The sequence below is a fragment of the Phlebotomus papatasi genome, chromosome 4 (genome assembly GCF_024763615.1).
Source record: "Phlebotomus papatasi isolate M1 chromosome 4, Ppap_2.1, whole genome shotgun sequence".
Taxonomy (NCBI): Eukaryota; Metazoa; Arthropoda; class Insecta; order Diptera; family Psychodidae; genus Phlebotomus; species Phlebotomus papatasi.
Window position 1 is genome coordinate 4,649,104 of NC_077225.1, and position 72,089 is coordinate 4,721,192.

Genomic DNA, 72,089 nt, shown 5'->3' on the forward strand with positions numbered 1-72,089 from the left:
GAAAAGTGGAAATTAACTCTTGAAGAAAAGTTTTCACACATACATTGAGAAAGATGTCTTGTGGCATCTGTGATGAACCAGCTTCCGACCATCAACACATAGAGTGTGAATTTTGTGATGCAAGTTATCACTTAAAGTGTGTGGGATACACTCATTCTGATTACAAGATCTGGTCTGTGAGAGATGACATATTCTACATGTGTGATGAGTGCAAGGAAGACAAAACTACCCAACAGTATAAAGAGATTAAAAAAGTGCTCTCGATAATACAGCAATATGTCCATAAGATAGACGGATGTGTGCAAAATCAAAGTTGTATAATTAATACTATTGGGAGAGGAGTAACTTTGTATAATGATAACTGTAGAAAATTGATGAGTGCAGCCAAAGACAATCATGACTCTCTGATTATTGCATCTGAAAAAATTGGAGAACGTGTGGGAAAAATTGAAGAAGCAATGGGGCGCAATGGGTCTTATGCTGATGTCGTAAGATCTACTGGAAAAGCAAAACCTGTCTGTGTTATTCGCCCCAAAAGCTCAGAGCAAGAACAAGAGTCAACAAGAAATGAGATAAAATCAGTTGTGGACCCAACCAGCATCGGGGTTTCTGGACTGCGCGGAGCTGGTAGCGGGAGTATTGCTATAGTGTGTGATGATGAGGACGCCCTGAAAAAAGTGAAGGAGATTGTAGAGAGGAATCTGAGCGAAAGATATGACGTTGCCGCAGCGAAAGTTATGCATCCTAGGATAAAACTGTCCGGACTCTCTGAGGAAAAGGCGCCTAATGAGTTTCTGGATCTACTAATTACCCAAAACAATCTCTCGGTTGATAGAGAGGAAATTAGATTTGTCATGTCTCGCGCCACAAAGAATGGGAGATATTTTGAGGTCGTGCTGGAGATTCCGCCGAGATTGTACAGCGATTTGCTCGCTCGAGGAAGTGTAAAACTTGGATGGGACATTTGCAGGATCATGGATGGGATAGAGGTTCGCAGATGTGCCACCTGTTGTGGATATTCTCATCTGAAAGCTAAGTGCCCATTGAAGGAGAAGGTTTGCATTCGTTGTGCTGGAAAGCATGAGGTGAGGAACTGCAAGGCGGCCCGCATTTGCTGTGCAAACTGTAAGCGAGTCTCGGAAAAGGAGGGACGTAGGATTCCCCTAGATCACTATGCAAATGACAAAGGATGCCCAACTTACGAGAGAGCTCTCCGAAGGCTGAGGGATAGGATTGCATTCAATTAACTTATTGATTATGAATAATTTAAATTTTATTGTTCAAAATGTACGTAGTTTAAGGGCTAATTTTGATGTCCTTCTGTCCAACGTTGCCTCCCTTTCCTCACCCCCTCCCTCCTTGATATTCCTGACCGAGACCTGGATAAATGATTGGGAAGAAATGCACTATCGTATCAATGGCTATGAATTTTACACAAAATGCAACAACACCTATCGTGCGGGGGGGATAGCGATATATGTAGAGGCTTCTATCAAGGTCATTCACTTCACTCAACACCAATTGGTCTCTGCTGATTGTGCCTCCATTGTGTGTGAGATTTCAGGGGTTAAGATTTTCTTTTTGTGCCGTTACAGGCTCCATTCATCAAGTGTTGCCTTGTTCCTTTCTGAATTAGAAACAGTCTTACTCTCTATTACCCAATACGATGAATGTTATGTTTTAGGTGATTTTAACATCGACTTGATTTCAAGCACACATGAGAGAGAAGACTGTGTTTTTCTTTTATCCTCTTATGGTTTTGACTACTTGGTATGTGAACCTACCCGCGTGGTTGATGCTTCCGCTTCTTGTCTTGACAATATATTTGTGAGGCATCTGTCTCCTGATATGGACGATAAATGTATAGTGTTGGATCTGGGAGTCTCAGACCATTATATGTTACGCTGTGCAGTCTCTGTCACTCGACAAGTTAACTCCTCTGTCCCTCATCAGAGAGAAGTTAAGAGTATTGATTTTACTAAATTAAATGGCCGCTTGCGCCTTGAATTTTGGCAGGATGTTTTAAATGCTGAAGATCCATCCCTAGGTTTCTCATTGTTTGTTGAGGGTTTTAGAAACCCTATATAGTCTTGCACTGTGGCCCGTCGTGGAAAAAGTGTTAACAAGCATTTAAAACCGTGGATTTCTGATTCTCTTATAAAGATGATTAATATAAAAAATAATTTAAGTAGATTGGCTAAGAGACATCCCAATGATGTTCGCCTTCGGGAGAGGGTCAAACGATTGCACTCTGTTGTCAAGTCGCAGGTTAAAACTGAGAAGTCTAGGTATTACGAGAATCGTTTCCGGCGGGCGAGGGGAGACTCTAGGGAACAATGGTCGATTATTAATGACCTACTGGGAAGAAATGCGGATAGAAGGGTGCTGAAGGAGATTGTCATAGATGGACACCCCACGACAGACGCACAAACTATTGCTGACCATATGAATGGTTTCTTTATTAAAAATCCGATGGAGATTATCGAAAGAGTTCGTGTCATCGATTGCCCTAACAATATTGTAGGGTCCACTTCCCGGGGTTCTGAGACTCATCCCAGCATGTTCCTGAGACCAATCACGGGGCAGGAGGTGTTGGGAGCGATAAGAGAGCTCCCGGGCAAGAAGTCTGTGGGTTGGGATGGCATTTCAACTCTTTGCCTGAAGAGAGTCGCTCTGAACATTGTAGATGTTCTCGTTATATTGATGAATCGCTGCCTTGAGCGGGGTGTCTTCCCTCAGTGTCTGAAGACCGCTATTGTTGTGCCCGTTTTCAAAAGGGGTGATAGGTTAGCAAGTGGAAACTACCGACCAATCTCCTTATTACCCATATTATCAAAGCTCTTTGAAAGGTTCATTAGTAGTCGTCTGATGGATTTTTTGTGTTCTACAAATGCATTAAATGCCATGCAGTTTGGCTTCAGGAGAAGGCTCAACACGGAGGCGGCCATGGAGGTGGTCCTGGGTGACATCTACAGTGGTCTCAATGCTGGGGAAAAGGTTCTGGCAGTATTCTTGGACGTGTCCAAGGCGTTTGATACAGTTTCTCATGAAATCCTGCTGTACAAACTGGAACAGCTTGGTATTAGGGGTGTCGCCTTGGACCTCTTTACTTCTTACCTACGGGGTCGGGTACAATCTGTACGAGTTGGTGGTGCCATCAGTGCTCCTGGAGGTGTGGGCGTGGGCGTTCCGCAGGGCACTGTGCTTGGGCCCTTATTAGGTGAGATTCTTAACAATCTCACCTACTATAATCCTAACAAAATTTCATGTCCTCCGATCGCGCTCAAACTTGGCCAAAATGTGTTTCGCCACTTCCTGATCACGAATATATGGGGGGCTAAGTTACGTTCCCGGCCGGCCGGCCGGCCGTCCGGCCGCTCTTTGGAGCTTAATAGCTCCTAAACTAAAAAATATATCGACTTGCGGTTTTCGGCAAAGGTTATATATCGCATGAAAATTGCAACTTGGTGCATTGACCCCCCACCCCCCACCCCTCCTTCCGACATTTTGAAGACCCCACTTTTTTTTGTTTCTCAATAGCTCCGCCCCTATGGCATCGATCGGGCTCAAATTTTAGTATGTTATAGCTGGGCCTTAGAGCTTTCCATCAATACCAAACTTAAGGTCCCCCGACCCCCCTGACCCGAGCTATAAGGGTCCAAAAAAAAATTCTTAAAATGGCCATAACTCCGGTTCCAATTGTCAGAATTTAAAAAATGAGGGCTTTTTGGAAAGCTCTCGTGAAATACCACTTCTCCTTCTAACATCGCAAGTTCATAAAACCACCGCTAGGGGCGCTATTATTAAAAAGAAAATTTTTAAATCTTAAAAGTTAAATAACTCAAAAATTCCTTAGGCAATCGGGCTGAAATTTTAGTATGTTGTAGCCGTTGATTATACCTATCAAACAAAAAAAACCTTAAGTCGATCCATAACCCCTGACCCGAGCTATAAGGGGTCAAAGTTCGAACATTGACCGGCCTCTATCTCCGGTTCTAATTAACATATCGACATAAATTTTACCTTTTTGGTTTCGTCTCGATGAGCACTTTCAGATGGAGGTTCAAAATGTCACCACAGGTGGCGCTGCGATAGCGTCAAAATTCATCGAAATTAAAAATCATTTTTCTCAAAAACGGCATTGTGCAAGTTAATCAAATTTTAGTATGTTGTAGTCCAGTCTAGGACGTTTCCAAAATGGTGCGTATGCGCGCTGTGGTTTCAATAGAACCGGAGATATGAGGGGTCAAATTTCACGAAATTCAAAAAATCATATCTCCGGTTCTATGTGACCGATTTTGATGAATGAGGGCTTAAACGAAAGATCTCACCAAATGCTACAGCTTTCTAGAATATTTGAACTTCGTGGGACCAACACCAGGGGCGCCACAGTCAAAAAACCAATTTCAATATCACATAACCTCAATTATCTCGACTGTCGCTGAACCGATTTTGATGATTACTTCGACATAATTGTAGAGGACATTTGTCTCTACATTTCGTCCATACATCATTTTCCGCTCAGACTACGCTATCACTCCGATTTTGCCGTTTAAGTGTGAAAAAATTGATTTTTCCCATAATAACGCTTTGAAATCACTCAGATGCCAATTTGACTGCCTCTACTCCACCAAGACACTTAAAATAGGGTTTTAAATGGAAAGTCCCACAAAATACAACAATTCTTTGATATAGTTGAAGTTCAACAAATGACTACTTGGGGCACTCTGGATGAAAAAACGAGTTAAGAAACAAAAAACCTCGATTATCTTGGTTTCTGAGTAATCGATGAGATCATGTTCTATGGGAAAATTATAGAGAACATTCTGGTCTACATTTCACCCATATAACACTTTTCTGTCAGTTCATCCAAATCCTTGATATTTTGGTTTAAATGCAAAATTTGTACAATTTCACGAATTTGATTCAAGATAACTGAATGGCGTCTCCCAACTTTAGCTCCAAATCGAATTTGCATGCACTCCGAGTTAGCTCACGTTAAGAATCTCACCTACATAAGCCGGTTAGGATTATCTGTCCCTTTTTCATAATCTATATAAATGATCTCCTTGGGTTGCAAGTGTCGGGAAGGGTTGTAGCATACGCCGACGACATTGCACTGGTTTGTAGGGGCAGATCCTGGGATGATACCTGCGGCAAGGCTACTCATGACCTAGGGTTGATTAGGGCATATTTTGTGAATCACCTATTGGCGCTCAGCGACAAGTCTAGAGCTGTTCGCTTTTTGCCACCCAGGTCTGGCAATCTAAGTAGAGAAATGATTAGCCACTCCCCCTCATGTCCTGGCACCCATTGTCTGAGCACCTGTATCCGAATACCACTCGTTTCAGGATACACATACTTGGGAGTTCATATAGATGAGATGTTGTCTTGGAAGGCCCACACAGAAGGACTTGCAGGTTCTGTCCTACCCTTAATAAGTCGGTCCCATCGCATTGCGAGGCTATGTCCACTTAATGTGCTGAGAGCCATGTATTTCTCATGCATTGAATCCAAATTGCTATATGGGCTACCATACTGGGGTGGCGCATACATGGCTACCCTCACACCTGTGCGACGCGCCCAGAGATGTGCTCTTCGCGCTATTCTGCAGAAGAGGAGAAGCGACTCTCTGCGGCATGGGTTTCGGGAACTATCCATACTCCCTCTTAAATATCTTTATATTTTCAAAACCTTGAAAGTGTTCTTTGGGAGAAGCGGATACTTTAGCATGAGAGGGAGTCAGGAGTCTCGTTTGGGGCCCCAAATGTCGTTACCTGTCCCCAGAAGTGAATTATTTAGGAGGTGCTTTATTTATCAGGTACCCTCCCTATACAATAACCTCCCGCGAAACCTGAGAACCAATGCTGCAAGCAGATTCTCCTTCCATCTGCTCCTGAGGCGACACTTATGGCATACTTATGCGTCTGATCACTCCTGAAATTTCCCGGGGTCTGCTCCGTCATCCAACGGCCATGCTTCCTGTCGTCAGGATGTCCCATAAACTTAATTCAACAATTGGGGTACTTGATACGCGTTGCCTGGTCCGTCTCCTACTGGGTCGCCCTAGTGGGGTTTTTTCTGGGCCTTCAGCCTCTTTTTTACCCATCAATGTGAGGGTGGGCTTGTATGACATAGGCCATCGCTGTCATCCTAAAATGTTATCCCATGGGACACCCTCTCTACTGGGCCTCTGGCTGTGGGTGGTGAGGCTGATCGTGGGTGTTCCTGAGTGTGGCGGTGCTTTTGCCATAGTGCTCTATCCCTTCTGTCCCCTTCCCTGGACCCTCCTTCTCACTGCTCAGACCCCATACAACATGTAAAACCTATTATCCCACCTTCACGAATTCCTAGTGTCAGCGACACGTGCCTTTTTCTGGCCAAGCTGATACTCATAATCCCTCATTATGCTTGCTTCTGTTGCCCCTTCCTCACGCAACGACAGCCATTCATCAGCAATTTAAATTGTAATTGTAAACATAAATTGTAAAACTTTTATACATTTTTGGCTTAAACGATCTGTGATTCAAGGTTTCTGCCGTTTACCTGATGAGATCGGTCGTGGTAAGTCGGCGGCAGCCGCAACCAAGCATTATTTGAGGAGAAATATATTGAATTGAATTGAATTGTTCAGAGGGGCCTTGTAATAAGGGAATGTAAAATTTCTTTCCATTTATCAGAAATGATACTTGCAATGTTTCCATATTGATGATACATTTATATTTCTTTATTAAATCTCGACCAATTATGCCATTTGAGGGAATAGGAAAATCGTTTGACACTATATGTATCGGTTCAGTGATCGAAAGGTTTCCAAAATTGATGGTAATATTAGAGGTCCCCAAGGTTTTCGACAAACCTGAGGGGCAATTCACGAAATAACCAGTCAAAATTGACTGGATGGCGAATTGGCGGAGACACATTTGGTGTGGCGAAAAGAGAAATAACCCTAATTAATGCATTTTTCAGTCTGTCTTTATTCGCCGAAAAGTAGGCAAAATGCAATTGGCAGGTAATTTATGGCTCGTATTTAAAATTGGTAGTCGTTATAATATTTTAAGAACTTGAAGAAGCACTCTAATTCTAATTCAAATACCAATATAATTTATATTTTGGTGTAGTTTGTTGAAGATTGAATGGTGTTACTTATATTGCTTCATATCCTTCATATCAAATAAAATAAATAAAGCAATATTGGTTTAGTGCAAATATAAATGTTTATATTTTAATCCATTTTTTCCAAAATAACGTTGAGTTTGTTTTAAATTCTAAATACAATTTAAACTTCAAATATTAGAATGTTAAAATATTTGGGTATTAAAGATGTCGTCACATATTTTCTAAGAATTATGATAAATGTTGTAAGTTTGTAAAGACCAATTACCTCTCGAGAGTCAGGAGTAACATCAGAAAAATTGTATTTATTCTGATAATAAAAATTTTATTAATTTTGTACTTAAACGTGGTAAATGGTACTTCAAACGTTGCAAATATAATATATTTGATGCGTGTATTTATTGACACGTGGTGGTCTTGAGAAGGTTAATTTGATATTACAATTTTTTTTAATATCATTGTGGAAGTCTTAGCTTGGTGAAATATTGTATGTAAAATTTAAAAATAAACAATATAAGACCTATAAAATCCCTAAATAGTAAATCCTTTAATCACTGAACTTTCCCGAAATCTATTTTTCAGAACGCATGAAGTATTTAACGTTTATAAAATTTTAAAATACAATATTTTATTATTATTGTTGTGTCTGGGTATCTTTACTTAAATGAAATAATGCAAATAAATAACTTTTTCGTAAGATTTTGGTAAAAAAAATCGTACCCGCCGGTCTCGAGCTGGCGGGTGAAATTGTCTGGGTACACCCAGAAATTCCAGCAGGTACAAGACCCAAAACCTTGTACACCCTCCATTTTTTGCGAGGAGACGCACCTTTTACCGGGTTGGCGAAATTCGCTTCACAGAAAACATGCAGTAACCAGTCAAAATTTTGACTGGTTAATTTCGTGAATTGCCTCTCTGATGTGATACCTCTGACAGAGTCAAAATTCCCCGGAAAGGCCATCCAGGAGATCACGTCGTCGTACCTGCCGGCAGCATCGATCCGGGAGACGTGTACGGGCACGACGTCTCCGGCAAGAGTGTCTGGCCACCATTAGGGGCCAGGAGCCTTCGAAAAAAGCCTCTGGATCGGATAAAACTCCCGGTTTATCTCAGGCACCTGCATCTTCCCTTGTGTGTTCATCCCGTCGAGTGGTGAAGCCCCAGGTGCCTTCTCAAAGGAGGGTAGTCCTGATAGCAAAGTGACGTCAATCCCTGCTACTATACCTGGCCCACTCACCTGTTTTGCACGTTCCAGGATCATCTTCCTGTCCAGGAAAACTGTCACTGAATCCCCAACAAAATTAAACAATCACTGACAGCATAATACAATTGTCATTGTCTCCATCAATTCCCCAAATTAAGGCACCCCACACACGTGAGAAAAATATTGAAGTAAATATTCAAGCAATTTATTAGGTGAGATTCTTAACAATCTCACCTACTATAATCCTAACAAAATTTCATGTCCTCCGATCGCGCTCAAACTTGGCCAAAATGTGTTTCGCCACTTCCTGATCACGAATATATGGGGGGCTAAGTTACGTTCCCGGCCGGCCGGCCGGCCGTCCGGCCTTTGGAGCTTAATAGCTCCAAAACTAAAAAAGATATCGACTTGCGGTTTTCGGCAAAGGTTAAATATCGTATGAAAATTGCAACATGGTGCATTGACCCCCCACCCCCCACCCCTCCTTCCGACATTTTGAAGACCCCACTTTTTTTGTTTTCTCAATAGCTCCGGCCCTATGGCATCGAGCGGGCTCAAATTTTAGTATGTTATAGCTGGGCCTTAGAGCTTTCCATCAATACCAAACTTAAGGTCCCCGACCCCCCTGACCCGAGCTATAAGGGTCCAAAAAAAATTTCTTAAAATGGCCATAACTCCGGTTCTAATTGTCAGAATTTAAAAAATTAGGGCTTTTTGGAAAGCTCTCGTGAAATGCCACTTCTCCTTCTAACATCGCAAGTTCATAAAACCACCGCTAGGGGCGCTATTATTAAAAAGAAAATTTTTAAATCTTATAAGTTAAATAACTCAAAAATTCCTTAGGCAATTGGGCTGAAATTTTAGTATGTTGTAGCCGTTGATTATACCTATCAAACAAAAAAACCTTAAGTCGATCCATAACCCCTGACCCGAGCTATAAGGGGTCAAAGTTCGAACATTGACCGGCCTCTATCTCCGGTTCTAATTAACATATCGACATAAATTTTACCTTTTTGGTTTCGTCTCGATGAGCACTTTCAGATGGAGGTTCAAAATGTCACCACAGGTGGCGCTGCGATAGCGTCAAAATTCATCGAAATTAAAAATCATTTTTCTCAAAAACGGCATTGTGCAAGTTAATCAAATTTTAGTATGTTGTAGTCCAGTCTAGGACGTTTCCAAAATGGTGCGTATGCGCGCTGTGGTTTCAATAGAACCGGAGATATGAGGGGTCAAATTTCACGAAATTCAAAAAATCATATCTCCGGTTCTATGTGACCGATTTTGATGAATGAGGGCTTAAACGAAAGATCTCACCAAATGCTACAGCTTTCTAGAATATTTGAACTTCGTGGGACCAACACCAGGGGCGCCACAGTCAAAAAACCAATTTCAATATCACATAACCTCAATTATCTCGACTGTCGCTGAGCCGATTTTGATGATTACTTCGACATAATTGTAGAGGACATTTGTCTCTACATTTCGTCCATACATCATTTTCCGCTCAGACTACGCTATCACTCCGATTTTGCCGTTTAAGTGTGAAAAAATTGATTTTTCCCATAATAACGCTTTGAAATCACTCAGATGCCAATTTGACTGCCTCTACTCCACCAAGACACTTAAAATAGGGTTTTAAATGGAAAGTCCCACAAAATACAACAATTCTTTGATATAGTTGAAGTTCAACAAATGACTACTTGGGGCACTCTGGATGAAAAAACGAGTTAAGAAACAAAAAACCTCGATTATCTTGGCTTCTGAGTAATCGATGAGATCATGTTCTATGGAAAAATTATAGAGAACATTCTGGTCTACATTTCACCCATATAACACTTTTCTGTCAGTTCATCCCAATCCTTGATATTTTGGTTTAAATACAAAATTTGTATAATTTCACGAATTTGATTCAAGATAACTGAATGGCGTCTCCCAACTTCAGCTCTAAATCGAATTTGCATGCACTCCGAGTTAGCTCACGTTAAGAATCTCACCTACATAAGCCGGTTAGGATTATCTGTCCCTTAATAAATAAACGGAAGTATAAAGTGAAGTAAAATTTTGCCGAGTGTTTTCTTCGTCCTTCTTCTTCCTCTCTCTTCGTCTGTCCGCAACAGTATGATCTTTGGGTGAAGAGGGGTTGTGTAGGATTATTCACTATTCCCACAGAAACATTTCTGAAAATATCAAAAGACATTTGTGCAGTTTTTGAGAGCGAGAAAATGCCTGAGGTGTATTATACACCATACAATAAGCAGTCCAAGTAAGACAGCAGATTAATTATTAGTAATATTGTTACTAATAAGGTGCTAAACAAGTGCGTCGTATAGTTATTTGTGTGTCAGAGACAATTCCCAGTGCGCTGTGAGAGGATCTTTCTGGACCAAGGGGAAAACAACTCGCGAGTCTAGAACATCTACCAACGTGAATATTGCGAATATCGGCACTTTTTCGCGAATAATGCGAATATTTCTCAAACATCGTGAATATCGCGAATAATTCCTGAATATTGCGAATATCGGAAATATTCCTGAATATTGCGAATATCGCAAATATTCCATGAATTTTGCGAATATTTCTCAGAAAATAACAAATATATTTCTGTGACTTTATAACCTTTATAATCTTCCATGGACCTCTCATTCACTTTTCCAAGTGTATTTTCTACCGCCGTGTGACAAAAATGATTTGCATTTCCTCGGTTGCGACTACCTCTGTCGTATCTGCATTTATTAGGTGAGATTCTTAACAATCTCACCTACTATAATCCTAACAAAATTTCATGTCGTCCGATCGACCTGAAACTTGGCCAAAATGTGTTTCGCCACTTCCTGATCACGAATATATATGTGGCTATTTTACGTTCCCGTCCGTCCGTCCGGCCGCTCTTTGGAGCTTAATAGCTCCTAAACTAAAAAAGATATCGACTTGCGGTTTTCGGCAAAGGTTATATATCGGGTGAAAATTGCAACTTGGTGCATTGACCCCCCACCCCCCACCCCTCCTTCCGACATTTTGAATACCCCCCTTTTTTGTTTTCTCAATAGCTCCGCCCCTATGGCATCGAGCGGGCTCAAATTTTAGTATGTTATAGCTGGTCCTTAGAGCTTTCCATCAATACCAAACTTAAGGTCCCCGACCCCCCTGACCCGAGCTATAAGTGTCCAAAAAAAATTTCTTAAAATGGCCATAACTCCGGTTCTAATTATCAGAATTTAAAAAGTGAGGGCTTTTTGGAAAGCTCTCGTTAAATGCCACTTCCTCTTCTAACATCGCAAGTTCATAAAACCACCGCTAGGGGCGCTATTATTAAAAAGAAAATTTTTAAATCTTATAAGTTAAATAACTCAAAAATTCCATTGTGCATCGGGCTGAAATTTTAGTATGTTGTAGCCGTTGATTATACCTATCAAACAAAAAAAACCTTAAGTCGATCTAAAACCCCTGACCCGAGCTATAAGGGGTCAAAGTTCGAATGTTGACCGGCCTCTATCTCCGGTTCTAACTAACATAGCGACCTAAATTTTACCTTTTTAGTTTCGTATCGATTAGCACTTTCAGATGGAAGTTCAAAAAGTCACCACAGGTGGCGCTGTGATAGCGTCAAAATTCATCGAAATTCAAAGTCACTTTTCTCAAAAACGGCATTGTGCAAGTTAATGAAATTTTAGTATGTTGTAGTCCAGTCTAGGACGTTTCCAAAATGGTGCAAATGTGCGCTGTGGTTAAAACAGAACCTGAGATATGAGAGGTCAAAGTTCACAAAATTCAAAAAATCATATCTCCGGTTCTATGTGACCGATTTTGATGATTGAGAGCTTAAACGAAAGATCTCACCAAATGCTACAACTTTCTAAAATATTTGAACTTCGTGGGACCAACACCAGGGGCGCCACAGTCGAAAAACCAATTTCAATATCACATAACCTCAATTATCTCGACTGTCGCTAAACCGATTTTGATGATTACTTCGACATAATTGTAGAGGACATTTGTCTCTACATTTCGTCCATACATCATTTTCCGCTCAGACTACGCTATCACTCCGATTTTGCCGTTTAAGTGTGAAAAAATTGATTTTTCCCATAATAACGCTTTGAAATCACTCAGATGTCAATTTGACTGCCTCTACTCCACAAAGACACATAAATTATGGTTTTAAATGGAAAGTCCCACAAAATACAACAATTCTTTGATATAGTTGAAGTTCAACAAATGACTACTTGGGGCACTCTGGATGAAAAAACAAGTTAAGAAACAAAAAACCTCGCTTATCTTGGCTTCTGAGTAATAGATGAGATCATGTTCTATGGAAAATTATAGAGAACATTCTGGTCTACATTTCACCCATATATTACTTTTGTGCCAGTTCATCCAAATCCTTGATATTTTGGTTTAAATACAAAATTTGTATAATTTCACGAATTTGATTCAAGATAACTGAATGGCGACTCACAATTTCAGCTCTAAATCGAATTTGCATGCACTCCGAGTTAGCTAACGTTAAGAATCTCACCTACATAAGCCGGTTAGGATTATCTGTCCCTTTTGTATCTGCATTTGGTGCAAGCTACAGTCGTCCCCTCTTTCGTGAAATTCTGACACAAAAGAAATGCAGATACGACAGAGGTAGACGCAACCGACGATTTGTCAATGTGAGAAAAATAAACCGCGAGAGGTTCAAAAGCGACTACACTGAGAGAAATCCGAAAAAGTTAAAATAACTTTCCAGTAATGTTAATTTTACCCTTGCGGTATTGATCCGATATCGGTGTAAATTTTACTTTTTTAGGTGTATTAGGGGTAACAGTTACCCTTATGAAAAAAAGTCGAAAATGTTAAAATAACTTCTTTTTCATGTTAATTTTACCCCTATGAAAATACCTCGATATCGGAGTGAAATTTATCTTTTTAGGTGTATTAGGTGTAATATTTACCTTACGCAACAAATACGAAAACATTAACAAAATACTCCCAGCATTTTTTTCAAAATAGGAAAAGGACAATTTTTTGCAACATGACTCAGAAAATTCATTATAAATGAAAATAATATTTTTTTGAATAGAAAAGCGCGCATAGATGTTGCAACACTCATTCTGCGCATGTGTGCACAATGACGGCGAAGCAAAGCAGTCATGTTTGCTCCCTCACTTCCAACAAAATTTGACGACAGAGAGAGACAACCATAGTTGCGATCACGCCACGCGTTGGGTCAGTTGTGTCTACATTTTTTCTGGAATTTAGTCGCATTAGCTGATTTTTTTTGTGAGCTTGTGAATCCTGGAACAATTTTTCCGAAAAACCTTTAAGATTTTTAGTAAACTGTAAGTGATGAGTGAAGAAGTGGGCGAACATTTCGCGTGTGTGGAGAATACTGAGATTGAAAAAGTGTTCTCCAGTTGGAAAATTTCTGTGAGAACGGAATATTGTGTCTACGGCAGTAGTGTGGAGTCACAAATATTATACATTTGAAATTTATGACCTTAGAGGCAATTGCAAGATTCTTTGCTGATGATTGTTTCATTGAAGATTATATTCCCTTTCGCCAGAACTTCAAGAATTGGGAAAAAATGAAACAAGGTATTTTCTACAATTGTTTTCAGAGAGCATTTTTGAAAAGTGTTTCTGATTTTCCAGGAAAAGGTCTCATCAGAAAAATGAATACTTCTGATGATGAAGATGAAGAAGAGGAAGCGTTGGAGATTTACGTGTCCTTTCAAGTAATGAAACCTCTGAAACACTTCCTACAAGAAAGCTTCCTTGGGAGGGCAATCCTCGGGAAGTCCAAAAAGAATCGAAATCTCAGCAACAGAGAAAGGAATGCTTTCATCACGATCTTGCTCGAAGATCACCTTAAGCGGGATCTGCATATCGACGGCTCCATTCCATACTATGCTAAGTCAACTTAGAATTATATTACTCCGAGAGATATGTTGTTCCTGGGACCGAGATCTACAACTGGTGAAAATTTGGTGGTCATCCGGCGTTCGGGTAACGAGATATTCGATTTTTTCGAAAAAAAAAGAATTACACGGGCAGCATAGGAAATCGCTAACTTCAAATGGCTCTCCTGAAATGTTGTCATTCTGAGATAAAATAGTATGGAATGGAACCGTCGATATGTTGCCGAATAATTTTCAAAAGCATAGATGGTATTATCAGATTGTTTCCGAATAAGAATCCAGTAAGTTTTTTACTTCCAAAATTTTGAGTAACTTAAAATACCAAATTAATAGTTGATTTATGTAATAGTGCTTTAATATTATTTAATTAATAATAAATAATAAATTTTGAATAAAAAACCATTTTGTTTCAATTTTCTCCTTAAAGGGTAATAATTATCAGAAAAATGTAATTTCTACTATTGTATTTGGATGATTAAAAAGATTACGATTACCCCGAAAAAGATAAAAATGACTCTAAAATATTTACCCCTAAAAAGTCGTTTTCATCATAAAAAGGGTAAATTTGACTCCTTTTCTGCAGTATATCGTATGACGAAAAAGGATCAAATTTATCCGAAAATGTTAAATTAACTTTTCTCAATTTTACCCCTAAAAAGTTGTAAAATTAACATGAAAAAAATGTTGATATACTTTTACACCTAAAAAGTGTAACCATTATGACGAAAAAAAGTTAATTGTACCCTTTTTTTTTCTCAGTGTATGGTCGCTATGGCCCCTATGGCCCGATTAAGTGAGTTCGGCAGCCACAACTTAAAACGGGAGAAGAAGAAGAGACACAAAACAAGAGAAAGTGTAAAAAAAATGTTAAATTGTTTTTTAAAATCTTAAATTGAACCTACAACTTCGTTCTAGGTTCAATTCTGACCTCAGTGAAACAATATTTAGGGTGTTTGTGGTGAGATTGCAAGATTTGGGAGTTGGAGATTTCCGAGGGCAAGGGAAATGTTTGATCAGACAAATTGATCAAGCGGACCAAACCATTTGATAAGAAATTTGAAAGGAAACATCTTGTGGAGTGTTTTGCAGAATATAGAACTTTTTGATCAGGTATCAATCGACAAAATTCGGTCTTGAGCTATTCTTAAATATTTCTCTGTTGTGGAATTACAGTGGCAATGTTTTTTTATTGCTCCAGTTGAATTAGGTGATGAAGCAGCTAGAAGAGAAATAAAAAAGGATCAGCAGTATTTGCAAAATTTTGAGAAATAATTCTTTCGGAAAAATAAGCATCGTTTGACAGCGACAATGTCTCTGGACATGAAGTGTAAGAGGAGGATTAGTGACAAGAAGAGGGAAATAGGGGGAAAGTGGAAAAGATTGTGATATGTGCATCCACCGCAAACCGGTTCTAATCGGTTCTGAACCGGTAATGAACCGATTCATGTAGCGACCACTTTCAAACAAAATAAAACAACTGATTTTCGGTTCGCACATATCACTATTTAATGAAAAAAATTGAATTTCAGAAGACACAAGTAATGTAATTTCTAACTGAGATGCAAAATATAATTTACAGAATAATATAATATGTTCGTCTGATTGCGCGTATTCTTCTGAGTCCTCGAGTCTGCACAAAATACTTATCAGCCCAAATTTATAGTTTTCCGGAGTAGAAATTCCGTGGGCGCCAGGACTGACGAAGATGCTTCCTCGGGAACGGTCAGGAACCAAGAGAGAGTGAAAGTACATTTTACTGATCTTGTGGGATCAAGTGATTTGGTTTCCCCCTTCCTCATCAGGCTCATTTTGATAAATTAGGTGGGGTTTTTATGATACAATCACTCTAAAATACAGTGTGCCACACTGTGAGCGCAACATTCATAGCCGATAACTAATTTTTATCTTAAAATCAATTCTATTACTTTTAAAACTATTCTGGGGATCTTTCGAGTGATAAATTAGTTCAAATCTGTTGAAAACAGTTAAATGATGCGAAAATACTTTTTAGGTATAGCATCTAAATCTCTAGTTCGAGCATTTCGCAAAGCCTGAGACGCTTTGCCACCCCTTTTATTATTAAGAAATATCTTAAGTATAAACTATTTTCCATGTGGTAATATTGAGGTCCACCCACGATGTTAAGATAAGGAAATGATGTCTTAAAGATTTTTTTCAATATTTTTTTAGAAGAGCTCTGGTAGATATTTAATTTTATTGAAAGTTCTGATGCAATTTACGTTATTAATTAAAATGTCTTTCAAACTTTTAGTGTGTAATGGCGTCTACACACTAGTAGAAATTTCTTTAAAAAATACCTTTTAAAGAAAATTTCCCTTTTCCTTGTAGGCAGAAACGTCAGAATTTTTTAAAAAAAAGGCAATTTTTGACGAAAATTGCTTCTAGTGTGTAGACGCCATAAAAAATGAGATTGATAGTTGTTTTTTTCGTTATGACATAACTATGGCTCTAAACTTCACAAAAAGACCAATAAAACCAATTTTTCTTATTTTCTCTTTAATCTGTAATATGGGCGCTAAATGGATAGAGATATTGACTTGGAGTCTTCAGATTTTTGCTGATCAATTTTAATTTTCTGTTGCTTATTTGTTTTTGACCCTATGACTATTCCTTTAAATTAAAAATGTAACTTAATATAAATTTACGCGTTTTTATCTAGACGGGTATTTTTTAAGATCGCTTATCATGTACATTTTTTTTAAACAAGTAAGTTTTTTAACCCTTTAAGGACGATTGGAACACTGGTCTTCCATTCAGAAATTTATTTTTCCCTGACTACCTAAAGTTATTTTTTCTTATGTTTATACGTAATTGCAAAGTAGAAGGTTGAAGGAATCTAGGATATTTTTTCAAGTCTCTAGCTATTTGCTATGTAGTAAATATTTATGCTCAAAAATGGCGAATTTTTAAATTCTCAAAATCATAATTGATTTTATTTATTTTTTATACTTACAATGTTTTTTAAGAAAAACCCTTTTGGCAATAAAAGCTACAATACTCATATGTAATATTTTTCATTAAAGCGAAAAATATTATTCATTGATAATGTTAGAAAAATTACTTAAATTTTTGGGTTATTTTTATCCCTATCGTTCATAGAAGCACAACACGCACCGAATCAGACTCTGTTGGACTTTCCAAGGTCAGATGTAAGACTTATCATTGATTATGTTTCCCGGTTTAATTTTATTGTTGATTTTCAGTCCGTAAAAAGTGTCTCGTTGTTAAAGGGTTAATAAACGAAATTTTATCATAATAACTCACATCAATGTTTTTCCTGTGTTAAAAAGTTACATTGATACACCGAAACACTGATTTTAATTTCGAAAAAAAAAATAATAAGATCATGTAATATTATTAGTTCAACAATAAAGGAAAAGTTGACTCTATCGGAGTCAATTTGAGTCCAAGTTGACTCTATCGGAGTCCGTAGAGTAGAAAAATACCTGTTGAAACTATTGGAGATTGACATTTATTGGAGATTTTTATTACATTATCCATCTACATTATTTGGAGCGCTTACTTGAAACAGGTTTGGTTGAAATTTTAAACACAAAATCACATACAAACATATTACAAGTAATGTATTGGTAATATGAATATAGAATGAGACAGTGTATGTGTGTAATTCTCGTGCTAAATTGGTGGTATCCTCCCCCATCCTGGAACTCTGTGTCATCCCCCCCACAAGTGGTGGTACTGCAGCTGGTGCATCTGCAGCCCAGAGTTGGAGAAGCGTTTTGGGTGAGTGAGTGAGCTTTGGAGGTTTTTTTTTGTTCGTGGAAAAGGAAGATGGACGAGTCACAGCCCAAGACCCTGTATGTGGGCAACTTGGACAATTCGGTGTCTGAGGAATTGCTATGGTCGCTCTTTGCACAGATTGGCATGGTGAAGAATTGCAAGATAATTAGGGAACCTGGCAATGATCGCTATGCATTCATTGAATTTACCAATCATCAGTCAGCGTCCACAGCACTGACCGCCATGAATAAGAGACTCTTCCTGGACAAGGAGATGAAAGTTAATTGGGTCACGAGTCCGGGAAATCAGCCAAAAGCTGACACTAGTTCCCACCATCACTTTTTCGCTGGGGATTTGAGTCCGGAAATTGAGACAGAGACCCTGAGGGAGGCTTTTGCACCCTTTGGAGATATTTCCAATTGTCGCATTGTGCGCGATCCGCAAACACTGAAATCCAAGGGATATGCCTTTGTGTCGTTCGTGAAGAAGGCTGAAGCTCAGAATGCCATTCAGTCGATGAATGGACAGTGGCTGGGCTCTAGGTCAATTCGTACCAACTGGAGCACCCGCAAACCACCACCGCCGCGTCAAACGAGCAAGGGTATCAAGGGTAGTAAGCCATCGTACAAAGAGATTTACAATCAGATTAGTCCAACAAATGCCACGGTGTACTGTGGAGGCTTTGCAGCCAATGTAATCAGCGAGGAGCTGGTGCACAAGTACTTTGGCCAATTTGGCGCCATTCAGGATATCAGGGTGTTCAAGGATAAGGGCTATGCCTTTATCAAATTCACCACAAAGGAAGCCGCAACGCATGCCATCGAAGTCACTCACAACACCGACATCAACGGACAGCCCGTCAAGTGTTTCTGGGGCAAGGAGAATGGTGGAGATACCACCAGCAATGCCCAGCCATCAAACCAGAGTCAGCCGGTGCAGCCACAGGGAGCACAGTATCTCTATTCCTATCAGCAAATGGGCTACTGGTACCAGCAGGGATATCCTGCGGCACAGATGCCAGCGCAGTACATGCAACAGGGCTACTATCCCTATGCCTACACGAGTCCACAGCAAGGAGCCGGAGCATATCGCATGGTCCATTCGGCCAATACGATGTATATGGGAGTCCCCACGGTACAGAGTGTGACGGCCACCAATGGGGCCGCTGCCAATCAGCCTCAAATCATGTATACGGCGATGCCACAGTATCAGTATCGGATGGCGACATCGCCAGGAACTTTGTACATCTGACCAAAGGATGTGAACTCTCAGAACAGCATCTGCAATTTGATGCTTCGGACGGATGGGTTAACGCAGCGACTTCACGTTTGGGCGTATTGTGCTTCAGGTTTTGGTTTCGGGAATTAGGTACGCCCTTGGAGAATGACGAACTCTCAGTGGAATTTTTAGCATCAATGCATCTTTGCTGAAGGAATTGCCGAAAGTGAGTGAGAGAGGGCACTGCCTTGCCACATTTGCGGCCCCATAATACTTTGGATTCACTATTTAGCCTATCGATAACAAAATGGATAAGCCACGGGTCCCTTTCCGTAATATTCATGGCGTCCAAGGCCATCACCGTTTCATTAAACATATTGGATATAGTGCGAATGGCTTGGGGATTGGATTCAGTTACGCGTGGTATGGTAAAAAACGTGCGAACATGGTCTGCCACAATCTCATTTTTCCTCTCAAATTTCTCGACAAGAATTTCCCAAGCAACTTTAAAACTGCTATCAGTTATACTAATATTCTTTACTGCTGATGCAGCATCAGAGGATAGGGCAGATAACAAATAGTCCAATCTTTGGACATCAGAGAGGTTAGGATGGTTTATAATTTGAGATCTGAATTTATCCCGGAATGAAATCCACTGGGAAAATAGTCCATCAAAGGTTGGTAACTTTATTTCAGGTAATTTGATACCAGCGGGTGGTGTAGGCAAGTGTCTATAATTTATATAATTTCTACTTGCGTTTTTGGTGAGCACGGAAAGCAGCTGGTTCATCTGCGTCTGGTTTGCCATCATCATTTCGCGCAGAAAATCACAGCAATCGGATTGCACTTCGGGTTCCTTGTTCTTAGATTTTTCTTCTTCTGGACACGCTTGGATCATCGAAGAGATCATATTGATAAGGCTGTCGCATCTCTCCACGATAGCATCTCCATATGATTTTTCAGCTTCCACCTTATCATCTGAAATTTGTTGCTCGATGATTTGCTTTTGCACATCCATGAATTTAAACTTCATGGATTTCACGATGTCCAATTGACTCTTCAGAACACCCTTTGTGCACAAAAGCGGAATCTCTGCTTCCGTTAGGCCCTTGATGAAATTCTCCACTCGTGTACCGGCAAATACGACACCACCTCTTGTACGGTTCAGCATGGCTGTAGCTTGGCTGATTCACTTGAAGACTGAGACCTCTCCTGAGGCTCGAAGACCAGAAAAAATGGGTGGGAAATACCTTAAGGGATAAAATATTGGAGGCACGATTAATCCATCTGCCCCTCTTCCAAGTACTTGTGATAGCTCAAATAAATACCTGGACAATGAGAAAGGATCCTATTTAATTTCCCCTATCGGACTCTTAACCCTCCCTTCCGGATAATGATCCACGTACCTTAAAAAAGGGAAACAGAAATCTATTAAGATTCGGCTCGAAGGACCAGAAAAAATGGGTGGGAAATACCTTAAGGAATAAAATATTGGAGGCACGATTAATCCATCTGACTAGAAAAAATTTTGTATCCGTCTCCGGAATTCCTGGAGAACCGCCCTGGAACACTGCTGACAAGCTGAGGACGATCAACGATCAACTGGGAGCCAATTGGGGTGAGATTCTGCTCAGAATCTTTGCCAATGAAGCTCCTCCGGACACTTCAATGTTCCGTCAATGTGCTGGTCACAATGTCTTAAAAAAAACTCTGTTTTTTCACCACCACTAACAATATATATTCTCATCCACTTCACTTAATGTTTCCCAGAGATACAGCAAATAGTTTTTCACTTTGATAAATAATTTTTAAGCTGTATTCACATGATGAAAAGTTGCATAAACATTTTTACTTTGTACTTCTCAATTTAATTCCCAACTGTTCCCAATATCAAATCGAATGCGCGCGCGACAAAAATCAGTTGTCAAAACAATTGCGTGGTGCGAGCAGCAATTTTGCTTGTTTTCGTGCGTGAAAGTTCTCTAAGGAGAGAAAAAGGGACAGATAATCCTAACCGGCTTATGTAGGTGAGATTCTTAACGTGAGTTAACTCGGAATGCATGCAAATTCGATTTAGAGCTGAAATTGTGAGTCGCCATTCAGTTATCTTGAATCAAATTCGTGAAATGATACAAATTTTGTATTTAAACCAAAATATCAAGGATTTGGATGAACTGGCACAAAAGTAATATATGGGTGAAATGTAGACCAGAATGTTCTCTATAATTTTCCCATAGAACATGATCTCATCGATTACTCAGAAGCCAAGATAAGCGCGGTTTTTTGTTTCTTAACTCGTTTTTTCATCCAGAGTTCCCCAAGTAGTCATTTGTTGCACTTCAACTATATCAAAGAATTGTTGTATTTTGTGGGACTTTCCATTTAAAACCATACTTAAAGTGTCTTTGTGGAGTAGAGGCAGTCAAATTGGCATCTGAGTGATTTCAAAGCGTTATTATGAGAAAAATCAATTTTTTCGCACTTAAACGGCAAAATCTGAGTGATAGCGTAGTCTGAGTGGAAAATGATGTATGGACGAAATGTAGAGACAAATGTTCTCTACAATTATGTCGAAGTAATCATCAAAATCGGTTCAGCGACAGTCGAGATAATTGAGGTTATGTGATATTGAAAATGGTTTTTCGACTGTGGCGCCCCTGGTGTTGGTCCCACGAAGTTCAAATATTTTAGAAAGTTGTAGCATTTGGTGAGATCTTTCGTTTGAGCTCTCATTCATCAAAATCGGTCACATAGAACCGGAGATATGATTTTTTGAATTTTGTGAAATTTGACCCCTCATATCTCCGGTTCTGTTTTAACCACAGCGCACATTTGCACCATTTTGGAAACGTCCTAGACTGGACTACAACATACTAAAATTTCACTAACTTGCACAATGCCGTTTTTGAGAAAAATTACTTTGAATTTCGATGAATTTTGACGCTATCACAGCGCCACCTGTGGTGACTTTTTGAACTTCCATCTGAAACGAAGGTCAAGGAGATGAACTCCCTCCGGATGCGTCAGGGGGTGCAATCCTTTCAGGACAGGAAAACACAAAATTCTTTGCCAAAGCTTTCGACGCTTCAACGCGTCTTCCTCAGTGGTCAAATCTGTGATTTGTCTCTGAAATTTTGTCCGCACTGTCTGCCTACTACTCCAAATGAGGATTTACAGGGAAAATTGGGAATTCGTCGCGGGTACTCCTTATTGGACATTGATATGAGGCCAACTCATATGGCCACATTGACATTGATATGTTGGCCTCATATCAATGTCCAATAAGGAGTACCCGCGACGAATTCCCAATTTTCCCTGTAAATCCTCATTTGGAGTAGTAGACAGACAGTGCGGACAAAATTTCAGAGACAAATCACAGATTTGACCACTGAGGAAGACGCGTTGAAGCGTCGAAAGCTTTGGCAAAGAATTTTGTGTTTTCCTGTCCTGAAAGGATTGCACCCCCTGACGCATCCGGAGGGAGTTCATCTCCTTGACCTTCGTATATGAATTGCCGTCAGTAATCTACCGAAAATTCAACGGTTACCGGAGAAAACCATGACGCATCCGGCAAGAGGTAGGGAAAACTTTTATGAGACAGTGGGAATTGAATATGGGACTGAAAATGCTTCTATGTTGAGGACATACGCGCAATCAATGGAAAAATTAGCAGGTTATGAGGCTAGAAGATGGTTTCTCACAGAATGCAGAAGAACAGGGATATTCCCTCGTCATATAGCCTCGAATGTTGAATGTGTTCTTAATTTGGTTCTTGAAGATAGTCCCTTCAGAGCCAAAGCATCTCGTCTCATGACTTCTTTTAAGTCACAGATCTTGAAATTAGAATTGAGCATAACATATTGGAGGCTCAAAAAGATGAGAAGAGAAAACCATCACAGAAAGCAAATTATCTTACGAAATTTTCATTATAACGACTTGTGTAGAGACTTTCTGCAAAGACAGGATCAGAAATATGTGAGAATTCTTGGGGAGAGAATGGGGGTTGTGCAAAGAAAACTATACCGATTGCAGGGTAGAGTACGGACTGAGGAGGGTGATAAATCGGGGTTTCTTACGAATATCAGTGGCGTAGAGATTCCTCCGGAAGTGGTGCAGTTGCTCCAGTTAGGGCCCAAATTTTCTCTTCCCCTTTGTGGACTCCCGCTTCTCCATCTCATTGCCGACATAGAAGAGGTGGTGGGTAGTGCTGAGTGTGTGGGGAGAAGGGATGTCCTGCGGGCTGATCTGGTAAATATTCTACAAAATGCCATTCACGGTACTTCTCCAGCTGATCCATTCGAAAGAAGACTTCGTGAATGGATGAAGAAAACGGCTGAATTTGGCCGGGAACAGGGGAGTGGCTTGGCAATCCTGCAATCCGACAAGGGTAATAGAACTGTGATCATGAGCAGGACTGAGTACGATGAAAAAATGAGAGTATTAGTACAGGACGCTAGCACCTATGAAGAAATTAGCAGGGATCCAACTTCAAGATTCCAATTGAGAAATAATGATCTGGTGAGAGCTGTGTATAATAAGGAGAAGATAAATAGTTATCAAAAATCACAATTAACTACTTACAAGGCAATTGCCCCTCGGATTTATGGTCTCCCAAAGGTCCATAAACCAGGAGTACCGCTGAGACCTGTCGTTTCCTATATAGGAAGCCCTAATTATGCTCTCGCCAAGTTTGTGGCCTCCCTGCTCTCACCCCTAACGGATAGTCCATATAATGTAAAGAATTCCCTGGAGGTTTCACGTTTTGTTACGGGGCAGGTCCTGCCTGAGGGATACATCGTGGTGAGTTTGGACGTTGTCTCCTTGTTCACAAATGTCCCCATTGACTTGGTTATGAGCGAGATTGAGGTACGATTCCACGAAATAGAACCCCACACGCCATTAGAAAAATCAGAGGTGCTGCAACTCGCGGAATTTTGCCTGAGATCAGGGTATTTTACCTATGCAGGTAAATTTTATCTTCAGAAAGATGGTGTGGCTATGGGATCCCCTATAGGCCCAATCGCGGCGGACATAGCAATGCAAAAGGCACTGAACACGATATTGGAGGACCCTCCGTTTCGCATAGGTTTCGTGAGAAAGTATGTGGATGACCTCCTGGTGTCGGTGCATGTGGATGATGTGGGCCCTCTGATGTCACAATTTAATGCTTTTCACCCTAAAATTCAATTTACGGTGGAGAAGGAATGTGAGGGTGTCCTGCCCTACCTTGACTTAACAATACATAGAGATGCGACAAATACCCTTAGCACTGTCTGGTATTGCAAGCCAAATTCCTCCCAAAGGATGCTAAACTATTATAGTGCACATCCACAAAGCACCATCATCAATGTGGGGAGGAACCTCATAGGCAGGGCACGTTTAGTCACCACGAAATCTGGAGTAAATTTGGATCCCGTCATGAGAGATATTCTCAAGAGAAATGATTTTCCTGAGAGAATTATTAGGAGACTACTCAAGGAGTCCTCACCACAATCGGGTAGATCATCCCCGGCTCAGATCCTACAGTCTGAGAGATTCTTCACTCTCACCTACATCAAAGGCATTTCTGAGCGCATGAAGACGAGGATCTCGAGGACTACTGGAGCCAAAGTGGCCTTCAAACCAGCTAAGAAAGTGAAGGAATACTTCACCAAGGTGAAAGACCCAGTTCCTAAGCTCCAGAGATCGGATGTGGTCTATTCAGTGCCTTGTGGAGATTGTGGACGTAGCTACATTGGGACTACGGGACAGCTCCTGCACAAAAGAATGCAACAACATAAAAATGATACGAAACCACCAATAAGAAATACCAATGCAACTTCACTGTGCGCCCATGTAGCCGACACCGGACACTCCTTCGACTTTGATGAAGTCAAAATCATTGACTCCCACAAAAAAAAAAAAAAAGTTGGCCTCATATCAATGTCCAATAAGGAGTACCCGCGACGAATTCCCAATTTTCCCTGTAAATCCTCATTTGGAGTAGTAGACAGACAGTGCGGACAAAATTTCAGAGACAAATCACAGATTTGACCACTGAGGAAGACGCGTTGAAGCGTCGAAAGCTTTGGCAAAGAATTTTGTGTTTTCCTGTCCTGAAAGGATTGCACCCCCTGACGCATCCGGAGGGAGTTCATCTCCTTGACCTTCGTATATGAATTGCCGTCAATAATCTACCGAAAATTCCATCTGAAAGTTCTCATCGAGACGAAACCAAAAAGGTAAAATTTAGGTCGCTATGTTAGTTAGAACCGGAGATAGAGGCCCGTCAATGTTCGAACTTTGACCCCTTATAGCTCGGGTCAGGGGTTTTAGATCGAGTTAAGGTTTTTTGTTTGATAGGTATAATCAACGGCTACAACATACTAAAATTTCAGCTCATTGCATAAGGAATTTTTGAGTTATTTAACTTTTAAGATTTAAAAATTTTCGTTTTAATAATAGCGCCCCTAGCGGTAGTTTTACGAACTTGCGATGTTAGAAGAGGAAGTGGCATTTCACGAGAGCTTTCCAAAAAGCCCTCACTTTTTAAATTCTGATAATTAGAACCGGAGTTATGGCCATTTTAAGAATTTTTTTTTGGACCCTTATAGCTCGGGTCAGGGGGGTCGGGGGACCTTAATTTTGGTATTGATGGAAAGCTCTAAGGACCAGCTATAACATACTAAAATTTGAGCCCGCTCGATGCCACAGGGGCGGAGCTATTGAGAAAACAAAAAAAGGTGGTCTTTAAAATGTCGGAAGGAGGGGTGGGGGGTGGGGGGTCAATGCACCAAGTTGCAATTTTCATACGATATATAACCTTTGCCGAAAACCGCAAGTCGATATCTCTTTTAGTTTAGGAGCTATTAAGCTCCAAAGAGCGGCCGGACGGACGGACGGACGGACGGACGGACGGACGGACGGACGGACGGACGGACGGACGGACGGACGGACGGACGGACGGGAACGGTTTTTAGCCATCCATATATTCGTGATCAGGAAGTGTCAAAACACATTCTGGCAAAGTTTGGGGCCAATCGGAGGACATGAGATTTTGTTAGGATTATAGTAGGTGAGATTGTTAAGAATCTCACCTAATAAACAGCATTGAAACGACCGTCGGTCATCAGTGACGCGGAATTCATATGCTTATTGGTTTACTCCTCGTTGGATACCTCACCAAAAAGTCAGGCCAAAAAACAATTACGCTTCCACGGGGGAGATGTAAAAAAGGCTGATATTTCACGTCCAGGTAAGATTTTTCTTGCTACGTTTTGTTTAAAACCATAAGACATTATAACTATAAAAAGTGTGGCAAAGCGTCCCACGTATTATGAAATGCTCGAACTCGTGACTTAGATGCTATACCTCAAAACTAACTTTCGCATTATTTACCGTTTACCGGTACACAACCGGTTTATATCGATTCATAAGTCACAAAATTAGATTCCATAAAATAGTTTAAGGAGTAATAAAAATTATTCGAACAAAAATTACTTATCAGTAAATAACTGGTTCATTACTGGTTCACAACCGATTTGAACCCCAATCGGTAATGAACCGGTTCATTATCGATTAGAACCGATTCAATTTTATAGGAAATTCCAAGACCTTTCCAACGAACCCAAAAATTACCCCTTTCGCTTTATAAATATGCACTTTAGTGTCTTTTTAACCTATGACCTTGAAAAACCGTTATTAGGAACGATTCAACGGGATTATCGCCTAAGGATGAAATGTTCTCCTGGGTAATCTCTAAAACATGCCCAAAAACGGAAAAAAAAATCGTACGACGCGGTTTGTGTTTTGGGTTCTAGAGTAAGCGATAGCTGGACGTACAGACGGACGGACTGACGGACGGACTGACGAACGGACGCACAAACAGCGTGACGACAGTTCTCAGGAATCATCTGAAACGTGCAGATTTGTTGACAAAAGTTATCTCCGGGGTATAGAAGGTGGAAATTTGGGGGGGGGGGGAGTTAAAAAAGTATTACTTGCTCTTCAACTTCTTATGTAACCTTTTTGGGCTACTAGTGCGCGACAAAACCATAACCGCACATATTTTTTTTTTCGAATTTTGAACAAATTATAGAAATTTTATTGTACTTTTTACCTTAATATTTCCATTTCATTATCTGAGAAAAGAAAATTGTAATGGTTAGTCGGTTGAGTTTGATTGAGACTCTAAATTGAAAGGAATGTTAGAAAATCGCCTTTTCCAAAGTGACAAAACCATAACAGCACTTCAAATTTTATGAAAGAAAACGCACGAATCAGCAGAAAAAGAACTTTTAGTGCTTAGTGGTAGCTCCAGGCATTAAACATCAAGTAACGCAACATCCAGCGCCAAGCATCAAGTAATGCAACTTTGAGTTCTTCCACGACTTTATATTGGCGATTTTCATTGTAAACGCTTTGCATAAGTATTCCCCAGATGTTTTCAAAACGGTTCAGGTCAAAAGAAATGACGAGCCAGGGTAAAATGTGAATACCCTGGGCAGAAATCCAGGCCTTCGTCTCCTGATTTACATGAATACTGGCATTGTCTTGCTGGAATGTGTATATTTCTCGGTCAATCTCGTTCAAGTATGGCAGCAAACATTTTCGGAGGACTGATATGTAGTCTTGGCTCTTCACTCGATGCGAGGTAAAACATAATTCCAGGGTTCCTCTCGCACAAAACTCTCCCCAAATCATGAGTGATCCTCCTCCAAAGTTCCTTTTTGAAAAATACTGCGATTCTTTCCTTAAATCGCGCCAGTAATACCTGAATTTGTCAGGTCCATCCAGATTAAACCTTTTTTCATCTGAGAAAATTATCTGTAAAAGTACAAAGTAATCACAATGAAAAAAGTATGAGGAGGCTACTAAGGAGGGGTTCTGGCCTAACGGTGTATTTTTTAATGAATACCGTTTTCTCCCGAGACTGCACACGGATCAAGGGGGTGGCCTCCGCAGTGCGGAATGATTCGCCCCCCACATTCTCCTGCTGCTTCAGTTGATAGACTTTTGGCTGTTCCGGTTGGAGTTAACTCCTCCACCTCTGCACTGCTCTCCTCATCATCATCTTCTGCATCAACCAACAATCATCCTAACGATAATAATAATTTTCCTATAAATAACTTTAATATCTTACACTTGAATGTGCGCAGTCTAAGACGTCATCTTGATGAGGTCAGGCTGCTGTTGTGTGGCTGCTCGGTTTCGGTACTGTGTCTCACGGAGACCTGGCTAGATGCATTCGATACAGACCGTTCTCTCTCTGTGACAGGCTTTAAGCTTTTTAGACAAGACCGTGGCTTCGGTAGAGGTGGCGGGGTCGCAGCATATGTGTCCAGGAACATATCTACTCAGACCCTTAACTCTGGCATTTTTGAGCGTTTGGAATTTATGATACTCTCTTTAAAATCTCGAAATCGTACTTTAGCTGTTGCCATATTTTATTACCCACCACCAGTAAATTCTATCGGACCACTATATCATATTATGGAGCATCTAGCTAGTCTTGATCACTTTATTATCACCGGTGATTTAAATATTAACCTTTTATCTCATACACCGCTTTATAGTGAGTTCGGTCACTTTACCACATCCTATAGTCTTTATTATGCTCCTTTTGCTCCTACTCGTGTTATGGCTCTGCTTGATGTTTTCCTGGTGAGGGAAAATGATCAGCACCTCATTGACAAATTTGGTCAACAAAATGTCCCACTCATCTCAGACCACGACCTAATATATATTTCTCTTAATATTCCAGTAACACGTCAACCGCTTGAATACACTGAAGTTCGTTCTCTTCGCAAAACCGACTGGGATGCACTGCTTCTCGATGCTACGCAGGTTGATTGGAGCCTTTTATATTTCATTCCTAATCTATCTGTACGTTTAAAATATTTCATTTCACTAATTACTGATCTTTATAACAAACATGTTCCTACTATTAGAATTCTTGTACCTCCTAAGTCTTCGCCATGGTTAAACTCAGGCATCATTTCTAAAGCTCGCGAGCGCGATAGGTACTATAGAAGATGGCGTCGCTCTCGCCAAGAGCATGACCTTCGTAGGTATCGATCTTTGCGGCGAGAAGTCCAAAGAATGATAAAATCTTCTAGAAAATCATTCTTCTCGCGTCAGCTTAATCCAAACCTTCCTTCAAATATGCTTTGGAAAATTATAAATAATTATTATATATAAATAAATTATTACAGCGAAATGTGCCACTGAAACGTCTTCTAATCTTACCGCAAACGCGTTAAACGCCTTTTTTGTTGGCAAAAACACATTTACCTCATGCCCTCGAGTGTTGGATGGTGATGATGATGCTGCACGCTTTTCTTTCAGGTGCGTTGAGCCCAATAAGGTGTGTGTGGCTTTCTCTTCTGTCGCGTCTGATGCTTGTGGGCATGACGGTATCCCTATTGGCTTTCTCAAACCCCTTTTAATTATTATCATTCTTCCTTTTATTTGCGATTTTTATAATGCTTGCATAACTCAATCTTTTTTCCCCGAAGATTGGAAGTACGCTATCGTTACTCCCATTCCGAAAAATGCCAAGCCTTCTGATGTTAGTGACTTTCGACCTATCAGCATTCTACCCTGCCTTTCCAAGCCTTTTGAGCACCTTATTAAATCTCAAGTCAAGGAACACTTGAATCAGAAGAACCTACTTTCTGATTTTCAGTCTGGTTTCCGGAAGTTTCATAGCACTACCAGTGCTTTACTCCGTATTAACCATGACATTCGTATCAAGCTTGATCAAAAATATTTTGCCCTATTAATTCTTCTTGATTTCTCTAAAGCTTTTGATAGCATAAACCACTCACTTTTTCTTTTTAAACTCAATTCCCTTTATTTTTTTCGTCTACCAGCTTAAAATTACTAGAGTCCTACTTAGTTGGTCGGACCCAATCTGTTAAATTTAACGGTGAAATGTCCGCAACTTTGTCACTGTCTAGGGGTATTGGACAAGGTTCAGTATTAGACAAGGTTATTGACAATCAGTATTAGACAAGGTTATTGGTATTAGACAGTATTGGACAAGGTTCACTATTTATATAAATGATTTAGCTGCAACTCTGAATATTAACAATATTAATTTTCATTTTTATGCAGATGATCTGCAGATCTATTGCTTCGGTGATCCTATTGCACCTGATGCATGCTTTAGTCAAGCGAATGAGATACTTCATCTGATCTCTCAGTGGGCTGTGAATAATGATCTTCTTCTCAATCCGGGTAAATCTCAAGCTTTGCTAATCACAAGTGGGAGACACCGTCCTGATCCACTTCCTCTTTACCTCAATGGTGAGGTTATACCTTACGTCCATAAAGCCAGAAATCTTGGAATTATTTTTAATGATTCTTTGGCTTGGGACGACCATATTTCCTACATAAGTAAAAGAGTTAACTTTTCCCTTTATACCCTTAGAAGGCATCAGTACTTCACTCCTCAGGATATTCGATTGTTATCAATTTGTGCCCTGCTCCTTCCCCTTTTTTCCTATGGTGCTGAACTCTTTTTTTCTTGTGATGCTGCCTCTATGAGGCGCCTGACTATCACATTCAACAATTGCATTCGCTATATATTTAATCTCCATCCCTTCGATCACGTATCTCTTTACTACGTCCGAGTTTTGGGGAGTACCTTGCCAGCCTTCCTGCAGTCACGTGCTGTCGATTTCATATCTCGCGTTCTCAAATATCACCAGCCTAGATATTTGGCAGAATTTCTGAGAAAGAGCATTTCCACCGTTTGGCTCTGGAGGTTGGTCACCAACGCTAAGACGGCGGTGGACGCAAGCATTGCTTTCTGACAAATCTTTATACCTATCATAATAAATGTATTCTTTACCTTTTTCTTCTGCTTTCAAGAGCACTAGCTCAAAAGCATGGTTATTATTACATAAATAAAAAAATAAAAAAAAAGACAGGGATAAAACATATGCATTACCTTAGTCCAATCTGTCCTTAAATTCTCTCGAGCGAAAACTAAGCGTCTCTCCATGGGGTGGTGTTTTAGTCGCGGTGTTGAAGCCATTTTAGCTCTCACGATGTCCGGCGAACGTTTCATGGTCCTTTGCACGGTTCTAACCGATACATTGAGGTCCAATAATTCCTTAATTGACTTACAGGTGCGAGATGAATTCGAAACCATACGCCACACATTCCTCTCAGAACGGTGGGAAAGCTCTCTTTTTCTTCCATGATCACGGGTAGAATCATATCTCGCAGGATTCTTCAAATAATTCTTGACAACGCCATCACTGCGACCAATTATCCGGGAAATTTCACGAAATGGCTTCTTTTCACTGTTCATTAAGTCTATTTGGCCTTTTTCATAATCCGATAAGACTTTTCCGCGCGCAATTTTGTCGTTTTTGACGCATAAGTGAACGCTAATTTAAATGACGATGACATTTCAGAGAATAGATTTAAGATTTTTACAAATAGAGGGCGTGCGCTTATGGTTTTGTCACTTTGGTACAGGCTGTTCTCTAACATTTCTTTCAATTTAAAATCTCAATCAAACTCAACCGACTAACCATTACAATTTTCTTTCCTCAGATAATGAAATGGAAATATTAAGGTAAAAAGCACAATAAAATTTCTATAATTTGTTCAAAATTCGAAAAAAAAAATGTGCGGTTTTTGTAGCGCATATAAAAGATCTGGATTTGTGCAATGTGGCCTCTTTTTCCGCTTTTTTTCTTCAACAAAGAATTACCACAGTTGAACCACATTTAAAATTTAAAATAAATTCAAATCAGTGAATTTCTAAATTAAATTGGTGGTGGAAAATAAGTTTAATGGTGAAATAAAAGAAGTTGCTGTTTGTTCACACAATGAACATGGGATTTTAGTTTATAAGAAAATAAGGGATAGATAATCCTAACCGGCTTATGTAGGTGAGATTCTTAACGTGAGCTAACTCGGAGTGCATGCAAATTCGATTTAGAGCTGAAATTGTGAGTCGCTATTCAGTTATCTTGAATCAAATTCGTGAAATTAGACAAATTTTGATTTTAAACCAAAATATCAAAGATTTGGATGGAGCGACAGAAAAGTAATATATGGGTAAAATGTAGACCAGAATGTTCTCTATAATTTTCCCATAGAACATGATCTCATCGATTATTCAGAAGCCGAGATAAGCGCGGTTTTTTGTTTCTTAACTCGTTTTTTCGACCAGATCGCCCCAAGTAGTCATTTGTTGAACTTCAACTATATCAAAGAATTGTAGTATTTTGTGAGACTTTCCATTTAAAACCCTATTTTAAGTGTCTTGGTGGAGTAGAGGCAGTCTTGGTGGAGTAGAGGCATTGACATCTGAGTGATTTCAAAGCGTTATTATGGGAAAAATCAATTTTTTCGCACTTAAACGGCAAAATCTGAGTGATAGCGTAGTCTGAGTGGAAAATGCTGTATGGACGAAATGTAGAGACAAATGTTCTCTACAATTATGTCGAAGTAGTCATCAAAATCGGTTCAGCGAAAGTCGAGATAATTGATGTTATGTGATATTGAAAATGGTTTTTCGACTGTGGCGCCCCTGGTGTTGGTCCCACGAAGTTCAAATATTTTAGAAAGTTGTAGCATTTGGTGAGATCTTTCGTTTGAGCTCTCATTCATCAAAATCGGTCACATAGAACCGGAGATATGATTTTTTGAATTTCGTGAAATTTGACCCCTCATATCTCCGGTTCTATTGAAACCACAGCGCACTTTTGCCTCATTTTGGAAACGTCCTAGACTGGACTACAACATACTAAAATTTCATTAACTTGCACAATGCCGTTTTTGAGAAAAATGACTTTGAATTTCGATGAATTTTGACGCTATTACAGTGCCACCTGTGGTGACTTTTTGAACTTCCATCTGAAAGTTCTCATCGAAACGAAACCAAAAAGGTAAAATTTAGGTCGCTATGTTAGTTAGAACCGGAGATAGAGGCCGGTCAATGTTCGAACTTTGACCCCTTATAGCTCGGGTCAGGGGTTTTAGATCGTCTTAAGGTTTTTTTTGTTTGATAGGTATAATCAACGGCTACAACATACTAAAATTTCAGCCCGATTGCATAAGGAATTTTTGAGTTATTTAATCTAGAAAATTGAAAAATTTTCTTTTTAAAAAAACGCCCCTAGCGGTGGTTTTATGAACTTGTGACGTTAGGAGGGGAAGTGGCATTTCATGAGAGTTTTCCAAAAAGCCCTCACTTTTTAAATTCTGATAATTAGAACCGGAGTTATGGCCATTTTAAGAAATTTTTTTTGGACCCTTATAGCTCGGGTCAGGGGTGTCGGGGGACCTTAAGTTTGGTATTGCTGGAAAGCACTAAGGCCCAGCTATAACATACTAAAATTTGAACCCGATCAATGCCATAGGGGCTGAGCTATTGAGAGAACAGAAAAAGGGGATATTCAAAATGTCGGAAGGAGTGGTGGGGGGTGGGGGGGTCAATGCACCAAGTTGCAATTTTCACCCGATATATAACCTTTGCCGAAAACCGCAAGTCGATATCTCTTTTAGTTTAGGAGCTATTAAGCTCCAAAAACCGGCCGGCCGGCCGTGAACTTATATTAGCCACATATATTCGTGATCAGGAAGTGCTGAAACACATTTTGGCCAAGTTTGAGCTCGATCAGACGACATGAAATTTTATTAGGATTATAGTAGGTGAAATTATTAAGAATCTCACCTAATAGCGTGTATATCGAAGACTTCGGGAATTTCTTTCTCTCTCCACTTTTTAATGGGATTTAGTTACAAGAATTTTTACTTTATAAACAGAGAAAATTGAAAAATAAAGGCCTTTAAAATTTCTCCTCTTGAAAGAGTAGCTGCTCGTGCATATTAGCCTCTAGAAGGTGATGCAGCAGGAGAGAAAAAGTAAGTTTAAGCTGAACTTATATCTTTTAATTTGGAGGTTGCAGTGTTCCCGTCAAATCTCCTAAGGGATCTATTTACGAGCGCGATGCACTTGAGATAAATCTCCTTTCTTTACTTCAACTGCTGATGAAGCGCTAGCGCTCGCCGGTTGAAGTAACTGCCTTTGGTCTCAATCACCACAATACTGCTATTTCGCGATTGCTCTGCCACCCCTGAGCTATCAACTCACCTCAACTACCCTCCTCAGTGTTTTCTTTGTCATCTCACTACGTCGGTGCACCCTCCAGCTTGATTGTATTGAACACATTCCAACAAAAGTGAGGAGAAGTGACCAGAGAAGGGTTTTTTGAAGATTTAAGACAAAGAAAAAAATTGCGTTTTGTTCATCAAGCCGGATGGCTTTGGACATTCAAAATTAATCCCTTTGTCACCCTCACGTACGCCACAGATCATCCCCCAGTTATACCACACACACTCACACACTACAAACACCCTCAGGTACGCTACTTCAGTGCCCGGCATTTCCCCTAATTAGCCCCAGTATGTGCGTGTCAAAAAAGTGAGAGAAAACGTGTACTGAGTAAGTGTTAAGAAAAAAGTATATAAAAATCTTAAAATAAACAAAATTAGTGTGTTCATTAGCTGCATCGACATCACAGGAGGGCAAATCGTTGATCCTTACAGCAGGATTCACTCCCTGTATCTAATTCCAGGTTTGTAATATCACTGGAAAGGAACCTTCTGGAAAGTGAAAGTAAAAAAGGTTAAGATATTCCAAGTCTCCCGACAGGTTTATCCTCAACACTAAATTGTTCATTTCGCCTAATACCAGCAGACCTTAGGCGCACATTCATCGCTCTCAAGCATCGTGGCTAATGCAAATATCAATGCCAGTGCCCAGAGTAGAGCAGCTTACAAGGGGCAGCTGACTGTCTTGAAGCGACAACTGGAGAAATACATCGATGATCCAGAGGAGATGGAGTCTGAGAATGCTCTATCGGACTTGTTGACATTCAAGGACAGGAATTGAGAGGAGGTACCAGAAGGTTCAGACTGACATAATCTTTAATGCACTCCCAGAGATGATGAAGGCTGAAGAGGACGAATTGCAGACGTTTAGGCTTACATTGAAGAGGTTTCTACCAAGATTTAGCACCTCATTTCCGAGGTAAAAGCCAAAAGTGCTGGTCGGAGAACATCTGCTAACACTCCTGAGACTTTTTTTAAGTGATGAATTCGTTCGCCGAACAACTCAAGAATCAGCAAGCTGCATTCGTAAGTCTAATTAAAAATTAAAAAAGAAAACCTTGAATGTCACAAAAAAAACTAATTTTATATTTCTCTTTAATCTCTTAGTGATGACAATTGTTGATTAGCCATTTAGCATTATACTTACCATTTTACTTAATAAATCTCAATAGTCAAAAATAAATGAAAAATCACAGCTGATCTTAGAGTAAAACGAGAGACAGTGAAATAAGGAATCAGTAAAAGAAACATCATACACCACCATTATATATGTATATATGTTGTCCTGGGCCCTGGGAAATCTAATTATTCACTTCCCAAGCCCCAGAACACAGAGCCCGATGCTCACCTTTCCATGGTTCTTCCAAGACTGCCTTCCCTCTCTCTCCATGAATACCCTGTTGCGGTACCGTTCTAGAGAGGGGAAGTGACTCACGACTTTCAAATTACGACCGTTGTAATCTTGAAAAAAGGGTTTACTTCTACAATTGGCCACTCCTGACGTTTCACCGTCCTCGGTGATATACGATGCATGGCTAAGCGGCCAATAATGATTACCATCATTTAATTTTCTTTTAAAATTACATATCAGCACTGGAGGATAATCATCGGTCTTATTCCGTTAGACAATAACTAAAGTAGTTCATTAGACATAGCTAATTTTTCAGTCAGAACTTTTTATAATATTTATTCAAATCACCTTTATGATCAATTGATTCTTTTTATAAGGAGCTACCTGAAGCTGGCTCACAAACCGATCTTGGACCAAACTCACAGTACTTTGAAGGAAAAATGTATTCAAACGCTAATCCGGCATATTTATCTCTTGACACTGCATAAAATCTCATAATTCGGAAAAAAACTTCTTACTTGGTAGGAACTTGATTTAAACTGTATTAGTAACGTTTTTTATTAATGATTTCTACCACCAAAACTATTTATCAGTTTTAATACTGGTGTTTCAGGAATTCTGATTGAAAATAATTCATCGTATCTGAGACATTTTTTTTTTAAAGTAAAATCTCGATTTTATTCCATTATGCTCTGCAATGATAAAACCTGAGGCCTATACATTATGGACGGATATTGGCCTTTCTGATACTGCTCCTTTGTATCTGTTGTTCAGATCTCAAGCAAATCCTTGCTCGTCAGATCCCGAACAATTTATTTTTCATTTAATTTCGTTTAAATTTTAATGTTTTCTCCCGAATAATTAATGATAGGTCTTGATTTGCTTAATATATAGCACAACACTCATTGAAAAGTTTAATTTCACTTGAATATAAATTTCAGCAGATAAGATCATAAAATTACAGGATTAAAATCATTTCGTTTTTATTAGTAATTATTCAATCGATATTCCGATTTGACAGATTCCTAATTAATTTTCTTATAGTTTAAGTCATCGCGCCTCAGGCCGAAACTTTTTCATGTACTTGAACTATAAAGTTCTTTTCCATTATATTTAGGTGAAACCCATGTCCGAGATCCAAGATCCGTATCATTGTTGACCAGATGATGAACAAATTATTATGCGGCAGATCTCAAATAAATTCTGTCTTTCAGATCTCGAATAAATCCTATTCATCAGATCTCGGACAAATCATTGTTCGCTGGATCTCGAACAAATTCCGTCCGTCAGATCTCGAACAAATCTATGTCCGTCAGATCTCGAACAAAGCAATGTCCGCCAGATCTCGAACAAATTCTGTCCGCCAGATCTCGAATAATTAATTATCCGCCAGATCTCGAACATATCCTGTCCGACAGATCTCGAACAAATCAATGTCCGCCAGATCTCGAACAAATCAATGTCCGTCAGATCTCGAACAAACAATGTCCGCCAAATCTCGAACAAATTCTGTCCGCCAAATCTCGAATAATTAATTATCCGCCAGATCTCGAACATATCCTGTCCGACAGATCTCGAACAAATCAATGTCCGCCAGATCTCGAACAAATCAGTGTCCGCCAGATCTCTAACAACCAATGTCCGCCAGATCTCGAACAAATTCTGTCCGCCAGATCTCGAATAATTAATTATCCGCCAGATCTCGAACATATCCTGTCCGCCAGATCTCGAACAAATCAATGTCCGCCAGATCTCGAACAAATTCTGTCCACCAGATCTCGAATAATTAATTATCCGCCAGATCTCGAACATATCCTTAGCCTTCCTGGTTGACCATGTCTTCTGGAACTGTTCCTTATAAAAGTGGGCCAATCGCGACGCAGAGATTTCTGTAGTTCTTCTCTGTCAGTGAGTCCTCCCTGAGTTTAAGTGTCTTCAGTTATTTCTGCAACCTCGGCTTCTTACGTCCCAAGATCGCAGCATGCTTCACTACCTCAGAATTATGTTAAGCATTCTTGAGCAAATTGAGCCAGTCTAAAAGATGCGTATCTTTTCACTTGGGACGTCGCAGTATCTGATGTCCACGAACTTTATCAGCTACGACAAATCGGCACAAGTCATCTTGAGCTGGGGTTGATATTATCCCTTTTGTATCGACGGCTTTTTAGAGGATCAGATGATGTTGAAGCTATTTTATGAAATTCATCTTAGTCCCGTTCATTGTGTCAATGCCAAGGATGTTTTATAAGACCTCCTTGATGCCGTCGATCTTAGCGTGGACAATCAATGGCCCTGACAATTGGTACAACAGCCATTGTGTATCTTACTGCAACCAGGACAGAATTCCTAGCCTGAATAACTTCTAATTGTGTCCTTAGGTCTTCATGAAACGCAAAAAGATAATTGCTTGTCTGGTTTTCGTGACTTCCTACATGATGTGAGATGCCATCAAAACTTAGACATATCATGTAGTGACATGGCGACGATGATTAACTTTATCTCGCGGTTGTAGCGGTGTCTGGTGTTCGTGGGCGAAAATATGTCCACCTTGTCATATGTTGTTCAAGGCTTCCTGGCCGGAATGATGGATTCTCCTGCACGGACAAGTGGACTACAAGCAACAGCACGAGCTTTTCCCTAGGATTCAATTATTGTCTCATAGTCAACCTCCTCGCCCAGGATGTACGTTTGACAACGATTTTGGCACATTAGTTCATGGATCTGTTGCAAGGGGTTACTCAAGGTCGAAAATTGGTGTCCATATTCCGTTATTCCATATGATTCCAATGAGATTCCATTGTGATTCCAATGATTCTAAGTGTGTGATTCTCTTTATGATTCAACTCGGTATTCCATGATTCTCAATTATTCCAATTTGTGATTCCGTTTATTCCTGTGTTCAAATTTCTCTTATTTCAGAAAAATTTTTCATATTGGTAGGATTAATTTTGTTTATTATTTTTGGCTATGCAAGTCTTATTGGGTTCTGTAGACTAAACCGGGAAGTCAAAAAATACTGCAGGTTCCGCTTTAACAAATAACTTACACTTTGAAAAAAGTCTGGTCTAATAATTTCGTCATATAGATTTCTGCAGAGGATATCTACACCACTGCCGATAAATCTTTAGATATTCCTGCGAATTTTATTTGGACCTGGGACAAAATTCGTCATCAGAAAGTTTCTGCAGATTCTCTGACGAATCCCAGTGCATACTCTGATGAATTCTTGCCAATAACTTGTCGATTACTTGTAGATTTTTTATTGTAGATTGTATGAGAATTATAGTTTCTTTTCCCAAAAATGGGTTTGCTTAAAAGAAAATTAGAAGTGTAAAAAATAATTAGAATTAATCATCTACATGAGTATTTAAAAATTCGTCATTTTTTAACATAATTATTTATTATTTAGCAAATACCTGGAGACTTGCAAAAAATATCCTAAATTCCTTCAACCTTTTACTTCTATTACGTACAAACATCAGAAAAATTACCTTTAGGTAGTAAGGAAAAATTATTTTCTTGGACGCCGGTGTTCCATTCTTCTTTAAAGGGTTAAGGCAAGCGCCTGGCAAGTTGGCCTATTTATATGGAGCTATTTGAAGCCAATTCTTAAATTGATCTCGGACTCAGCTCACAGTGCTCAAAGGAAAAAATTATTTAAACAAAAATTTAGTGTATTTATCCCTCCATACAGAAAGGTATCTTATAATACGGAAAAATTCTCACTTTTTGAATATTTAGCATAACGGTAGCGAGTGCAAAAAAATCCCATATAAATTTAAATCGAAGTATGAGAAAATGGCTTCAAATTTCAGGCAACTTGCCAGGTTGGGTTAAGGAAGAGACGCTTTTCAGTGACCGAAAATCAACAATAATAATGAAATAAAACAAAAGCAACGAAATGTCTTACATCTGACCATATAAAATTCAACAGATAAGGACAAAAAGGGCTCCAAAATTTAAATTTTCTGATTGTATTAGTGAATTATAATTTTTAAGCCATTCAAGAAGACAAATTGGTAAACAGAATTCAAATTAGGAAAAAAGATGAAGGCATATTTCAACAATTTCGACGAGAAGTCAAATTTAATTTTCGAATTAAAACGATTTTTGAAGATTATTCACTGTTTTTCGAAAATTATCTATAGAAAGTCATGTGACTGTGCGAGTAGTATGGGATCTTGATCGAAAGACGAGCAATAATCAGAAGAACTTGGATTTGTGATTTATGGAGGTAGGGAAATCCTTTGCAGCTCTGTAGCTTAGTTTTTGGCTTAGGAATCTAAGATATTTTTTGAAAGTACACAGATATTTGCTGTGTAATAAATATTTCAGATCAAAGGTAAAAGTAAATTCAATTTTACATATTAATTATTGAATTTTAATATTTTTTTTATATTTCTATTTTTACTGTTCGAACCCAAAAAGAGAACTGCGATATTTTTTTTAAGCAAAAACTTTTTGAAACAAAAGCTACATAATTTTAAACAAAGTAAAAGTTATCATTATTTGGTATTTTGAGGAATACTTCTTAAATTTCATGGATCGTATTTTTAAAATGATAGAAATCGTAAATGAGGGATTCTGTGATTCCATTTGATTCCAGTGATTCCAATTGATTCTAATGATTCTGTATGGATTCCGTTTCAGATTCTATCAGAATCTAATCAGTGATTCCATGGATTCCATGGATTCTAGCGGAAAAATGTGTCGGTATTCCATACTTGAGTAACCCCTTGATCTGTTGGGAACCCAATGAGGTAGATGAGATGCACACACTCACAACATTTTGCCGCGCGCAACTAGCGTCGTTTTTTTTTTTCTTCTCCTCTCTTGAACAAGGTGAGTGGAAAAAATTGCAACACATTCCGATTCGATTCCCAATCATTCTCACTCTCTCTCTCTTTAACTCTCTTTATGCAATTAATAGGTTCTTTTTTTTCTCTATTGAATTTTGTCAATAACCTGGGAGGGAATTCTGTAACTCGATGAACGCTTCACTAGTGAACGATTCACTAGTGAAAGGTTCACGGGCTTCTCTTCACGACTGCTAGAAAAGTTATTCTGTAGCTTTGCGTGAAGCAGAGAGGGGAAATGTGTTGAAATTTTATTAAATTTAAGATTTTCATCAATATTTGAACTAAATAACAATGGAAAACACTAGAATTGAGTATTAGAAATGATGTAGTGCTGTTTTTCAAGCTGATTATGAAAAAAAAATTCAGTGGCTTCATCGAGTGATAACATCATCTTCACTGAAAAATTGACAAGTGAAAAACATAACCTCAAAGTGATCCCTTCACGTGAAGCTATCGCAAGTTACAGAATCTCTTTTGCGATCACTTTAGTGAAGCGTTCACCAATTTTGACAGGTGATCACTTCACAGGGTTACAGAATTCCCCCCCTGAGCATCTCTAACGAATTTGACTAGGGTTTTCTTGCAATTATCTTTGTAGAGAAATGCATTCAATTACCCCTACAAATTCGCTAATCGTGTCACCCTTTCCCAGCAAAAGACACTCATACAGCGCTCTCTCTGTAAATTCTCTCATTGCCGGAGATCTCACAATTTAACTCAAACGATGACCATTTTCTCTTTTTTCTTCTTTATTCTTAACTCACTGGATCCTCATGAAAACTGAGAAAATTAAACTTTAATTTGCCCATGCTTTACCAGCTAAAGAAATAAGTGGCTTCACAGAGAGAATAAGAAAGAGTAAGAGAAAGAAATCGGAAGAAAGAACCAAAGGGATCAATAATATTTGCACTTTTTCCACTCACTTTACAAATAATTTCACACTCTTTTCAGGATTTTACACTGCGGGCACTCTTTTATTCTCCATGGGATCTTTATCCCACTTCTGATTTGTTGTCCTGGGCCCTGGTAAATCTAATTATTCACTTCCCAAGCCCCAGAACACAGAGCCCGATGCTCACCTTTCCATAGTTCTTCCAAGACTGCCTTCCCTCTCTCTCCATGAATACCCTGTTGCGGTACCGTTCTAGAGAGGGGAAGTGACTCACGACTTTCAAATTACGACCGTTGTAATCTTGAAAAAAGGGTTTACTTCTACATATACACTTGATTTTTTCACGTATACTCATATAATAAAAATAAACTATTTATTTCCACCGTGAAATTAAAGTAATTTTCCGCACTTTACCCGGAGTAGATTTTTTTAATTAATGGTCGGGATAAGGGTCTACGGGAGGGGCATCGCCCTGCTCTATTCGCGCAATCCTCACATGCCAAGACATGGCCACATGGGAGGAACACTGTGGACACATACTTAGAGAAACATATCTTGCATGTATTCTCTCGATTGGGCGGTTGATCGGAATCGATGTCACTATCGATGAGTACCTGGCACAATCCCGAAAAAGCTTCCCCAACAGTAGTCGTACTGTTGAGGATATTTAACAAAAGCTGCTTTTTTTGAAGGGGACTTAAGACGGGCAAAATCTGTTTAGTCAGTAAAAAATTCAAATTGGTCAGTAATTCCGCTGCCACACCTTTTAGGTCGATAGAATCTCATGAAATCCAAATATGCATCCCTTTTTCAGTCGAGAATTTCAGTCGAGAAAGTTTTACTAAAACCTGCAGATTCGCATACGGCATCACGGACGCTGAATTAACTTTTGACCTCTTATCAAAAGCTGAAATTATTGTAAAACAAGAATGGGAAGCGCAATGGTCAAGGACACGGGATGACAAACTGGGTGAAATTAAAAATACAGTGGTAGCTTGTGATACCTCATACAGAAACAGTGAAGAAAGAAGTATGGCTGTGCCGCCTTCTCATAGGGCACTCCTATTTAACACACTCATATATTTTTGAAAGAGAAGAGTCGCCCATATGTGAATACTGTAATAATGACTTAAGTATCAAACATTTGATATTAGAATGCCCTAATTATGCAGAACTGAGAGAGGAAAATACGGTATAGAAGGGAATAATATCAAATAAATCCTTAAAAACGAAGAAAGTAAAATTAAAAAAGTAATATAATTTATTAACGTATCCAAAATTTGCGAGAAATTATGAATAAGGGACTGACTGGGGGAAATTGAAAATGGAAGGGGGGTATATGGGTGCGTTGGGGAGATACGGGATCGAGTGTGGGGTTCAGAAAGCAGGGGGGTTGCAAAACCTAAAACTTATTAGTGACTTGTTAAGCCATTTGTAATGTACATATTAGTTTTATCCACCTTAAAAATCAGATAACATGTAAATCTTAAAAAAAAATATTGTTGTTGTTCAAAACACAAGCAATATTAAAAAAAAATGTTAAAAATATGAAACAGAGAAATGTAAAAAAAAAACAATATATTGTTACGATTTCGGGAAAGAAGAGAACTTCCTAACCCTTCGCATGCACCAACCAGCTGATCGAATGATTCATAAAAGAAAAACTTGTTTGATGGATTTAGACTAGTCCCTGTTTATTTATAAACCACATGTTCCTTTTAAATGTCACTCCTTGTGAACCTCACCATCTTCTCTGGAACCAGGCAAACAAACTATGGGGATGGAACTCCCCTCGTCTTCCTGAGAGTGGCAGCCTCCTCTCTCCTGAGAGTGGCAGCCTTCTTCCTTCGCTGCCGCCTCCTCCACGCCTTGGTAGGCTTTACAATCCACCCCAGTCTCTGCCTGACTGTCCTGTGCCTCTCTCCGTTCTCTCGCACCCCCGAATCGAGCGGAGGGCGTCGATTGTCCTCCACTTTCCTGGATTCGCGGATCTCGCGGTAGCTCGTCGACGGGGATGACTGGCGTTGGTCTCTGAGGGAGCTGACCACCTCCACGCGCCGTCTGGGTGGCTTTATCTCTGTGCGTACCACCCCTGGAGATAACCCCAGACACTTGGACGAGCGAGATGGGCCGCCCTTCACACGCACCCTGGGCCCAGTGGTAGTGGTGGAGTTTGTACAGTGCCCTTCTCCACGGGCTGAGATGCGAGAGATTGATTCGGCAGCCCGCGGCGAAAACTGCCTGCCCCTCCCCAGCCTGGCCAGGATGGACGTCTTCACCCTCGTCCCCCTCCTCGTCCGAAGACGAGCTCCAACAGTCCAATAAGCTTGGTGTAGGGGAAGGCCCTACAAGGAGAAAATCCCCAGTCTCACTAATCGGAAAAAGCGGGGACGAAAAATTGCCACCGGGAGACAAGGGAGACTCTGGAATCCTCTCTGCCAACCTCCGTGCACGGTGCACTTTCACGCTACTCGGAGACGAAAATACGTGAGGGCGAGGAGCAGCAAACACCACTGAGCGTGTTGGAGATTCCACTTGCTTGCGCCGCTCTGTAGATGCTCTCTCCCTCTCCCGCAGTCGTTCCACAGAAGTGGCCCGCAGCCCACCTTCAACGCTCCCTGCTGCCAGTTCTCTCGCCACTCTTTGTCGCTTCTTCTCCCTCTCTCTCCGATCTCTTCTTCTTTGTGTTTCTGAACGGTACCTTTCCAGTTTGTCTGTAAAGAGAGAGACAACACGATAAGCCACAGGCCTCGTGGCATGGGCAACTTAAAACGTGGCGATGTGGCCCCTCTTGGGGCGGATTCCCTCGTGATAACCGCCCTCAAGATTCCTCAATCTTTTTCCAGCTGCCGGGGCGAATTCTATGAATCGCCCACGGCTACCGGGGCGAATTCTCTGGGAATCGCCCGCGGATTCCGGGGCGGATTCTCACGGAACCGCCCTCGGATAACCGGGGCGAATTCATAGTGAATCGCCCTCGGATAACCGGGGCGAATTCATAGTGAATCGCCCGCGGTCCACTTACCGGACAAATCTGAAGGTAACTCTGCTTTGTAATTAAATTGGTGACTGCTCCGGTGATCTCTGGAATTTTACAACCGTCCTATTCAACAGCCAGAATCCAACTGCTTGGTTCAAGTCATTATCCCTCACCCCTTCACTCTTCACTCACTCTTCCCATTTTTCCCCTTCTCTTGATGCGACTTTGCGTACTGGGCGCCAGATGGCGATTTTAGACCAGTTATCAAAGAGTTTTGCGCGCAGCACATACAAAACCGCAACAATATACAGTTTCTGACGGGGGTTTTCCGTCGTTTTCACACCCCGAGACTGGTCACCAACGCTAAGACGGCGTCGGCCACAAATATTTTTTTTTCAGGAGAATCGCCAATTATGACGAAAACCCCCTAATAAAATGAAATGAAATGAAACAATTCACTAAAGTGTAAACAATGATTGGTACGAAAGTGCAGTGGACCTCGAAAAATAGGGATTTGTTAATAAATTTGTTGCGAGAGGAAAAAGATATTTGGTGCAAAAGCACCAAAACTTATAGAAGGATAGACCTTGTCATTCAAAAGTGGAGAAAATTAGGACGGGAGCTTGAAACAACTGGTATATAAGAAAACTCATTTAATTTTATTTTTGAGGTGATGAAACTGAAAAAAACTGAAGAAGTCTTTCTACTACAGCCAAAGTTCCTCAAAACAGCCCAGTGGAAGTGCGGGTTGGGGGAAGTACAAAACTGAAAATTCTAAATTCATGGAAAAGATTTCGTTTTTCCAGGAAAATATGCGAACATAGATGTACATTATATTGAAGCATGGAACATTACTTAAAATTCATGTAAAAATGTGACTTTGCCAGACAACGTGATGTTCTCGGTGAAAACTTACCCAACGATGATTCCAGTAGTGATTTAACCGATATTGCTTTCCCGCAATACTCTGGAAGCTCTTCTGCAGTAGTTCTAAGTGAGACGCCACTTTCAGCCAATAATCCTATCATTGACGATGATGAAACGAATACTGAGGAATTAATCTTTTCGGATGACTCTCCAAGCCTGAATGAAAACGCTGATTGTTCTCAAGCAAATGATATTGAATTCATCGCAGGATCTTCTCAAGTCACTGATGTTGCATCGTTCGAAGGGTCCTCTAAAGTCACTGGTACTCGATCGTTCGCAAGGTCCTCTCGAGCCACTAATATAGGATCGATTGAAAAACCTTCTGGAGTCATTGGTGCTCGATCGATCCCAGGGTCTTTTCGAGTCACCAGTATTGGAGTGATTGCGGGGTATTCCGGAGCCAATTCTACTCGATCGATCCCAGGGTCTTCTCGAGCAACTGGTGTAGGATTGACTAAAGAATTTTCTAGAGACACTAGTACTTCTCGAGCTAAATCACGATCACGTGTTCCCGAAAAAGAAAGTCATAGAGAACAGCTGTACAATGACCTCAGCAATGTTATAGAATGAGTTGGAAAATCTCTACGTAAAAATCAGCGTGATGTTGAAAATTCTCCAACTGAAAATGATGAGATCGAAACATTTCTGATGTGTCTGAGAGCAAGTTTTCGAAATATGCCAATAGATACGTTCAGAGCGTACAGAAACAAAATGCTCAAAATATTTTTGATCGTGGCCGACAATGAATAAAAAATACAATGAATTTATTTCATCTAATTGCAATTAAAAATTGCTTGATTATTTCTTTCTGTTGTGCAGCCATGGTTGGTGAACTTATTGATGTTTATTGACTCGCAAATAAAGACTGCTGCTTTTGTAGTATAGCATGGCAGTCGCCGGAAATTATTTGCCCTTTGTGTAAAATGAAGATGATGAAGAAGACTAACCGTCAAGTAATTTCGAAACTGAGCAACTTAGCAACAATTTTGTAAAGTGAATTTTGTAGCATCTTCAGATAGGTTTTTAACTGTGGCTACCAGAGAAACGACGCGTTTGAAGTATCTCCGAGAAAAAAAAAATATTTTTTTTAAAATAAATTCTCTATTTACTTTAAATTCATAGCCAATGGTCAATTTAGCATACTTTATTTAGGGAATTAAACAGTTCTCAAAGAAAAACATCGAGTTTGTTGAGAAATCTCCAGAGTAGACTTCCAAGAATCTAGCCGACGCCGACGACTCTTGCACACGGCTGTGAAAGAAAAGGATAAAAAAGAGATGGCAAAACGTCCCACCTTTGCGGAATGCCCGAACTCACGAGACAGAGCTCACCGTGAATTCGGTTTTTGCATAATCTTTTGGAATCACTGGTCTACTAGAAATCAAGTTGATTCATAAATCAATCACAAAAGCATTTGAAAATTAAAAAATCGGTACTTAACCGATTCATTACCTATGATAACCGATGCTGCCGGATTCTAATTTGCAATACTTTTCTAAAAAAATCAAATTTTAAGCAAAAAGAAAAATGAGCCTTCCAAAGTATTTGACCTTTGACCTTCAATAATTCAAAATAGCGAACTTTCCGGTCATAGATATGTTGAGCGAAATGTTCGCCAGGAGCAGCTCTAAAACATATCCAAAAATCATTGAAAAAGCTTGGGCCGATTTTTTGCAAAATTGGAAGAACCTAATTTTTGACGTACGAAACGGGAGGGGGGAAATGTAAAGAGGTTGGGCACGAGATAATGTCATTTGAGGAGGGGTCATTGAAGACCGGAAGTCGATATCTCTTACCGTTTGAGCTCCAGAACAGTGCAAAGTTGAAAAAAAAAGTCGATTATATAACTGCTCTCTCTTTGATTTCGAGCAGTAAAAGTATAGGCGTCTCAGACTTTGGTCCAGTAGAGTGCAGCAGGAGTGTCATTTGAGATAAATAACTTGTTGTGGTCACTCAGCCGAGATCGAGAAGCCGCAGGAAATCGGTCAATTCGACCAGATTGTCTATAGAGGATTTTATCCACTTTGCAGGTTAGTTAAGAAGCTCGAGGGGTTCCCTTTTTTTTTTTTTTTTTTTCCCACCTCCACCCCCAGGTCCCAAGCTCATAGAGCTTATCTAGGACCGGGACATTTCCATCATTGTGCACTTAGACATTATGACCAAAAACACATGCATGGTATAAATAATAAATAAATAAATATATGAATAAATAAATAAATAAATAAATAAATAAAAAAGCAAATAAATAAAACAATGCATGTGTTCTTCCGAGACTTTGAATCGTCGAAGCAGTACCAGGTCACGCACCTGAAGACGAATCCCGCCGAGACATACCCCGCCCGGTCATTGAATGCCCGCGTTTCACATGTGGAGGTTGAGAGAGGCGAGAGACCCTCCCAACGCGGAAATCCAAGCCGAACGACCTATAAGAAACATAAGGTATTCCGCGGCGCATAAGACTGCCTCCCGGCACATAACCCCTCAACCACCTCAACGGTACAGAGCCTCGGGCAAACATTAAATAAGAATATTACAATTTTTAACGAATTTAGCAACAGCTCTGGGCATTCTCTTGTCGTGGTTTTCAAAAGCAGTTGCCAACACGTCTCTTACACATTTCATACCATGGCACGCACTAATTAAATTTTGTCTACTACTTGCTATCTGAGGGCAATAGAATAAAATATGATCCACGTCCATGTACGTATTACACGAATTACATAAAGGAGTACTACTGATGTTAATTCTATATAAATGAGCGTTAACTCTAGTATGGTTACTTGCTATTCTGCATGATACAGTGATCTCAGATCTGGTAAACCGCGCTGTACCCTTGAACCACGCATTTAAAGACACTCTAGGCAGTATAGAGTGACAGTACCTGCCCAACTCCCCAGAGTGCCAGACTTCCTGCCATGTACACAATGCCCGATCATGTATCTTCTCATATATTGCACCCACTTCGGACTGAGAAGAGAAACCATAGTTATGCAGCCTAGCCATAGCCATAACCACCCTACTACTGGGGAGACGGTCCTCGATTCTAAGCACGTCCCTTAACAACTGCTCCTGAATTCTTAGTGCACGATTAAGAAACCGTTCCATTATGTAGTCAAACCTTAATTCTAAGGGCAGAACACCAGCGAGGACTTCGACTGAACCAGTATGCGTACTAGGCATTAAACTTAAACAAACTCTCAGAGCTCGCCATTGAACTCTTTTGAGCTTTAATATATGTGTCCTAGCAGCTCCGCTGAATGCAAAACACCCATACTCTAAAACCGGCATTATAGTGGTTTTAAAGAGAATTAACATTAAATGTGGATGGGCACCCCAAGACGTACCAGCAATCGCTCTCAGAAAATTAATCCTCAGATCACATCTTTTCACGACATCCCGACAGTGTCCCCCCCATAAACACTTCCTGTCAAAAAACACACCCAGGTATCTAAATGAATTACACTGTGAAATGGAATTGCCTTCAACAAAAACATTTACTACAGGATCCCTGTGTCTCCTTGAAAAAATAAGTACTTCCGATTTCTCGGATGAAATTCTCAGGCCCAAACCTCTAAACACCACAACTAGGCTATCACAGACAATATTCAGTTTGTCCTCTATATATCTATCATAAAGGCTCTCGACACCGACTACAATGTCATCCGCGTACTGCAGAATAAAGCAGTCTGGAGGAATCGCCGTCTCCACTGCCCTAACATATATATTATACAAAATAGGAGACAGTGCAGATCCCTGAGGCAAACCCATACGACCAACTCTCTTCGTGACCACTTTAGAATCAAGGACCAGCGATATTTCTCTATAATTTAACAGTCCATAAAGAACTGCTGTGAAACCCGCCGGAAGACCCACAGTTCTCAAACCCTCACATAAAACGTCTATAAGCACGTTGTCATAAGCAGATGTGATGTCAAGAAATACGCATCCCAAAGAGTTTTTCCTGCTGAATGCTAATTGTATCTTGGTATAGAGAGCGGCAATGCAGTTCTGCGTCCCTCTGCCCCTACAGAAGCCAAATTGGGATTCAGGTATCACTCTATTCTCCTCTACCCAAACAACTAATCTAACCAGAATCATTTTCTCCAAAAGCTTTCGGAGAACAGATAAGAGACTTATCGGTCTATAATTCTTCATTATATTTCTATCCTTTTGTGGCTTCGGAATGGGAATAATTTTCGCCCTATTCCAGTCCTCTGGAATATGACCTGTCTTCCAAATCAGATTAAAAATGTCTAAAAGTATAACTTTGCCGATTTCGGGAAGTTTCTTCACATAACTTGACCTGACTCCATCCAAGCCTGGACTTCTGTTCTTAAGAGACTTAATTCCCTCCTTCAACTCATCCATAGAAAATTCTCCCGTTAAAGGATCATTTCCCACACCGTGGGTTGGGGGTATCTCAAGGTTGACTGGACCAGAAACAAACGGAGGAGCCAACTGGTTAGCAAAGTTTTCGGCCCATTCCTCTCTAAAACAATTGGTTCTCTGTCTAGGAAGACCCCTAAATGATCTGGCCAAGTTCCACATCTCCCCAAGGGATGTATGATTACTAAACTCGGAGCACCTATCGCGCCAAAATTGAATTCTCTTTTGCCTTATCATTCTTTTGAGTACAGCATCAATTCTTTTATAGGCCAGATATCTTTCGCGGGTACCGCTCCTAACAAGCTGACGGTAAATCTGACGCCTACATTCCCATAATCTACACACTTCATCAAACCATGGTTTATCGCGCCCACCCCCCTCTCTTCTATTCCTTATAGCTGAATTTTCAGCAGCGTTTATGACACCCTGAACAAAAGATACATATTTCTCATCATTATTTTCGATGCTTTGTACAAAAACAAGCTCTCTTTGCAATATCTCTTGATATTTACGCCAATCAACCTTAGTAGGACTTGCATGTAGAACTTCCTCAATGTGTTCAGAATCATCCCCGTCCTCTCCCGCATTTAAAGAAATACTTAAAATAATGGGAATGTGGTCACTCCCCAGAGTGTTCTGATATAAGTCCCACGTACAATCTACTGCTAGTCTCCGCGATACTATTGATAAGTCTATAGCACTGGGGTTGCTTGGGGGGCACGCTAATCTTGTATATCTCCCGTCATTGAGTAATACCAGTTCATTGCTTTCCACCCAAGACTCTATCACTTGACCATACCTATTGGAAGACTCGCTTCCCCATTGAGTACTATGGGCATTAAAATCACCCAAGATCACGGGTTCGCATCCGCTAGATCTTTCAATTAAATTGTTTAAATCCCCCAATCCCAATCGATTTCCATTAGTGGAATAAACTGAAAATAGTCTGATTTTTCTATTGCCGATCTCAACGTCAACAGCAACACATTCCCCACTACAGATGTTAAACCTTACCACATTATATCTAATACCGTTCTTAACTGCTACTAACACACCCCCGCCCCTTGCAGTACGATCACCACGGACAATGGAATAACCCTGTATTCGAAATTGTGAACGCGGATCAAGTTTGGTCTCCTGTAAAGCGATAACATCAACTTTAATCTGATCACACACGACTATCAGATCCTGAAGTTTGGGCCTGACACTATTGCAATTCCACTGAAGGATTTTTATGTTCCTAAAAACATCCATATTAAATGCTAGATAAAAACATGGGCACAACCTTAGGGATGACATGCTTCTCAATGAAAGGGAAGACCCACTTTTCAATGAGATTTAGTAATTCCGGAGACAAACCAATTTTGACCAAGAGCATTTTTACAACGCTTTGCCACGAAGAGAAATCCCAATTAATTTTATCCAGATTTTCCTGTTTATCTTGTGATTCTTCCCTCTTTTTCCCCTTGTTTCTCTCAGGCACATCCTCATTATTATCGCTTTTATCTTGGGTTTTCACAATTTCATCCTCTGACTCTTTATCTGCGATCTTATTTCTATGATATTGTTTTTGAGTAAGCCTAGCCCGGTCAAAAACAGATTTCGCCTTCCTTATCCTATGACGTTTACTTTCTGCATCGGAGAGTTCAGGGAACTCGTCATCTGAGCAGAGATCCACATCTGAATCTAACCCTGATAGTACTTCAAACTGGTTATCTTCTTCGCGCTGCCTCTTAACGCCCTTATCCCCTCGCACGATACCGGCATAAGACAAATTATGCCGTGCTTGAGCCTTCCTTATCAAGCTATCAACCAAAAATTGTCTAGCTTCGCACTTATGGTTCTTCGAGGGGAAGTTTTCTTACAGTTCGGGCAAGAAAATAGAGGAACATCGCAGACGGCACTCAGATCATGGATCAAACCGCACTTCAGACATCTACGCTTGTTATTGCAAAAAGCCTTAGTGTGTCCATATCTCAAGCATTTTTCACAAAACATGACTTTAGGATTAAAGGCCAAGACTTGGACTACGACACCAAAAACTTTAATGTAGTCCGGCAAAATCGAACCCTGAAAGGTGACACGAACCGCTTTAGCCGGAACCCATTCAATTTTACTCTCTACATGAGTTTGTGAGCCACTTTCCATCAGTGTGGATACAACGGATTCACGGACACTTTTTCTCTTCATTCTAAATACTTCAAGAATCTTAATATCTGTTTCAAGACATTTTTCCAGTTTACCTACACCCTTCTCCAGCATTTTCTCATTCTCATCTAAATCCATAATAACCACTCCATCAATTTCAACAATATTGGCCTGAATATATACGCGAAATGCCGAAAAATCCTTATCCTGGACACAACTATTAGCTTCCTTAATATCCGAAAAAACTACTCTAACTTTATCAGTAAACATTTTTTTCACCTCCACCGTAGTTTTAAATTTTTTAACTAACATATTCCAAATCGTTAAACGATTAATAGATTTTCCTTCCAAAGCTCTAATGTATACAGTGTAAGGCCCCCTGAAATTAGGCGGATAAAGCCTCACTCGTTTATTAGCATTATTGGAATCTGCCACACTATCCATTGCTCCACCACTCTCAGTGCCCATCGAGAAAAAAAAAATCCCGCTACACTACTCTCTACTGATAATGCACACACACGGTGATAAAAAGAAATGGGAGAGAAAAAAAAACCACAAAAACCCCCAATCTCCCACGAGGGCCCACCAAAACTAAGAAAATACCCAAGAAAACTCAAAAACGGTAATAGACCAACCACCCAAATTAATACACTATCCCTACACACTATAACTTATAAAATTAAAAGAAAAAAATAGCAAAAGAAAACCACGAAAAGAGTATAAGATCACAGAGCAAAATTCAACAGTGTTCACTGGCTGAGATGCACTCTGGAACTGACGAGGGGTTCCCATTTTGAGAGTAAAGTACTTCTAAAGAGTCTTTGGTCATTATTCAGGTTTTGTGTAATCACCGAGGGGTGTGTTATTCCACTCGTGGAACATCTCTAAAGGTCATTATTATTACACAGGTTGTATATATAGTATATATATATATATATATATATATATATATATATATATTAGTAATATTAGTAATTGTTAACGCTCTTAGCGTTTGAAATTAAAAACATCGAAATCGCTGGCACTGTATATCGAACGATATATCGCTATATCGATTTTCTGCATTTCCCCTGTCAGCTGATCACAGGATCTCCCTCTCTCACTCTTTTTACTGTTTTTTTCTCTCGAGTAAAAGAAGGTGTGAAGAAGTCAAGTGCGCGAAAATTTAATAAAAACGTGTCTCCAATCTTGTATTCATTTAAAATAAAGGCAAGAAGTAACAAGTTAAGGACAGTGAATAAAGTAGTGGTGATTTTGGATCAGAAAAACAGACTTTTATTTTGGTAAAGACTGGGTGAAAGTGGAAAGTGGAATCCACGAGGCTCTGCAGAGTAATCCGGAAGACTGGTTGGAACAAGTTGAGGCCACAGGGGAAGAAAAATTTTGATCCTTCTCCCCAGGATATTAACCAAGCCTCCTTGTTTCCACAGGTAACGACAAAGGGATTACAGTCCACAAAGCTCTGCCACAATTATTCAACTTGATCTCTTTAATTTATAGGTAATCCACAAAGAAGAAAGAGAGAGTATAGCAGGTGATTAATTCCCGGCATTTTATTCTTTTTTCTTAAGGCAAGTACCAAACAGTAATATTTATTCAATCACAAGAATAGGGTTCATCCCTCTTACAATTGTGATAAAGAAAAAAAGAAAGAAAAACAAGTTCAAAAACAGCATCAAAAAAAGGAAAAAGAAAAATAAAAGAACGATTTACAATAGTATAAGTAAGGGAAATTAATTAAATAAGTAAAAAAAAAATCCAATAAGTGTTCTCTTAAGATTCAGCCTGAAAAAAGCGTCGGATGCCATCTGCAGACCTACGCAGATCACTTGGAACGGAGTTAAAAATAACTACGCCCTTTACAAATAATGACCGGTAAAGACAGTCACTCCTGACCTTAAGCACTATGAGTCCCCGAACCTTGGCCGAGCCCTCCCTAACCAGAAGACTCGATAGGTACTGAGGACACCCAAATATTAACAAATTAAATAGAAAGAGCACAGCTCTTAAGTTTAAGTGTGAAGTAAGGTCACAGCCAATAAATACATTTCTATGGGGAGTGATATGGTCCCGGCGATTTAAGCCACAGATATACCTGACACAATTATTGAAAGACACTGTTAGACGACGGATGGTGTCACTATCCGCCGAAAAGAAGAGTTCTGCTCCGTAGTTAAAGAAAGGAAGAAGAAGCGCTCTCGCGAGGAGCAAGCGAGTGTCATAAGGTGTGATGTCCCGGAAGCGTCGAAGGGTGTACAAAGAATAGTTGACCTTACGGCAAATTGATGTTGCATGATCTGACCAAGACAAAGAGGAATTGAAGATTACTCCAAGGTTTTTTACCTGATCAACAAAGGGAATAATTTCTCCGTGAAGGAGTAGAGGATAAAAATCAAAAGAAGCTGTTCTCTTATAAATAACGATAGCTTGAGACTTTTTCGGGTTTAAAAGCAAACCATTCGAAGACGCCCAGTGCTCAATATTAGAAAGGTTGGAATTCATATGTACAAAGGCGCCCAAGGGACTGGTAGGATCACCATCCTTATAGATTTGAAGGTCATCTGCATAGAGATGGAATAGGCAATTTATCAAAATTGAAGGTAAATCATTGATGAAAAGGGAGAATAAAAGAGGGCCGAGTATTGAACCTTGGCCAATGCCTTTGCTTAGGAATGCAGGTGGTGAATTGTTGTCACCAAATTTTACAATTTGTGACCTACCAGCAAAGTAGGATTGAATAAGGGCAACAGCGGAAGAAGAAAATTTGAAGAGACTATACAACTTGTAGCAAAGGAGGTTGTGAGGAAGACTATCAAAGGCCTTAGTGAAATCCAGAAGAACTAGAATCACAAAACGACCACGGTCAATAGCTGAAGAAATGTCATAATTTACCTTGAGAAGTGCGGAGGTAGTACTGTGACCTTTTCGGAAACCCGATTGAAAATCACAGAGAAAGCCATTGCCAGTCAGATGTTGAGAGATTTGTTCATGCAGAATAAATTCAAAAGCTTTTGAAAGGACAAGGAGAGGGCTAATAGGTCTAAAGTCAGAAGGAGATTTGGGATTAGAAATTTTGGGAATTGGAACCACAAAGGCCCGCTTCCAAGTATCCGGATAAGTTGAACTTTTAAGGACGTGATTGAAGATATTAGTGAGCACTGGAGTGATCACCGGGAGAAGAATTTTTAAGAAGTCAAGGGAAACGCCATCACACCCAACGGCACTTGACCTGACACGGGAGATAGCATGAACGACGTCCGCTTGCGAGACGCAGCTAAAGCTAAAACCCTCCCAGGGCGCGAGGGGAAGAGAAGGGGAAGCCACAGACGCAGCGGAAGAAGAGGAGAAAAATGTACACAATTCATGAGCAGTAATGGAAGAACTATCACTAGGTGAAACAGAAGGGCGCAAACCTAGTTTCTTAATGTTGCTCCAGAGAGTTTTTGGGGGAAGCTTTGGATTTAGGCAACTATTAAAGTGCTTCTTCTTGCGATTTTTGATAAGGTTACGCACTTTGTTTCGTAGGCGCTTAAAATTAACATGATCGCTTGTACAACCAGATCGCTTCCATTTCTTGTATGCAAAATTTCTGCGCTTAATCAGTGACACAACGTTATCGTCAATCCAGGGGGTGGAAAAAGGCGGAATGAGTGAGCGCTTCTTGGGCACAACTCTCTCAAATAAATCATTAATAGTGTTTGTAAAATGTTCTACCTTTCCTGTGGAAGTGGCCTCAAAGTAAATGTCTCCCCAATCCACCTGCAGGGCCAAAGCTCGGGCAGCCAAGCCATTACAGTTACGAATATAATAAGAGTAAGATAGAGGATAAGTAATTTTTCTCGGATACAGCTTGGTTTTCCGTCCTTATCTCTGCTGAGTGTTTAGTTAAGCACTGGTTGCTTGGTTTTTCATTGGATTCAGTTTTTAATTCCTGTGGAATCCTAGTGTATTTCCTGGTGAAGACTTGGTCATCAATTGAATGTGCCTGTGTTACGTAACTTTTGTTGTGATTGATCAGTGTTCACACAATTTGCAGCGCAATTGAGACTTAGGCAATTTTTTTTTGCTGCTACTGAGGAGATTCTGCAGTGGGGCTTCGATACGTTGGCCCCCACTTCCTGGTAATTTCCAATTAAATTGAGTCTCAGTGCTTTGGCTGTCCAGTTTTTCTCGTCTTCCAGTGCTTTTCCTGGTCACTTTCCTGGATTGGATTAAATTGCATTGCCGTCGAGCATATGCATCTTCCGTCTGCCCTCTGGCCGGCGGCTTTGGTGTGTTGGTGTGCGCTGTCTCCCCAGTAGTACAGCGTGACCTGAACTTACGTCGGGATTTGCTGTGATATTGAGACTCAGGCAAATTTTTGCCGCTGTTGAGGAGATTCTGCAGTGGGGCACCGATACGTTGGCCCCCACTTCCTGGTAATTTCCAATTAAATTGAGTCTCAGTGCTTTGGCTGTCCAGTTTTTCTCGTCTTCCAGTGCTTTTCCTGGTAACTTTCCTGGATTCCGAGTGGAATAAACTCACAAATGCCTTCTTCTCGCACGGTTTGCAATGGATGTGGTGGAGCGGTCACGCCCATCAAATTCCCTGGTGTTCAATGTACAGGAATTTGCTGATTCTGGTTTCATTATGATTATGTAGTTCCTGAGGTCTCCCCGGAAACTATTGCCGCTATTGGCTGTGGAGATGCGGAGTGGGTATGCTCGAACTGCTCCGCTGGCAGGAGACAGTCAACTTCCCTGGGTGGTCCTCGATCTCTTGAAGGACTTGTGAATACGGTTGAGGCATTGATTTTGAGAGTTTCTGCGCTGGAGAGTACCAACGCTGAGCTCTGTGAGCGTACTCTTCAGTTGAGCTCCGCTCAGCTTGAGTATAAACGTACGATTACCGGATTGCTGGCGGAGAATTCTTCACTGTCTCGTAGGGTTGCTCTCCTCGAGGCTGGGCTTCTGCGCCTTAAGAATTCTGTGGCTTGCCATGGTGAGGACCCTGCGCGGCGACTCGATGCGCTTATTGATGGGCAATCTATCAGCAAAATTTCGGGCGAGGTGTCCTTTCGGGATGCACTGAATTCATCTGCTCTTAGGGGCGTTCCGCCAGATGCCCTAGGCCTTCCTGGCCCTTCCGGAGACACCCGCTCGGAGGTGCCGACAGATATCGGTGGGCTGTTCGGTGGTGGGCCTGATGGGGCCGGAGCTGATGGTGGCCGGGCTGGTGCAGGCGGGGATGACGGAGGTATTCCTCGCGGTGGTGGCGGTGGTAGAGCTCGGCCAACTCTGAGAAACTCCAGGGTTGCAAACCGTATTGAGAATAGAAAGCGGCCACTTATAGTTGGCACGTCTGGAGCCTGCCCACTCTCTGCGGCCCCCTATCGTCAATCATTGGGACCCGATCAGGCCCAACTTTTTGTGACTAGGCTGGCTCTGGACGTCATTGCTGATCGGTTGAAGGAGTATTTATTAACTCTTGGTCACGATGCTACGGTTGTGCATCTGCGCCCTCCACGGAATATTCGTATTATTAGATACAACTCATTTAAATTGACGGTCCCGCGTGGGTCAATGGAGAGTCTGCTGCGTTCGGATGTCTGGCCCCCCGGGGCTGGAGTGAAGGAGTGGCTTTTTCGGATGCCGGCTGCCTCCGGGAACTAGCGGGACTCCTGCTACTCACTCCTTCCCCTCATCGATCGACGCTTTGTCTCCGGTGCAGCCTTCTTCTTCAAGTATCCATGTTCGGTCCGCTCACTCACTCTCTGCTCTTAATGATTCAGTCTGTGTTGTTGATAATTATTCACTTAGCTCTTCATTTTCTCACCCTAACTTGTCTGGTAGTATCTCTTCTAATGGGTCTGTTGCGCCTAAGACCTTCAGTCTTGGCCAAATTTGTGACAACCCAAAGTATTCCCTTTTGGTCGCTCATATTAACGCCCGAAGTGTGAGACGACACATTGACGAGTTACGAATGCTGGTTCGGGAGTTCTCCCCGCGTGTCCTATGTGTTTCTGAATCCTGGCTGGACTCCACCGATTCCGATGAGGCCGTGAGTGTCCCGGGTTTTCGTTTTCTTAGGCGTGATAGGGATGGCCGCCGCGGTGGTGGGGTGGGAATTTATCTCCACCGAAGTCTGGATGTTGTTCTCTCATGCTCGGGCTGTGATGAATCGCTTGAATTCATCGGAGTTAAAATTATTCTTCCGCATACTCATCTTACCGTCTTTTGCTGTTACTTTCCTCCACCGGTGTCCAGTTTCAATCCTTTTGGAAGATTTCTTGATCTTACCGTCTCTTATGATAACTTCATTATTCTAGGTGATTTAAACATTAATCTGGCGGCTAACAGTCCGTTGTCTCTGAAACTGAAGGATGAACTGGATTATCGTTCGTTAACTTATCTTCCACTGGGTCCGACCAGACTTCAATCCTTGTTGGACGTTATTATCCTTCCTGCGGATGATGTCTCCATGTTGTTGCGCTATGGCCAGCGAACTTGTCCTTTAATCTCAGACCACGATCTTATCTTCGCTTCCTACAACTTCCGACTTCCCCGCTCAAAGAACGAATCTAAACTTATTCCGGATATGTCTAAGTGCAATCTTCAGAGAGCGCAGGAAGCAGCATTGATGATCCAGTGGTCTGATGTCTCACTGCTGCCCAATGTGTCTGATCGTGTTAATCTTTTAACCACCAAAATCAACAGCCTTTTTGATGATGTTGTACCTAGAAGACGAGTTATCGTGAAAAGTGTTTCCACCCCATGGCTAACCTTATCTATATTGAAGAAGCTAAGACGCCGTGATGCTGCTTACAGGCGTTGGAGACGCACTGGCCTCTATGCAGACCGTTTGTCCTTTATTTCGTTGCGTAATACTGTTGTCTCCATGATCCGTCGTGCCAAAAAGACATACTACTCGCGTTGTCTGGATGCAAGCCTTCCGTCTAATATTCTATGGAATAATGTAAGACGGCTGGGTCTACGTCCCTCACTGCGCTTAGCCGACATGCCCGGTCCTGGTGTTGATGATCTGAATAAGTTCTTCAGCTCAGGGTCGGTGGCTGCGTCTGTGTGCTGCCCACCACTGCCCCGCGGGCCTTGGGAAGGCTTCACTTTTAGATGTGTGTCGCCGGATGACGTTATTATCGCTGTCTGTCGTGTCAAGTCTGATGCTCAAGGCGATGATGAAGTTTCTTTAGCTTTTGTTAGGCTTATTCTGCCCGTCATTCTTCCAGTACTAACTGACACCCTGAATTTTATTATTACCACCTCGACTTTTCCTTCTCTGTGGAAGTCTGCCCTGGTTATGCCTATCCCCAAGGTCAGCAATCCGGTTGATCCTTCAGACTTTAGGCCAATCAGCCTCCTACCAGTTTTGTCCAAGGTATTTGAAGCTCTTCTCTTGGACCAGATTACAATCTATTTGAGTTCTGGAAAATTGCTTGTCGACTTTCAGTCTGGCTTTCGGAGTGGTCACAGTACTACTAGTGCACTTCTAAGGGTTCAGCATGACATAGCATTGTCACTTGACAATCGCAAATTTGTTGTGCTGATACTTTTGGATTTTTCCAAGGCATTTGACAGCATCTCCCATGAGCTTTTGTGCTTCAAACTTTATAGTCTGTTTGGATTTTCGTCTTCTGCGGTTCTGTTAATTCAATCGTATCTTAATGGTCGTACTCAGAGAGTCAAGGTTGGTCAGCAGTTGTCGAGGCCTGTTAATTTGTATCGTGGTGTGGCCCAGGGTTCTCTCCTTGGTCCACTTCTATTTTCACTTTTCATTAATGATCTCCCGTCTGTTCTCCTTGAATGTTCTTATCATCTTTATGCTGATGATATGCAGATATATTGTGCAGGTAATCCATCTGACATTCAATCTGCTTTCACTTGTCTGAATGACAATTTACTGAGAGTTGAGAATTGGGCTACACTCAACGGACTAACTTTGAATCCTAAAAAATCACAAGCCATTTTGATATCTAAACGACCTTTGACAGAGACTCCTTCTCCGCTCATTATCTATGGACAGTCTATTCCATATGTTGATCGCGCTCGCAATTTAGGTGTAATTTTCAACTCTTCATTCTCTTGGTCTGATCATATCTCTCATATCAACCAGAGGGTCTATTGCACACTCCGAACGCTTCGGCGTTTTCGAGAGTTAACTCCATTTAATACTCGCTTGCTCTTATTAGTTAGAGCCCTTCTTATACCTATTATAACCTACGGTGCGGAGCTATTTTTTGCAGCTGACTGTGAAACAATAAAGCGTCTCTCTGTGACCTTTCACAATTGTGTTAGGTATGTGTGCGGTCTTGGTCCCCGCGACCATATCTCTAACCACCGCAACATCCTGGTGGGCTGTGATCTCCCATCACTCCTCCGTCAGAGAGCGGTTTCTTTTCTTTTTCGCCTGATAATTTCTGGAAGCCCGCGTTACTTGGTCTCACTTTTGATTCCTGGGGCCTCGGCCAGGGTGCGGGGACTCTTGGTGCCGAGGGCTCGTTCGAACCAGCTTTCGCGGACAATATTTGTTGATGGGGTAGTTCTTTTCAACTCCCTTCCCTCTTATGCCAGAACTTCTCTGATTGGCATTGCAAGATACTACCAGTCGGGTTCAACCTAACTGCAGTCTTTTTTTTCTCTCTTTTGATTTTTTTTTGTTTAGATTTAACTTCAGTCTCTTTCATTTTTTCTTGTATTTCCTTTGTGTTCTGTTGTCTTACTTTTTTTTCTTTCTCTTTTCCTTCAATCAAACAATGTAAGAGGGGCGGACCCTATCTGTTTGGATTAAATATACTTAATAATAATAATAATAATAATAATAATAATAATATCATAAATTATTTTATTTTTGTTAACAGGTTTAGGTAGACGTAAATTGTAAGAGGCATAAATCAAATCATGATCCGAGATTCCTGGAAGAGGAGCCTGATTATGTTGCAGTATCCTCTGAGAATCACAAGAGGGTAGAATCATTAGATCCAACAGTGAACCCAATCTAGTAGGGTTAAAAGGGACATAAAAAAGAGAGCGTGCCGATATAAGATCAAGGAATTTTTTTTGATAAAATACTGTTCAAATGGAGGTTGACATTAAAATCACCCATGATTACAAAATTATCATATGAAAGAGCTAGATCTAAAAAGCTTTCTAAGTCAGCAAGACTCGTCACTGGGGGAGGATTGTAGCAGGAGAACATAGTGATGGTTACACCAGATGATACAACACAAACTCCTATGTATTCAAGCCTACCAAAGGCACCGGAGCAGAGTAGAGAAGATTTAAGGCAGCTGCGGACGTAAATTCCAACACCACCACCCCTCTCCTGACCAGACCTATCACATCTGAAAAATTGAAAGTCCCGAGCACCAACCGATTCCATGGAGTCGGAGGAATTCAGCCAGGTCTCGGAAACACACAGTACCGAAATCTCAGAGTTATCTCGCAGTTCATCAATATGCCGTCTAACATAGAGAGTCAGTAGTGATCTGAATCTGGCTTATAGAGAGAGAATTAATTACCACATCATCTACATCTTCAGGCTGAATCTGAGAAAGTAAAGAAGCATCATTAAAATTAACCCTTAATAAATTATCAGACGAAAAAGTGGAATTCAAAGAATTAGAGAGGGATGACCCACAAAATAAGTTCAAGCTCTTAGAGCAGTTCACAGCAGCAGGCAAGACGTCATCAGAAAAAGTTCTGCCGGAAAGATTAGCACCTAGATCCAGATTCAAATCGTTCGCAACAGCCACGGGAGAAACATCCAATGAGGGGCATTCAGGAGACTTACCGGAAAACGGGGCAATCATCAGCATCAGATCACGGTCAGATGAATATGACTGATCATGTGGAAGACAAACCGTTGAGTGACGAGGAAGCCTCAGGTGCTCTAACACGGTCCTGCCCGAGGGCCCCAGCGGACTTCGCGGCCGTAATGGGCTCAGAAACCGTATCGGGCTTCGGAGCAACGGCAGGATTCGGGGCCGAGGTGGGCTCAAGTCGCCCACGAAAAAGATCAACAAACTCCTTGACCAGGATTCCCTCATCCCAGAAATCATCACTCAATGCCTCCTCAAATTCATCAGGCCTAAGCCCAACCTTAAAAGAGCCCACTCGTCTATTGGCATCTCTTCGGACAAGGTTAATGCACACAGGTTTGCGTTTAGAGGTCAATCTCGATGACAAAAAATCCCTCAACATAGCTGCAGGGACATCTCTTGCGAGTCGAGAGACGAAAAGCCAGCGCAAGGGGGGCATGTTCACCGCAGGCAGGGGATTGTCACGTTTCATTCGACCAATCACAACAGGATGATCCCTGCGGGAACGAGAGGGCTGAGTATCCTTCACAGCATCCAGCGCTGGTTTAGGAGACACAACCTTTGGCGTTGGTTTAGGGGGCACCGGTGGGGCAAATACGTCCAAATTCCACGGTCGAGACACATCATCAGATTCACCAGGAACCGTAGAGCCACGAAAATCCAATGCCGAGGGCAATGGACCAGACTGAGGCGGAGATCCAGTCGCCGATAATACTGCAGCAGATGAATCACGGATCTGACGAAGAAGCGGGCTTAATGACTCCTCCTCATCAATCCTCAAGTCATCACGAGGCCTCCCAGAAACTTTCTTGCTCAAACTCTGGGGTACCTCATTCCTTGAGAGGCGCACAGAAGATGGCCCACGCTCTCCTAGGAAGGTAGACTCGAGTCTGTTAACCGGTTTAGGCAACACACCGAAAGAAGAGGGCCGTGGTGTAAACGCCCAGGAAGACATTGAGTCCAGGCGAAATTCGAGTGCTCGGACATTAGTCCGCAGGCCTAAGCATTCATCCAGTAGAAGACGAAGATGCGAATTTTCGCGAATAAGCGTCTCACAAATTCCCTCCAGCCTGACCAAGCGCACATCAAGAGCGTCCTCTAAAGAACCACCAGCAGCATTGTTGCGCTGAAACAGCGTAGATGAATTGCGCGATCCGTGAGACCGATTGACATGGGATGTCACGGAAGTGTGCGCAGCATCATCCGCCTCCTGGGCAGAACAAAATGCGCAAGTCCATTTCACTGTCCCATTCAAAAACGGATCAACGAGCTGGCAAACCTCCGCCCGAGACATAATTCCTGGATTCGCAATAATAGGAGGATCAGTATGACTAGCATGATACCATCGGTGACAAGAATCACAGGGAATACCCGGTTTATTGCGATAGGTTATACCATCATTGCAGGTAGCACACCTTTGAATTGGCATGATAATAATAATTAGATATCCAATCATAAAATTATCGCCCAGCAAAAATTCGGTTAATTAGAAATATTCGGTTAATTAGAAGCCCCTTGGAAATGACGTGGCACACAATGTGAAACACCTCAAATGTTTCAGTCGTCTAATAAACACTCCAACAGTTACAGTAGTTTGGAAACCCCTCAAATGTTTGGAATGTCTTTGATGTATCCAGAGGCACAGTGGCGCTCAGTTATAATGGGACTATAAGGAACGTACTCACTCTGGACAAGTAAGCTCCCACACCGAGAGCCACCACTGTGGGCTTAATGGCTTATCAGAAGGTAAGCTCACGGTAATAGAAAGCACAGGTGTCAAACAGCAGCCAGCAGACCAGACTGCAAACACAAACACCCCCACAGAGCAGGCGCAGGCAGGTCAATCTCACCTCAGGGAATGCTCGAAATAAGCTCTCAAACACCGCAAGCCACATATGTGGGCTAATAGGCTTATCAGAAGATATGCTTACGGATGCTTGAGGCAAGACAGCATTAATCACAGCAGTAGCAAATCAATGACGTCGGGAAAATGACAGGTACAAGGCTCGAGCCAGCCAGACTTAAAAACCCAAGTCACAGAAAATACAGCCACAGGTGACTGAGTACTCGAGGTGCAAAAGTGTCCTGCAGCACTCCAGAAGAATTTCCACAGGTCCAAGATGCTGAGGACAGGCAGAAAGGAAAATTTTAGGTAAAAATATCGGGAGGTTGCAAAATCACAACAAGAGATACTTAGCTGTAATTGTCAATGTAGTTTAGTCAATGTGTACTTTAGTTGTATTTCTTTATTTTCATGGACTGAATGCCTGTATTTCTCTCTTCCTTTTGATATGACCGAATTTTCTTTATTTTATTTTATTTGGAAAATTGGTCGTTAATATTTTGAAGAACGGGATTTCTAAAGGAAGTTCATTGAATACTGATATTCTGGTACTTTACATAATTTTCTAACACAGGCGTTTAGCTTTGAATTGGATTTCTTTTGCCTGTGGCTGACTGTTTGCCTTGAGTCCTCCATTATTAATTTTAAAGACCGATCAATCTGGGTACAATGAGTTGTATTATGGCTACGTTGTTGGAGCGCCCACGGATTGTCGGGGGTCTCTCTCCCTCTTCAAGGTCTCTCTACCCCGATTAGTGTAGTAGAAATTTTGGAAATAGTAGGTGTAGATTGTTTGTGAACGAGGAGGCTCTAAAATCGTGGCAATCCACGGGAGTAACTTATTTGCATCATATACTTATCTCCTTAAGAACGGAGGAATGATGAGGGTGGACTGTCAAGTCGGGGCGAATTTGATTCGGTTCATTAAAAGTGGATGTGTGTGAATCTAACCTGTGATAAAGATACCAAATGATTATGAATATCCCTAATCCCTGATCTCCCTGAGCCTTCAGCTAAATGATTGTACCTGTTATAAGATACCAAAGAGCATGAGAATCCCCTTGTACCTCGAACCCCCACACTTCTGTGATATCAAGTACCTGTGGAAAGGAGGAATATCTTATTATCCGGAATGAAGTGACCGGATTCCTTCCTTCCTTGCTCAAAAGACTGGCTTTCAACAAAACACTTTTAATTCAACTGATAAATAACAAAATTGACTTTAATGAATGAAATAAATTGGCTTTTTCTCTGATGATGCAATCCTCGTGGTTTCCTTCTCTGATGACTTGCGAAATTTCAATCTGAATGATGGCGGCTGAATGCCAAGATGGTTGCCTTGCGTATTGCCCGATGGCATCTATTTCTCGTTTTTCTCACTAGAGGCGTTTCGCGCCGTAACATCCTGACCAGGCAAAAATGAACATTTTTGAAAATTGCCTTCGATTGGCAGGAGACATAACTTCGCAACTGCTCTATTGTAGACTCCTGTAGAAGTTTGTACAGTTGCTACGCGAACCTTTCCATCCGTTCCCGGATGGACCTCCAGGACTCTTCCAAGCATCCATTTCGTGGGTGGTAAATTATCTTCTTTTATCAATACCATGTTTCCTATGGTGACCGATGGATGCTCCATTGTCCACTTGTTTCTTTGTTGCATGGTATGGAGAAACTCTGTCCTCCATCTGTTCCAGAAACTCTGCACACGTTGTTGTACCAGAGCCCAGTTCTTGAGGGAATTTTCTGGAATACCCGTCAGTGACTGGTCTGGAGCTGCTGTCAGCGGGCACCCAATCAAAAAATGAGCTGGTGTGAGAGCTTCAAGATCAGTCGGGTCCGTTGACGATGGTGTCAGTGGGCGAGAGTTGATGCAGGCTTCAATTTGGGTCAATGTGGTCATCATCTCCTCCTCTGTGAAGAATCCATTTCCCACTGTTCGAGTGAGGTGATACTTGATCCGCTTGATAGCTGATTCCCACGATCCGCCGAAATGAGGGCTTCTCGGAGGGATAAACTTGAACTCAATCCCTTGATTGACTGCATAACTCTGGGTCTTTGATTGATGATCCTTTGAAGCAAGTAGAAGCTCCAACTCCTTCAACTCACGACTAGCACCAACGAAGTTGGTAGCGTTATCGCACAGAATCTGCGCGGGTCGACCACGACGTGAGATGAAGCGTCTCAACGAAGCGATGAAAGCTCCCGTAGTCAGATCCGTGACAAGCTCTATGTGTACCGCTCTGGTTGCTAGACAAATGTACAATGCTATGTACATTTTGAGACGAGTCTTCGACCTGATTGGTGTCTTGATGAACACGGGACCGCAAAAGTCCACCCCTGTCTGATAGAATGGATACATTTCGGTGACTCTGGATTCGTGTAAGTCACTCATCATCTGCTGGACTGGTTGAGGTTTTGCTCTAAAGCATGTGACGCAGTCTCGAATTGATTTCTTGGCTACTTCAATTCCTCGCACAGGCCAGTATTCCTGCCTCAGCTGAGACAGAACCAATTGGCCACTCCATGCAATGTTTGGCGATGTACTTCTGATGAAATGATCTCTGTTACATAGTGATGCTGAGGCAACAAGACAGGATGTTTTTGATTGTATCCAATGTCTGCCTTGGAGAGTCGACCTCCCACACGAATGAGCCTGTCGTCATCCATGAACGGTTGAAGTCTATGAATGGGAGACTTCCTTTTGATTGGAGTGCCAGAAGACAACCGCTGATAGTCCGTTGTAAAAGCTCGCTGTTGCACAATTTGCAAAAGAAGTATCTTAGCTGACTTCAGCTCCAGCACGGTAAGTTGTCCTTGAGCAACTTCTTGTTTGGCCAATCTCTGTTTCAAAATAGTAAAGTATCGGCGCCATACTGCGATACATCTGACTAGCTTTGTGAATGATGAGAAGTGATCAATGAATGACCAAAACTGCTCATTCACAATAACCAATGACACACTGCTGCGTTGTTCTGGGATCGTGTTGTCAGTTGGCACAAACTCCGGATCATGAAACTGCATATCTGTGTCTTGGATCCAATGTGGACCATGCCACCACATGGAATCTGAGATGAGTGCTTCCGCTGACACACCCCTTGAAGCCATATCTGCTGGATTGTCTTCCGATTTCACGTGGTGCCAATGTTCTGGAGGAACAATGCCCTGGATGTGAGCTACTCGATTGCCCACAAATGTTTTCCATCGCTGGGGTTCGCCATGAATCCAATGCAATACGATCATTGAATCGGAAAATGCATGAATTTCGTTGATGGGGATCGTAAGTGCATTCATGACTTTCTTCAACAGTCGCGCACCTAGCTGGGCTGCACATAACTCCAAACGTGGAAGTGACACTTGTTTCAGCGGGGCCACCTTGGTCTTTGAACACAAAAGATGGGTATGAACTGCGTTGTCTGAATCTATGGTGCGTACGTAGAAGCTAGCTGCATAAGCCTTTTCCGAGGCATCACAGAAAAGCAGCAGTTGAATGTCCTGAGGTTGACTGCAGGTGACTTGTCTGACTACAGTAACCTGGGACACGACTTGATTGATGTTCATCTGATATTCTTGCCACTTGTGAATCACTTCTTCGTTGAGTCTTGCGTCCCAATCAGCTTTCACCTTCCAAAGCGACTGAAAAAGAATCTTGGCAGTGATCACAATTGGTGACAGGAAACCTAACGGATCGTATATCCTTGCCATGTCTGAAAGGATACTCCGCTTGGTGACTGCACTGCTGACTTCAGATCCAGTAAATCGGAAGGCATCAGTGGTCGGATTCCAGTAGAGTCCAAGGGTTTTTACATTGCCCTCCAAATCCAGGTTCAAAGTAGAACTGTATTCCTGGTCATCCTCTGGGATTTGTTTGAGGACCTCTGGAGAGTTGGAAGTTCATTTCTTGAGCTTGAATCCACCACGTGACATCATCTGGTCTAGTTGTGTTTGTAGTTGCTTGGCCTCTTCTACTGTGGAAGCACCAGTAAGAACATCATCCACGTAGAAGTCTCGTTCAGTGGCCTTTGCTGCCAGTGGGAAGGATTTCTGCTCTTCAATAGCCAATTGTTTGAGACATCTTGTGGCCACAAATGGTGCACAAGCAGTCCCGTATGTGACCGTCTTCAACAGGTAGGTTTTGAGGGGCTCTTGGGCTGACTTTCTTCACACAATTCGCTGCAAATTCTGGTCTTGGTCACATACCTCGATTTGTCTGTACATTTTCTGCACATCTGCCCTCAGAACAATGTTATGCTGCCGATATCTCAAAAGAATGTCGAAGATATCGTCCTGAGTCTTGCCTCCTACCATCAGAACCGAATTGAGGGATTGTCCCGACTTTGTCCTTGCTGATGCATCGAACACGACTCGCACTGGTGTGCTGTTAGATTCCTTGATTACCGGGTGGTGGCAGAGGTAGACAGCAGGCTGAGGTGATGTGTAGTCTGGAGGCAATAGTCGCATGTGTTCGAGCAATTCATATTGCTTCATGAATTCCCGATATTGAATATACAAATTTCTGTCCCTTTGTAGACGCCTTTCAACACACTTGAATCTCTTTTCTGCAATCTCACGTGATTCCCCTAGCTGTTGCAGGTTGTCACGAGTTGGCAGACTGACTGTGAAACGTCCATTGTTGTTGCGGGTTGTGTGAAGCTGAAAGTGCTCTTCACACTTCTTCTCCTCTGGGCTGAGAATATTCTGACCTCCATTGACTTCTTCAATAAGCCAGAATTTCTCCAACTGAGACTGTAGAGAGTCCTGAGGCTGCGTGGCACACAAACAAGTTGCCAAATGAGACTGTAGTGTTGTTTGTGGCATGCCTGGACATTCACCTGCAACGATGAATCCGAATACAGTCTCCAAGAATGATGGTGAACCACTGATGTAGTGTGAACGAAGTGCTTTCATAAAAGCATCAGCTCCCAGAAGAAGATCGATCTTTCCAGGCTTGTTAAAGTCCGGATCTGCCAAGCGTAGATTGGGTGGTATCCTGAGGGTGCCACTGTCGACAAAAGCTGATGGTTGATTGTCTGTAATGCACTCCAAAACCACACAATCCAAACGCATGGAGAATGGCTCATATTGTGAGTTGATGGTGATTGTCACTGCTTGAGAACTCCCCAACTCCGACAATCCTAAACCATTGATGCTCTGCTCACTCCTCTTCATGGGTAACGCCAATTTCTGGGCGAAATTGCGGGTGATACAATTCGGCTGACTGCATGAATCCACAAGGGCACGACATTTGTGTTGGCGACCCCAAACATCGAAAACCAAAATCTGAATTGTTGGTAGAAGAACTTGCTGTGATTGGATTGCATGCATTGATGTTAAACCGACTGTAAACTTTGATTGGGAAGTGCCTGGCTGACTTCCACTTGTGCTACTTGGGATGAATCTGTTTGTGCCACTTGGGGTTGTATAACAGTTTTTGCTACTTGGGTCACTGGTGTCAGATGTGCTACATGGGTATGTTTTGCTGTCATCGGTGCTAACCTCGCTTTCTGGATTTTCAACATAACCATCGTGAAGCAGTGTGTTGTGCCTTTAGTGGAATCTACGGCATCCTCCAGCTGTGCACTCCTTCAGGAAATGTTGAGAACGAAGACAATTCCAACAGAGTTTGTGATTGTGCACCATGTTGCGGCGTAGTGTTGGTTTTGCCGAGAGAAATTTGGGACACTCGAACACCCTGTGAGACTGTTTGCAAAACACACAAGCTGCTGAGCCTTCTCCATCCTTGGCTGTTGCCACCAGAGAAGACCTCGTCTTTGCAGGAGCCTGTTTAGGAGCTGGAGGTATTTTGGTGGGTTTGTCAGCTGTTCCAGAACTTGTCTCCATCTTCAAAGCATCACATCTTTTTTCCAGAAACTCTCTGAATTGTAACCAAGTGACGCATGGTGACTCTGAGATTTCGTTAAACCACAGAGTGCGTGTTTCCGGATCCACCACTTTCTGGGCGGAATGGATCATGAAGGGATCATGAGTCAGCTGTTGCATGACTTCAAGCCCATGAGTGACTTCTTCGAACGCATTGAACATTGCTCGGAGCCTCTTGGAATCTGTTTGTGACAGTTTTGGTTGTCCATAAAATATTTTCATGAACTCTGCCACAGTATTCCTTGGTTTGTTGAACCTTTTTTGCAAAATAGTCAGTGCTTTCTCGTGATTGGCTGGTAGATGCTTCAGTGCACTTGCTGCTACTCCTGACAGAGCCCCACTGAGGTAGGTAAACTTGTCCACATTCGACAAATCCTTATTTGAATGGACAGTAGACACGAATTTGTCATAGAATGATTGCCATTCCATGTACTCTCCAGAAAATGTGGGGATTTCCAGCTGTGGAAGCTTCGATTTTGACCCACCTTCTTGTCCTTTGATTGCGCTCGTCAGGGCCTGGACATCTTGTCTGTGTGATCCGAGTAATTGCTTCAATGTTTCCTTTTGTTCAGCCACAAGTTGCTGCATCACTGCCACGGCAGTGTCTTGACCAGCTACTTCCTGTTTGGGTGTTCCCAAACGATGCTTTTTTTTGACATCCATAGACGTTGCTGATACTCCGTGTCGCCGGAGACCTGCCAGAATTGAGCACAGGTTTTTGCAGCTTTGTCATGCTGCTCTCGAGTCTTCAGGGTTGGCTCCAAATTCCCAAATGCTGCTGAGAACCGCTGTTGCATGTTTTGCAAGCATTGGAGCTGTGCCTCCAACTCAAACAGCAAGTCTGAAGTGAATGATGTCGTCGTCTTGAGGGCATCAGCTGCTGAGTGCAACGTCTGCACTTGCGCAAGAAGAATATCAATCTCTTGAGACATATTTGAGGTTATGTCAACACTGAAGTCTTGAAATTGCTGACCAGGATGACTGCTGTCGGTCTGGTCTGATGATTGGATGGCTGGGAGTGGTCTGTATCGATCCACAAGAGCACTGATGTACTCTAAAGCTCTGCTGAACCACCTGTTGTTGGCCAGGAGCACTTCTTGGGCGGCGATTACAATCCGGAGGCGCTGTTGCGCTGACCAGGTGTAGCCTTGACTGATTCAAAACGGAGGACTGTTGTTCTCCGCGACGACGAAGGACCAAATGGATGTGTGTGAATCTAACCTGTGATAGAGATACCAAATGATTATGAATATCCCTTATCCCTGATCTCCCTGAGCCTTCAGCTAAATGATTGTACCTGTTATAAGATACCAAAGAGCATGAGAATCCCCTTGTACTTCGAACCCCCACACTTCTGTGATATCAAGTACCTGTGGAAAGGAGGAATATCTTATTATCCGGAATGAAGTGACCGGATTCCTTCCTTCCTTGCTCAAAAGACTGGATTTCAACAAAACACTTTTAATTCAACTGATAAATAACAAAATTGACTTTAATGAATGAAATAAATTGGCTTTTTCTCTGATGATGCAATCCTCGTGGCTTCCTTCTCTGATGACTTGCGAAATTTCAATCTGAATGATGGCGGCTGAATGCCAAGATGGTTGCCTTGCGTATTGCCCGATGGCATCTATTTCTCGTTTTTCTCACTAGAGGCGTTTCGCGCCGTAACAAAAAGTGCAGCCTTTAATCGTTCTAAATTCACGGTGTGACGTATCAAAAATTTATTGAACCGCACTACTATTAACTTCAATTGAAATTAAGTGAGGATAAAGGGATTTTTCTTTTTTTTTTTTATTATTTTTGTTTTTCTTTGATAACTAAGGGGAGTATGTTACGGTCGATTTTAATGAGTGGCTGATAAGCCAACCAGTCTGTACCGTTTTAAAATCGTGCACATCAGTAAGCCCTTTCTTTTACATCTCCTCTCGATTCGGGCAGTTTTGAATAATAGTTGAAGTGTAAAGAGTGTGCCTCTTGAGCGCGTTGTGGTGTTGTGTGGAGTTTTCTTTTTTTTTAGTGATAAGTGTCTAGGGGGAAAATAATTGAAGGAAAATATTTGGTGAGATTGTTCTGAGACAAACTAAGTAAAAGAGTCCACTACTAAATTTAAATAAGAAAAATTTATTTTGCAATAGGAGTACCCAACATTTAATTTGGGCCTTTTGGTTTTTGAGGAAATTCTCAGAAGGTTAGAAGAGATTTTATCAGAGATTATATAATTTCATTTGTTTCTTTGAGCGATTTTCATAACGAATATTATTTTTTGTTATTATTTTTTTATCAAAAATGTGCGCCTTACTAAAAAAGAATTTGGAAAAACGATTCAAGATATCTGATGACATGATACTTGCATCTCTGCTGGACCCCACCGTCCAGCATATAGATGCGATTGACAAATGGGCTGGAGTCCGCGAAGATAAGCAAGTCAGAATTTCTATTGTCAAAAATCACTTTGACAGAGAATGAAGATGTGAGTCTTTAAAAAATTTCACTTACCTTTAATATTATAAAAAAAACATGCAGGGGAGAGCCTGCATGTTTAAGACGCAGTAAATTATTCTTTGATTATTTTTTTGTAGTACTTTATAAAACTAATCGATATATTTTAATAAAGTTTATATACTGGAGTAAGATGAGGTAATTCGGAATCATGTCTATTTTGGAATTTTAACATTTTCTTCAT

The 72,089-nt window shown here is 41.1% G+C and overlaps 4 protein-coding genes across 4 annotated transcripts; 2 read left to right on the forward strand and 2 right to left on the reverse strand.

Moving 5' to 3' along the window:
• The first annotated feature begins 18,024 nt into the window (after positions 1–18,024).
• LOC129808572 (nucleolysin TIAR-like) lies at positions 18,025–19,239 on the forward strand. The gene has a single exon (XM_055858353.1). The coding sequence runs from the start codon at positions 18,040–18,042 to the stop codon at positions 19,237–19,239; it is 1,200 nt and encodes a 399-aa protein (XP_055714328.1). The 5' UTR covers positions 18,025–18,039.
• A 3,963-nt stretch (positions 19,240–23,202) lies between these two features.
• Positions 23,203–35,107, forward strand: LOC129808573 (uncharacterized). Its single transcript, XM_055858354.1, has 6 exons — positions 23,203–24,172; positions 24,221–25,031; positions 29,533–29,600; positions 30,304–30,495; positions 34,469–34,575; positions 34,910–35,107. Exons 1-6 carry the CDS (start codon positions 23,203–23,205, stop codon positions 35,105–35,107), a joined length of 2,346 nt encoding a protein of 781 aa, XP_055714329.1.
• Positions 35,108–43,093: 7,986 nt separating this feature from the next.
• On the reverse strand, positions 43,094–52,139 carry LOC129808574 (uncharacterized). Its single transcript, XM_055858356.1, has 6 exons — positions 51,810–52,139; positions 51,351–51,564; positions 48,454–48,610; positions 48,217–48,411; positions 44,454–44,512; positions 43,094–44,142 (listed from the first exon to the last, which is right to left on the reverse strand). Exons 1-6 carry the CDS (start codon positions 52,137–52,139, stop codon positions 43,154–43,156), a joined length of 1,944 nt encoding a protein of 647 aa, XP_055714331.1. The 3' UTR covers positions 43,094–43,153.
• Positions 52,140–61,708: 9,569 nt separating this feature from the next.
• Positions 61,709–69,991, reverse strand: LOC129808575 (uncharacterized). The gene is made up of 6 exons (XM_055858357.1): positions 69,085–69,991; positions 67,724–69,027; positions 67,444–67,642; positions 66,071–67,401; positions 64,990–66,023; positions 61,709–63,098 (listed from the first exon to the last, which is right to left on the reverse strand). Exons 1-6 carry the CDS (start codon positions 69,989–69,991, stop codon positions 61,709–61,711), a joined length of 6,165 nt encoding a protein of 2,054 aa, XP_055714332.1.
• Between the last annotated feature and the right edge of the window lie 2,098 nt (positions 69,992–72,089).

Bases quoted from the DNA above. Each gene is read 5' to 3' on its own strand.
- LOC129808574 (XM_055858356.1), bottom strand. From the start codon at position 52,139: ATGTTTACTGATAAAGTTAGAGTAGTTTTTTCGGATATTAAGGAAGCT. The intron at 51,565-51,809 runs GTTCGTGTCACC...TTCCCCTCGAAG, and splicing joins AATGGGTTCCGGCTAAAGCG to AACCATAAGTGCGAAGCTAG. The intron at 48,412-48,453 runs GTTTGACTACAT...TCGTGCACTAAG, and splicing joins GTTCTGCCCTTAGAATTAAG to AATTCAGGAGCAGTTGTTAA.
- LOC129808573 (XM_055858354.1), top strand. From the start codon at position 23,203: ATGGGGGTTGTGCAAAGAAAACTATACCGATTGCAGGGTAGAGTACGG. The intron at 29,601-30,303 runs GTATCCCTATTG...ATTTTTATGCAG, and splicing joins TGATGCTTGTGGGCATGACG to ATGATCTGCAGATCTATTGC. The intron at 30,496-34,468 runs GTGAGGTTATAC...TTGTTCATCAAG, and splicing joins ACTTCCTCTTTACCTCAATG to CCGGATGGCTTTGGACATTC.
- LOC129808575 (XM_055858357.1), bottom strand. From the start codon at position 69,991: ATGCAGCAACTTGTGGCTGAACAAAAGGAAACATTGAAGCAATTACTC. The intron at 67,402-67,443 runs GTGGTGGATTCA...CCAACTCTCCAG, and splicing joins ACTAGACCAGATGATGTCAC to AGGTCCTCAAACAAATCCCA. The intron at 66,024-66,070 runs GTACATCGCCAA...GTTCTGTCTCAG, and splicing joins CAGAGATCATTTCATCAGAA to CTGAGGCAGGAATACTGGCC.
- LOC129808572 (XM_055858353.1), top strand. From the start codon at position 18,040: ATGGACGAGTCACAGCCCAAGACCCTGTATGTGGGCAACTTGGACAAT.